Source organism: Chionomys nivalis, chromosome 7, assembly GCF_950005125.1.
Source record: "Chionomys nivalis chromosome 7, mChiNiv1.1, whole genome shotgun sequence".
Lineage (NCBI taxonomy): Eukaryota > Metazoa > Chordata > Mammalia > Rodentia > Cricetidae > Chionomys > Chionomys nivalis.
The window spans coordinates 79,343,244-79,413,958 of NC_080092.1; the positions used below are offsets into that span (position 1 = coordinate 79,343,244).

Below are 70,715 nucleotides of genomic sequence, written 5' to 3' on the forward strand. Positions count from 1 at the left end.
ATTCGGTGTGAGAGGGACCTTTGCAGCGCACCATAGCAAGTCGGACCAAAGCGCAGAGAGCTTGAGTATGAAGTTTTATTAAAAGGGAGAGACTGACAGAGAGACAGAGAGAGGGAGGGGTGAGAGAGAGAGAGAAAAGGAGAAGAGAGGGGAGAGGAGAGGTCTGAGAGGGCTTGCTAAGGTGGGAGAGAGATCAGGAGTGGGCGGGGCTTGTCTCTTAAAGGGACCTTTGCACTGCATACAGTGGAACTGCTTGCCTTAAGCCAAGGGGTGAATGTGCCCAAGGAGCAGGGCCTGGATAAAAACATTCCTCACTTTTTTTTTTAAATGGTGAGGAGTTTGGCAAGGCAAGTTAAGGGGATGAGGGCATCAAGTTTTCAAGACTGCTTCCTACTGATTTGGGACGGGGAGAGGGGAGGCTGAGACAGCTGGGGTGCTGCCTCATCCTGGGGTAGCCGGTTGCTTCACTGCTACCCAGGCTCTGTGGAACTGTCTGGTATCTCTTGGACCTGGTAAGGTGCTGGCAGAGCAGAGGACAAGGTTAAGTTTTGGATTTTTTTTTTTTTTTTGGCGCTGGCTATTGAAGGGGAGGGTGTCAGGACCAGGGAAAGGGGGGAGACTTGGCCTGCTTAGGGTCCGGTAATTGAGGGAGGAGTGCACCTGACTTGTTCAAGGTGAACCCTCCAAGTTGGCTCCCTGTATTTCACAAGAATAAAACTACATGCACAAGCTCTTTCTCTCTACACGGTGTACTTTGCTGCCCACTGCGGTTTGGACCCGACTGGGATGCCTCAAAGGTCCCTCTTGCACCGAATCTTACAGTTGGTATCTTAGGGTTACTATTGCTATGATGAAACACCATGACCAAAAGCAACTTGAGAAGAAGGTTTATTTGGCTTAGGCTTCCTCTGTTCATCATTGGAGGAAATCAAAGTAGGAACCAGGAGGCAGGAGCTGATGCAGAGGCCATGGGGGAGTGCTGCTTACTGACTTGCTCCTCATGTTTTGCTCAACTTGTTTTCTTATGGAACCCAGGGCCACTAGCCCAGGGTGGTTCCACCAACATTGGGCTGGGCCATTCTCCATCAGTCATTAATTTAAAAAATGTGCACAGGTCTGCCTATAATCTAAACCTTAGGGTGGCATTTTCTCAGTTGAGATTTCCCTTCTCTCAGATGACTCTAGCTTGTGTCAAGTTGACACAAAACTAGCCATCACGGTTGTGGTCTAACTAGTTGAGAGATACAATTCAGTGTGCACTGCTAGGCCAAGGTCTTTTGTATCGTTTACAAAAGAACTGGGGAGAGCAGGAGACTTAGAGATGTCTGTTTGGACACACTGGCATCACCTGGCACACAAAATAACTTCATTGGCTGTATAACAATTCTGATTGTGTACCTTTAGAAGGTGTACCTTTGGGGGAAAGATGAACTTTTTCACCCACATTACTCATATTTGTCTGAGCACACCCACACAGTTAAATAAAAATTCTGACAGATTTAGATCAATTGCATCAGTAAGAAAGTTTATTGAAATTCATTAGTAAATGAGAAATTCATTAGTAAATGAGAAAGTTGTCTTCTTTTTTTTCTCCATAAAAGGACACTTTCTGATAAATGAAAAGAAGAAACACAGAAACCACAAAACACCTTTTAAACCCTTTCAAGGAGCAAACCTATTTCCATAGACCATTAAGACAGAAGTGTTTTCTTGGACATTTTCCCACACATCTGTGCAGTGGCCTGTGAGAAGAGACTCTTCTTTATGCAGCTTAATAGAAGTGTTTCTTGGTTTCTGATTCAATCATAGACGAAAGGACTCTACCATCAGGTGTCACCTCCTCAATAATCGTCTTGATCACTCTGGTTTTGTTAGTATCTGTGAATAGAAAAAAAAATTAGAATTTAGGGGAAACGATTGGTAGAGATCCTAACAAGCTAACGAGCCTAGTTTACAAAAGATAATGCACATCTTTCCCGAGTTGTTCTAAAAAAAAAATTCCACGCTGTAGAAAGCATTTTTTCCAAAATTGACGTCGTCTATTAAAACACAAATGAAAATCTAAATGGAGATTTTCATTGTTTTAAAATCAGCTCTTGAGTTGAAAGAGCAACAAAACCATTGGAGAAAGTTAGAACTAATTCAGATTACCCCAGCTAATTTCTGCTGACCTTGGTCCTTTAGACGATTGGTCGCCACCGGACCCGGAAGAAGAAGACTTGAATCCTCCGCTTCCGCTCTGGCCGCCGCTGGAACTTCCGCCGCCGTAGCCACCGCCGGAACTGCCGCCGTGACCACCGCCGCTGGAACTTCCGCCGCCGTAGCCGCCACCGGAACTGCCTCCGTGGCTGCCGCCGCCGCTGGAACTTCCGCCGCCGTAACTTCCGCCGTGGCTGCCGCCGCCACCGGAGCTGCCGCCGCCGTAACTTCCGCCGTGGCTGCCGCCGCCGCGCCCGCCGCCGTAGGATCCGCCTCCGGAACTAAAGGGAGGGTGAGGGTCAGATGCTGTCGCTTCTAACATGGAAGCGTCAGGTTGCGCTCGACGCTCATGCTTTGAGAAAATACCATCCAGTCAAGCTTGTCTACTAATACTCAAACACTTGTCCATCCATAGATGTTCATACACAGCCCTGATTCCCGAAGACATCCCTGCCCCCTTCCCGCCTCCTTTGCCCCGCCCGCTGGCGTTTCCTTGGGTTTGGGCAGGCTTGGCTATGGGGAATTGTTAACGAGAGCAATCGGGGGACTTCGCAGGTTTCCGTTATACCTTCCCTCTCCTTCGAGCAGGCTGCGGTAGGTTTGGATCTCGTTCTCCAGTCTGGTCTTAATGTCCAGGAGTTGTTGGTACTCGGAGTTCTGGCACTCGGTCTCAGCCCGAATCTGCTGCAGCTGTTCCTCCAGGGCGGAGATCTGGCCTTGGATCTGGGAGAGCTGCACGCAGTAGCGACCTTCTGTTTCTGCCAGGGAGGCTTCCAGCGATTGTTTCTGAGAAGAAGGTTTTAGTAAGTGCAGTGAAACATGGAAATTCTTCAGCAAGACGTCGCCACAGAAGGGAAGTGGCTAGGACTCGTGCTTAAAGGCAGCTCTGCAGTTTGAGCACGATGCTAACAGTTCTCCCCGACCCTGCAAAGCTGTGATTTCCGTTCCACTTTCTTGTCCCCCCCTCATTTTTAGCATGAAACAGTGCAGGATAAAATAAAAGCCATTTTACAAGATTTAACATACCAGGGCCAGTTGGGACTGCAGCTCGATCTCGAGACCCTGCACAGTGCGCCTCAATTCAGTAATTTCACTCTTATGGCTGGACATTTGTTCAATGTTGCTGTCAATTTCTGTGGTGAGTTCCTTGCTCTAAAAGATTAAAAACGGGAAAAGATGAGAACATCCGGGCATGATCACAAGATCTCCAGGAGCTTTGCTGAGAAGGGCAGTTACTTACCTTCTCATTGAACCAGGCTTCTACATCCTTGCGATTCTTTTCTGCAAGCTGTTCGTATTGGCTTCTCATGTTGTCCAGCATTTGAGTCAGGTCAACTCCTGGAGCCGCATTCATTTCCACGTTCACGTCACCAGTGGTCACGTTTTGAAGGTCTCTCATTTCCTATTTGAGGAATAGTTAGATTTAATGAATGCGCCATGACCAAGATGAACACTCCCCCCCTTTTAAGGGGGGAAATGTAATTTTGTGTCACCTCTTCATGGTTCTTCTTCAGGTAGGCCAGCTCTTCAGTCACACTCTCAATCTGCATTTCCAGGTCGGCCTTGCTAAGGGTCAGCTCATCCAGGACCCTGCGCAGGCCATTGATGTCGGCTTCCACGCTCTGGCGCAGGGCAACTTCATTCTCATATCTGAAACAAGCAGGATACAAACCCTGGATACACAGACCAATGGAGGAATACCTGGACGAAGACTGACTATAAATGCAGATTTGATTTCATATCCTGGCACCATTTGTAATACACTAATTCATGTAGGAATAGCAATAGTTTGATACAAAGAGTTAACTGTTACTTTAAGACACATCTTCCTTTAAAGGTTACCCCAAAGATATTACAGTCAAAACTTCAACAGCTCAGAACTATTTTGCTCTGGATGAGCTCAGGAAAATATAAATGCTGTCGTGGGCCTCCAAAGTCATTGTTGGAAACACCTGCTTTCTTTGTACCCCATCTACTCAACTTACTTCAGCCTGAAGTCGTCAGCTGCCAGCCTGGCATTGTCGATCTGCAGCAGGACGTTGGCATTTTCAGTAGTCAGGGTGAGGATCTGGAGGGAGAGACAAGAGATGGGTTGATGACTTTTAGGTTAGCATAGGCGTTTTGCATTTTTATATAGTTCTCTTCCAGAATTTTGAAGGGAGGTTAAGCTAAGCATAGTACAAACTTGCCCATATAATAATTTTTTTTTCTCCTGCAATTTCAGTACTTTTATAGCCATGATTCCTTTCTGAACACCGGTTGGGACTATATGGGTATATTCCCGCAATGAGGACTCTTTCTTGTACAGTTTGTGATTTTCTTGTGTTGCCACCAACTTCTGAGCGACTCACATCTGTATTTGTTTAATTTGTTGTAAATACTTCTAAGTGCATCTACTCTGAATTTACAGATGTAGTTAACAGACTCCCTAGAGACAAGGAGTATTATCATTTCTCTATTGGAAAGTTGGGTCTCCTGCAAATGTTGGTGCTGGGTATGGCTTACTTGTTATCAGTCTTAATGATTGAGATCTATCTATCTATCCCCATTTAAAATTCTTTTAGTTCCTACACTTGTACATGATCTAGCATATTTTTACTGTGAACTCATTATGTTTGTTAAAACCTAAAAGGTTCTCAGTCATCTGTCCTCCTGGAAGACAGGCAACACACATGCTCGATGAAATAGACATGCCCTGGCTTCATAAATATCTTTGATGAGACTTGGTTCCACTAGACACGGAAAAACAAACAAGTAGGCACAGTGATCAGCCGTGCTATGCTTAACTTAGTTTCACCTGTCCATATTTCATGGGTAGACATGATTTGAAGCTGGGATTTAAAATGCCCCTTACCTGGTTCTTAAGGTCTTCAATGGTTTGGTAGTATTTGCTGTAGTCCCGGGGCTCGCGCTGGCTTGAATTGCCGTGCTTTTCATACCATTCTTTGATTTTACCTTCCAGCTCGTAGTTTGACTCTTCCAGAGCCCGGACCTTGTCCATGTAGGAAGCCAGACGGTCGTTCAGGTTCTGCATGGTCACTTTTTCATTTCCGGAGAGAAGGCCGCCACCATCTCCTCCATATCCACCACCGAAGCCTCCTCCGTAGCCACCTCCGCCGAAGCTGCCCCCACCGTAGCTGCCTCCACCGTAGCTGCCTCCACCAAAGCTGCCACCCCCGAAGCTGCCTCCTCCATAGCCCCCACCGAAGCTGCCTCCTCCATAGCCCCCACCAAAGCTGCCTCCTCCCAGACCTCCATAGCCACCTGATGAGCCCCCAAAGCAACCTCCCCCAGAGCTCCCACGGCTAAAGGAGCCACCGCTGAACCCCCCTGAGCTAAACCCTCCACCATGGGAGCTTTTGCTGCTGGAAATTCTGAGGGATGATCCTCCACCACCTCCTCCTCCTCCACTGCGGGAGGAAGAGTACTGCTTGCTGGAGCTGTAACGAACAGACATGGTGATGTAGAGCAGCCCAGGGAGTGCCTGCTACCAAGGACAGGGACAGGCCTTTATATACTGAGAGGGCGTGGCTCACAGGTCCTCGGGTTTGCTTGCTTGGACAGTTTTCTTTTTGTCGGCTTAGCATCTTTGGCTGATGACTGCATAAATTAATATGCAGTAATAACCAATACCTTTTCAATGTGTTTGTATCTGCCCTGGGTACGACAGGAGACTTGCTGTGTTGAAACTGAAAAATGGGTGGAGTTCAGATGAGTCCATTTTACCTTTGAGGACCATTGAGTCACAATTTTTCTAGTGCTAACTTAGGCTGTATTCAGTATTTGCTAACGATAAAAATAAAAGAAATCTGGTTACAAAGTACAGTTGAAATATGAATTTTCAGATTGACGTTTTAAACAGCTTTAAGAATTGCAGTAAATAGTGAGTGTGCTGGAATCAGTGCTGTAATAAGGATCAGGAAACTAAACAGCAAAAGTAGAATATGTTCAACTATTAGTGTTCAAAGTTGTGACATTTAAGAAGCACAATGTAGGAAATATATATATATAATTATTATATATGCACATTTATATACATAATATGTATTATACACACACAGCACACATATATAATCTCTTACGTAGATGATTTTTTATTTGGTGAATGAGAGTATATTCATATTTTTGCCTAAACTGTACACAAGGAGCGACTAAGGAATCTTCAAATGTAATGATGCTACTATTTTAAATATGAAATTGTGAAGCTATTCTGGGTTATTTGGTACGTCTAAACTCATGGTTAAGGTCGTGTGAAGACCACCATGCAGAAACCCTAAGCCCCAGAAGTGAGGACCTCGCCTGCAGTGTGTTAGCTCTGACCGGTTCCAGAGGGAGAATTTGGGTCTGTCTGAGTGCACGTACAAGGGTTTTGTGACAGTGTGAACGCAGGCTATAGAATAGCACTGCTTTGAGACTTGTAATCCAGATTCGCACCTCTACTCCCAAACTAGATTTTCCTTCTTAATAAACAGGCAAAACACAGTTCCTTGGATACCCCACACACAGATTTCAGCGGGACGGCACCAGTGAAGTATTTAATTGGCTCTTTACAAGACTAAAATTGCTTCGTATCTACCCATAGGCTATGATATTGCTCTTGTTAAAATATATTACACATGCGTTTATATGTGTAGATTCACACGGGTTTTAGAATTATGTGATGCTTTTTGAGATAGGACGATTTATAAATCTCTAGAGTCACCCACTGGCGCAGGGTCAGCAGCTACTGTTGATTTTGTGTTAGGAGGGCAAAGCCGAGGAAGGTGGCGGTTTTCCTGATGATGGCTGCTGACTTGTGGCCGTCTTGGCTTTGCCATCTACTATCCCACCTTATGTATCCTTTCTCTGCTGTGGCGAATTTGGTGTTAGGTTCCAGTTCTCACCCCATGCTTCTAACCCCACGGGGAAAAAGCAAAACCAAAAGGAGATGGAAGCAGGAAAATACCGAAAGCACAGGGACTTGGCACGATTCCATCAGTAATTGCTGCTTCCAATGAAGTTTGTAGCTGCACATCCCACGGAGCGAGAGCTACAGAAATAGTTTCTGCAGGGAAAGGGGACGAGGCCGAGGGCATTCACCAAGAGTAGCTTGTTAGGCTGCAGGTTACTACCAACAGATTGCAGCTCCCCTGGCTTGTCAGTACTTGCAAGTAGGGCAGCAACCAAATGAAACAGAAAGCCCTAAGCATGGGAATTGATTCATGCGAAGATAATGTACGATAAATGGAGGCCGTGACAATCGGGGAAAAGAGGACTCTGACAGATTCAGGGAGGGGAAGCCTGGCTGATGAAACTTATGGAAAAAGCAAAGAGCTTTTATTCTACTGATAACCACCACAGATTTGGGGTTTTGATTTTCCTAGGTTTGCTTTAGTGTTAGCTTTTGATTTTCTGTGCCAGTGGCAAGCATCAAGCCCCCAACCTAACCTAAGGCTGATTGATTGGCATGGAGAGAGCCACGCTTCTGCGGGGCAAACCTTTGTCTTTGATTGCACTTACTGGTCGAGTCTTAGGCACAAGCGAGATCACAGAGGCGCCGTGTGATAATTCCACAGCAAAGCTACATGAAGATGCGCGATTCTAGCCCTGCCGCCACTCGCATGTGATTGCTGCATCCCACCTCACAAGCACTTTGTTCTCAATGTTGGCTACGTTTCTGTGTAAGGCCTGTGGAGAGGTTCCAAAGGATGCGGAGGAGATACAGTTCCTGTCCCCAAAGATCTCTCTAGTGGTTGAAGTCTGATTGAAGGGAGATGCTAAATGCTACCACTTAAGTGCTACCTGATCGGTAAAGGAGTGGGTGCGGGGAGGAGCCCTCATTTCCCTAGCATGCCAGGTGTTCAGATGGTTTTCTTTCACTCCCCCCTTCTCTCAGAAGGATATTATTTGCCTATGTTTATAGCTGGAGACCACTAAACTTTAGAAATTTATGGAGTTATCCTAGAGGAGCGCAGCTCGTTTTGCTAGGGTCTGGTTTTGAATTGAAGACAGCGTCAGGGACGCTAGTCCCCATGCCATTGAACTGACGCTGGATTGTTGAGGCCACTGGGCTAATTTCATGGTACAGGAGGAGTTGAGCTGAGTCCTGTGAAGGATGGGTTAGAGTGTGCAGAGAGAGGACCGTTCTGGAAAGTGAAGACTGATAAACCAAGCAGGTGGAGACTCGAAGTGGACCAGTTTGGCTGGAACATATCGTCCGTATTCATATTCATTCATTTATTCATGTCTTCAACAGGTTTAGTGGGGCACCTGCAATATGACCTGGTTTAAATAAGTGACCAAGATCTAATTCCTGCTCCTCAAGGGGTCTAGAGTGCCCCTGGAGAGGCAAACATACCCACAGATCAAGGAGAGTGATAGAGCAACCTAGGCTACATTTGAGGATCAGGACAGAACGCTAAGGCAGTGTTGGGTAGGATTCCAAGAGTCGTGTGACAGAGTCAGAGCTGAGTAATTATGACAAGCTATTGATAAGGTCCATGCCTGTTCACTGGGAAACTTGTAAAATTCAATAATCTTCAATCTGCAGATCATCTTCCATCACCACCGCCCCAATGTCTTTGCAGTGCAATGGAAACTGCCTGGTGGCAGTTTGGAGGGTAGTGTAGATTCAGTGGGTAAGCTCTAGAGTCAGACTGCATGGATTAGAAGCCAGGTTCACTGTTAACTGTGTAGCCTGTTTCCTCGCTCTAAAGTAGGAATAACAATTTTGCTTACTCTCTGGAGTTACCTTGGGAGCCTAATGAACGAATAAGTATCAAGCATTAGGACAGCAGGTGGCAGGCATGGAAAAAGAGCTTGACAGATATTTTTTTGTTTTATCACTGATTTCTGTTTTTTACAACCTAACCCTCTTAGGGCTGCAAAGTCAGAAAGAATGGAGCATGGGAAACAGCTTGGTTGCAAACATGCTCATATTTGCTGAGTCAGTGTCTCAGAATCTGTGTGAAGAAGCCTAGCATGAGGATCCCACCAGGGCTAGGAGACAGACGAGAGGATCCCTGAGGCTGGCTGGCCAGTCAGTCGAGTTTATTGGTAAACTCCAGGTTCAGTGAGAAGCCCTATCACAACGAAAAGTTGGACAGTGAGATGCCTGATTTTCCTTTGATCTTCACAGGCTTGACCATACACATACATGTACACATGAACATGAACACACACACACCGAAAGAATGAAAGGAAAGGGTTAAAGGGTGAAAATGGCCAGAGGGGAAAGAGTTTCGATCCTGCTTACTTTATGACGAACTTGCCATCCGTTTTTCTGTGACTGATGCTTGCTTCCATTTGTTTTTTTTTTTAAACCCATTTTATCCATTTTTCTCCCACCCAACAGTGACGAATTTTATTGTGTCTTGCTGCCAATGCTCTAAACTTGGCTTTCAAATATTTTCCCCAGGATGATTTCACCAACATCTGTGGCCCTTCTTTTCCTTGGCTCCTCACTGTGTCAATTGAGATCTAGTCTGTCCACTGCGGCATGACTGATGCTCTGGGAGCAGGGTTGTCATCGCTTCGGCAGCATGCTCAAGCTTCTGTGATGGATTAAGTCTTTCCTATAGCCCGCTCTCCCCTGTCCAGCCAGCCCTGTTCCCCCTGCGGTGAGGGTGGCAAGGTTGCAGGAGAGCCACGTTCTCATAAAGTAATTACGTGGCCTTGGGCAAGACACTCAGCTTTTCTGTGTTTCAAGTTACTATTCCATAAAATATGGAGCCTAATGATACTTAATATTAAAATACGAGCAATATATAAGTCAACGGGAACACTTAGCAGCTCCTAAAATATTACTTAATCACAAGCAGGCCTTCTCTTCACTTTCAGCTGAAACGCTGTGTGTGGTTCCATCTCGAGGCCCTTGCTTGTTGCTCTCGGCTTGGAGCAGAATTCATTCTTCCCTGTGGATGGCTTACACCATTCAAATGTCGCGCCTCAGCTGCAAACTGTGGCTGAGATGCCATTTCATTCATGAGAGTTTTTTCGCTATTCGGCCAGCTCGTGGCTGTCTCTCTCAGTTCTTATGTTACACTGGGTTTCGTGATATTGCGTGCAGGCCTCCTCATTATTTTCCTAGAGAAGATTGGCCAGTTGGCTTTAGATTCTTGGCCCACCTCATAGAGACTCACTGTTCTCTGAGGGATTTTCAGTGCCTCCCCCCACTTTCTTTGCTTTTGTTCTCCAAGCATTCGTCCTGGACATGTTGACACTCTTGCAGGTTGGAAACGGAAAGGCTAGTCAAAAATTGATTTTTCTTGGTATAAAGTTCTGACGCTCGTAGGTGCGAAAATGTTTTTATAAGAATAAGAACTCCAAGATTCTACATGACATTCCCAGGGTGCCTTTGGGTGATGTGTATCTGAGAAGAGTAGGCCTTGAACCTGCGTCTTCCGTCTTCAGTCAAGTCATTTGTTTGATCTGCTGAGACTGTCTTGATACCAGTAAACCACTGAGATTAAGTAGTTGTGTTATGAAATCTGGATTTAGGGCACTCCCTGGCTGGCCTTCTCTTACCCCAGTGAGGATGTAGTAAAGGGGGATTAAATGTAATTAAATAAATTAAATTTAGCCTTTACAGTTCCCTTGTGCGTTACAGGATTTTTCTTTGGGTCAAGCTGTCACGATTCTGTGACAGACAGCTGCTGGCTATGGATAAGCTGCCTTTGGAGGGGGAAACAGCAACACAGAGCAGAAAGCAGAAATGTAGTGTCCCCTTTGGTTTTCATAAGAAAATAGAAAATTTGAAGAATGAAATAAACCAACCCACACAAACTCCAATCGTAAAAGACTGCAGATGAACGTATCAAAATTTAGCGGCTATTTTTCACTCTGATAAATCTACAGAATTCTTTTAGGAATGTTTTTTGTTGTTCATCCATGTAGGTAATTTAAGGAATGGCTGGGTGTAAGCTATAATATTACCGAGCATAACCTCCCTCTCCCTTACTTATGAAGTTTATGCAAATCTAGAGAGAATAGTGAAGATTTCGTCTTAGAGATGTGATGTAGAGATTAAACTACACAGTCATAATTCACTTCTCTAGCTATTTTAATTAAGTACAGAAAGTATAAGTTGAAGGGAAATCATATGGAGTAAAATTAATCTCTTAATGTTATTATTTAGAAAATTCTTAGATGACTGACTTAAAAAACAGATGACTAATTTCATAACAAATGTAGTTCTTTCTCTGAGTCACGTATTTTCCCAAGCAGGCAAGAATGCAGGGGACTAGACTTAAATAATTATTTAAATCTAACGCAGTCATATGAAGGAAATTGACCATGACTGTTCTGGCTCTACAGGCTTGGAGACTGATCACATCCCAAGATTATTAATTCTTGGACTAAGCCCACTTAAGAAGTATGCAGATCCTATTTGGAAAACAGCCTGAATTTCTGAGTCCCGGGTCCTGTGCTAAGCACCTTATCTGCACTTTTGTTTCATTAAATCCTAATGGCAACTCTAGGAAGTTTGCGGCAAGTCCTCCGTAAAGGGCTTTGCTGCTGGAATTCCAGCACATTTATTTTCTGAGCAAGTCTTCAACCCCCCTTGCGATGATTTAAAACTGTGTTTTCCAGCATTGTGGCTTAGAAAATTAATGAGTCCATAGGGATTTTATCTTAGTTTTCAGAGGAGACATGTTTCCTTTACTATCCCTACTAGAAAAAGTGGCGCCGTGGTGGAAAAAAAAACAGTGATTTGGAGAGAAAAGGAAGGAATGGGTGAGTGATGCTATCCGGAGGTCAGATTTCTGGGTGCCTAGGCTCTGCCCGCACTTCCTGAGGGCCTCTTCTGTTTGGGTTTCTGGAGGTTCTCAAGTCTTTGTCAGGATTGTGCTCAGCCCCAGTGCAGTCATTAGATCGATGCAATTAGCCACCGTGCATAATGGCAGTGTTAATCCTTTCATACCGCTGGTTTTTCCAGAAGCTGCTAGCTCCCATTATGGAGCTTAACCCTTTTCTTCCGGTTTTAACTCCTAAGTCTTGGGGAATACAGTGCAATACTGGCGCAAACCCGACTTAACCTGCTAGCAAACCAGACGGCGGAGTGCGCCTGATGCCTTGGAATTCCTCAGCTTGTATAAATTTATTTTGGCTAAAAGGTGGGGCTAAGTAGAATTTTTTAGTTTTTTTTATTTCTTTTAAAAAGTTTTTCCTTTGACAAATTCATACATGTATATAGTACCTTCCAATTACTCTTATCCCCAGCCCTCTGTTATCTCCCCATCCCTTTCCCATATCCACGTCCTTTTGTCCTTTTGCTTTGTCTTGTGACTCGCTGAGTTTAATTAGGGCTGTCCCTGTACCATTGGTTTAGAACTATTCCTAGAAGCCTGGTGAGCTCAAGGGGACTCCTGCTCTTCCAGATTCTGTTGGCAGCCCAGTAGGTCCAGGGTAAGGGGCTGAGCCCCTCAGGCTCCTCCCCTCCCCACGACTGGCTGTTGATATAGCTGGTTTTGGGCAGTTGCTCTGTGTTCCTGTTTGTGAAGACTGTCGTGCCCAGAGGATGCCTCTTCACAGCGATTCTTCCAGATGTTTGGCTTTCAACCCCCGCCACACACACACCCTTCTTCCATGGTGTCCCCTGAGCCTCGGGGGTTCGTGGTGGTATACATACATTGTCTTATTTAGGACTAAGCATTCAGCCTCCGCTTATTCTCCAAACTTTGAACAGCTGGGAGTCTTGGCATTCACTACAGTTCACTGGAAATAGAGGTGTTTTCTGGATTAGATAAATAAGTAGATATTTACAGAGTCATATAAGATGTTGGATTTTGTTTATCACAAATGAAGACCCTACAGCCTGTAATGTGGGCTGCTGTCGCAGTCTGTCACACGGAGACCGACAAGCGTAAGAACAGTTCTGCTCTAGGCCCCGGGCTGGATCCCCAGCGCCCGTGGCGGGGCTGGGTTTCAGACAAGCAATAGCTTTCGTTGTGGAAAGCCTACTCTGCTGGACAGCGTCGGGTCTTTATGTACCACTTTCTCCTGCAACCCACTTAACCCGGAAGTCAGAAACCGTTAGTCTCTGCTCACAGGGGAGGAGACGGGAGCTCGTGAGAATGGCACAAGTGATGAATTAGTGGCCTGGCTGGAATGGACGCCAAGCCCGTGGCTAGATCCCATCGTTCTAAACCCGACCTTTCATTGCCAGACCCTGCGTTAAAAAGTCTCTTCTGGAAATGCAAATTGCTGTGGCGAAGATAGAACCTTTTTTTATCGTCACAGGCTGTTTTAGGAGAGGATGACATTTGCCACCTATAACTGAACTGAGTGGAGTTTTTAAGGCAAGCAGGTTTGAAGACTATGCCTTTGGCCGAGCTGGTATTTGAAGGGCAGTTTATGGGGCTCTTCTGGGTCCTGGTCATGTGCGCTTGTCATGCGTGCTTCTTCATCACTGTGCCCACATCTTCCTGGCCCACATCTGGGCACACAGTGGTTCTAGGTATCCAGGCATACTGCAAACTAGCATCTAAGCATACTTCAAACTGGACCAAATTGCCTTTGGACAAACAATGAAGTTATGCTTGGTCTTTGGCATCTTCACCCTGGTCTTCCTTCTTCCTCTTCCTTGTGAACCTCTCTGTACCTCATCGGGCACTTGGGCTTTCTGGTGCTTTAGCTTCTCCTTTGTCTAAAGGGACGTGGAACTGCTCACTGGCACTAATTAAACATGGCCTACTCACCGTATGCAGTTCAGAACGCCAGCCTCTGCCTCACAAGCTCGTCTCATTTAATTATGAAACAAAGACTGTTCCTTGAGACAGGAATTCCAGATCTTGCTGAGAAGCAGCGGGGAGATGTTGGGCAGAAGTTTGCTGAAATCACACTCTGCCTACTTAAAAGGCCAGCCTGGAGCAAAAGTGTGAGTCTATTCTTCAAGAACGCATATGGGTGGACTGGGGAGATGCCTCGGTCTGAACAGTGCTTGCCATGCAAGGATGAAGATCCAAGTTTGGGACCCCGGCGTGGTATAAAAAGAAGGGTCTGGTGGCACATGACTGTGTTGCAGACTGTGAGAGGGTGGCGGCCAGAGAAACCCTTGGGCTGGCGACCTCCAGGTTCAGTGTAACCTTCTCAAAAAGAAAAAAAAAGATGATTGAGAAAGATACCCTCACATACACGTGTGTATTCATACACACATGAGCACATACACCACACATACACACAATGCACACAGAATGTAAATGGTGGAGTAGCTAGAGGGTGAGGCGTACATTTCATGCGTTTGCTCCTCCCACTCAACACAGACCCCTTCAGGCTTCACGGACCAGTCCTCGGAGTCAGTACCCAGGCGCTCTCCTGGAGTTCAGGAATCTGTCTCCTCTTCAGATTTCTTTGCCTCTTTTCCCTTTCCTGCCTCCCACTGAATCCAAAATGCCTGCATCTGGAGGTTCACTCCACCTTAGTCCGAGGCAGTCTGTTCCTGCTGCTGGGGAATTGCTCTGCCATTTCTTTCTCAGTCTGCTGTGGTCCTAAGAACCCATGACTTTGCCACAGGAGTCAACAAGACACAGAGCAGCAGCTAATCCCTCCAAGGATGAGGGAAGAAAGGCAGGGAAAGACAGCTAAGGCGCAGCTTACATCGGGTCTTTCAGAGAGATGCTGAGCATTGGAAGGTATAGTCAGGGGACATTTGTCTTTTCAGCGCTGGTGCATGTATTTCTGCAGAAGAGAAACATGCATGCACTGGAAAAGTCTGTCAACAAAGCCGCTAATATTGTTCCTTGAGAACTATACAAATGGGAGGAGAGAAACCAGCAGCCAGCATGTAGGCATAGTAGCATAACGTAAGAGGTAGTGAGCACCCACTCCCCAAGACAGCTGACCTTTCACCTTTCTCCGTCTCACTTCCTGCTCCAGGAAGACCACTGCACTCTCTTGCCTTATGCATGGTGTTTAGCTCAGTTTGGATCCCGCTGGGGAACTGGAGAGGGAAGAGCGAAGGTTATAAGTACACATTCTCCTGGCCTCCTCGAGCCTTGGCTATATCCTGTTACTGAAAGCTGCATCCTGGGGGTGTCAGAGCCAGCTCTCCATAAGTGCTTGTCACACAAGCGTGAGGACCTGAGTTGGATCCCCAGAACCATGAAAAAAAAACCCCAAATCTAAGTAGGTGGCACGCCTTTGTAAGTCCAGTGCAGAGGAGGTACAGGTAGATCCTTGGGACCCCAGGCCAGCTAGCCTAACCTGATTTGCTAGCTCTATGCCAATGAGAGACACAGTCTCACAAAGAAAAACCCCCCTGGGAAAAAAAGGCCAAAGGGTGGATGGCTTCTGAGGACCAGCAATCACAACACCCAAGGTTGTCTTGTGGCCTGTGCCCATGGCGCGCGCGCACACACACACACACACACACACACACACACACACACTTATGCACCCCCCCCCCCCCTTCTCAAGAAGGCCATCTCTATGGGATGTTCTCTCTACTGGAGATCGTAATGCCCATGGCAGCTCCACTATACCATACCTACACTTTGTAAATAGCTCTTTAATTTTTAACCCTTTCTTGGACACCTCCATGTCTGTATTTCTAGTTGGTTTGAAAAGGACTCGAACCAGTACTGAAGTGTAGCCACACCACTACGTCCACAGGTGTGTGTGTGTGTGTGTGTGTGTGTGTGTGGAGGGGCAAGAGTGTGCAAAGTTCCTCCATCTTGTCTTCTTGCTGAGTCCATTTCATTGTTAAGTAGAAGTTGCTCTCCTTGATAGAGAGTCCCATGGAAAACTACCCAACTCTACTCTAGGAACCAAAGATCAGGATGGCCTAGCTAACTCAGCATTTGTTAATTGCCTGTCTGTGCAGAACCCCCTCCAGTGGGATAACGGGTCATCTTAGCTTCTATTAAAACTGTTTCAACTGCTTACTCCTAGAAATCCCCCTGCAGCTGCCGTGAGAGATGCCTCAATGAGGTCTCTACACTTGAACAACCCCCTCCGTTGTTCAAGACATTCAATTGGCTGTACACAGTGTTTGAGTGGTCATCTCTGGCAAGCTCCCTGTAACATAGGAAAAGAAAATCTGAAAGGTCTGGGGGCTTCAGGGGAACACTGGGATGTGTTCTGGATAAGAGGTTTATTAGAAGGGCTCTCAACACTCCATGAGGACAGACACCATAAATAGTCGAATGGCACAGCAAGGGCTCCAGGTGGAGGTACGGGGTTCTAGGTGGAGGGGGAGTCTCTTCTTGGAGGTCTTGGAGGAAGCAGGAGGTTGCATTCTGCGTGGTTGATGGGTAGTCCACAGTATTGCTTATGCCAGACTGTCTCTGCTTCCCTTCGGCAGGGCATGGGGAGGGGGAGGGGAGCATTTCCAGGAAAGAAGGAAGGAAGAAATCATATTAAAGTGTGACTTAGAGGATATGGGGGAAGTGAGTAGGAGGGATACATTTAGCCCCTAGCTCCAGTACACATACACAGCGCATCAACAAAAACAACGAGTTTCCTGTTGCCATGGGACTGGAGCTGACAGGACCAAGACCATGCAGTCTCTCTGCAGCCTAGCAAAGTCTGGAATGGCTGTGGTGAGATATGCTGGCTTCCGTTCTTGGTGTTGGTGGTAGCACATCTTCACAGCTTGGCTTGAGTTTCTCGAAGGTGTGCTTGCACGGCAGAAACAGCCCTGGGTGCATGGCGTGTTTGTTCTTTGGAAGCCGGGCCTCTTTCCTTCCCTTGGAAAGCCAGTTCTCGGGTGCAGTTGAGGTGGGAGGTAAGAACGTCTCAGGTGGGAAAGAAAGGGTTGAGATGGCATCGCCTCTGTGACTGACATCTTGGAACTGTGGAAACCAGCTCACCCTCCTTTCTGCACCTCCTTACCAGATGAAAGGAGAGATAATGGGGGCAGGGGGTGGAAACCACCGTGAGGTTCCAAGAGTTAAGTAATAGAGGACAATGAGCTCTTCCCCTGCAGAGCCCAGCCCCAGTGTAGAGGCGAGGCTGCACCGAGTGTGAGAGAGGGTGTTCCCTGCTCCGCGAAGGGAAGGAGCCAGCAGCAACCTGTTTCCCTCCATGATTTTAGATATTTGCTTTGCTGACTCCTTCTTTCTACGGAGCTCCCCCGTCCCCTCCGTCAGCAGTTAATCCTGTGTTCTGAGGTCGACACCCCAGGGCCACATCCCAGTTTAGTTTGTCCTCGCTGGTCAGCTTCCATGTCCCTGTAGAGGATGCCGTGAGAACAGGTATTAGGTGGATTATCATCTGGCTGGTCTCATTTAGGCTAAGGCGTGATTTAGGATGGGAGAGGGGTAGGAACACAGAGGTAGTCACCCAAGCTGTGACTAGATGATCTCACTGAAGCTGTTTAGATTATCACTGAAGCTGTTTAGATGAAAAAAAATCTACCTTTGATCTGAGTGGAATTTGGGGCACTGTGGGGGCGAAAACTTTAGAGAAGAGATTTTTTTTCTGTATTGTTTTGATTATTAATACAACTTGGCCATAAGGTTTGCTGTAACAAGAAAGGTAAGGAAAACCCTTCGTCGTCTCCAGCCCCTTGTCCTGCATGTCAAGAACAGGAGTCGGTTCTGATGTCCTTAGTTTTGAATAGTAGTTATTCCCTATTCTCTACCCGTGCCATGTTAGACACGTTACTTGGCTCCATAGATACAAAGGTGAGAGAGACACGGGCATAGTCTTGACCCTTAAGGAAGCTAGCTCTTCCGGGGCTGGGGGAATTTGGGTAACGAGACCCAGAAAGATGCCAGCTGGACAAGAATTTTCTAACACAGATTTGTATAGACTATGTGAATTGTAGGCAAATGGAAACTAGTTTCTGTAGGACTTGAGGAGAAGCCACAGAGCTGCACCTTCAGTATGAGTGGGAGGCCAATGCCTAAAACAATACCCTAGACAAAGAGGCCTCCGTGTGGAGAGGCGTTGGAAACACACAGGACGAAAACCTGAAAACTTAGGCTTGGCATTAAGATAACGTGCCCAAGCGCCAAGAGATAAGCCTGAAAATTGCTTGGGGCCACGTTGGGAAGTTCCTTTCATGCCATTTTAAGGAATTTGGACTTGATTCCAGAGTCATGGAGTGGACTACTGAGAGAGCCGTCAAACAGGAAATCATAGGAAAAAAATGGCCATCAAATGAGCACAGCCTTAACATTTAGAGCCACGTTTGGGTAGAAGGATTTTAGGGGAACTGAAGTAGGAAGACAAAGTAGGACTTTCAAGGTTCTGAGGTGGGAAAAAGACAACGAGACACCGAGAAGGTAGCAGTGGTGTGGGAAGGAAGGAAAGATAAGGACTAAATGGTGGCATTTGATTGTGGCTGGGTACAAGTGGATGGTTGGGGAGTCTAAGATATCCAGAAGTTTCTAGGTTTGGGCTCAAGAAATATCATTAATTGACATGAGTAGCAAGGGATGGGCAGGTCTTGTAGGAAAGACAATGAACTTGGGATGGGAAGATTGGCGATGGGGCACCCAGTGAACACCCAAGTCGAGCTATCCCATGGCAGTGTGTGTCTTGGGATTCAGGAAAGTGTGTGTAACTGTGCTTGGAAGTCACTGGCAAAGGGACAGCATGGATTGTGCAAGATAAGAGAAAAAAGACCAAGGATATACAGCATATAATATGTAAATGAGGCTGATGGAGATAGAGAGAGAGAAGGAGAGAGGGAGAGAGGGAGAGAGATGGAGAAAACGAACCAGGAGACAGAACTTAGAAGAAAGCAAGAGAGAAAGAGAAAGAGAGAATTCCAGGAGATGGGCTGACCTGAATATGAAAGAGGCTGTTTTGGAAGGATCCTTTAAGTTACCATTGTCTTTGTGACTAGGGAGTGAATCACTCCTAAGGTATTAACTAAAGCTACACTCACGACCTCAGTCCTCATAATTTATAAATCATTTAATCTGACCGTTTATGCAAACTAAAAGGAACCCTGAGACCGATGGGCGTTTAGGAGACAGCTGAGGGATAAGTGGACCCTCACTGAGGCAGTGGCGAAGCCCTTGGAACTCTCAAACTGAAGTTGTAGACCGAGTGGGGAGGAGACACTCAAAGTTAGGCTTGGCTCAGAGGATGAACACCCAGTAAAAGAAATGAATAGGAAGTTGTTTGGAAGCCTGAGAAGGCTCAGGAAGTCAGTGTGGAGGGAAGTATGGTAATTCACCTGGCAGTATCCGGAGGTTATCTGAGGTTGTGAGTTTCACAGTCTGCAGAGAGAGACCACTGAGAAGGAGGACTAGGAGGGAAAAGTCTATGTTGTTGCCACAAGATCCTTGGAGATTCCAGAACAATAAATTTCCAAATAATTTAGGGCATAGAAGTCAGATCATTTATCACTAGGGAAGCAGAGGGTGGAGAGAGAATGAAGTCACTTACACCTTGTGTTGCTAGAACATTCCAAGTACACGACAAAGGAATGTCAAGGAGGAAAACAGGTGTCATCAGGACAAGAATGTGTGGGACACACTGACAGACAAAAGTGGGCTGGGTGTTGGAGTCTTCAGAGGTCTTTAGGAAATGTTTCCTTCCAGGAGGAAAGGAAGGCAGACTCGAGGATCCCGGAAGCAAAATAGCACAGGCAGGAGCCTGGAAAGCGAAGAACATTAGAAATAATACGGATAAGGAACCCCCAGTGAAGGCTTGAAGGTTTAAGTCTGTATTTACCCATCCCGTGTAATGATGATGTGTTTCTTGTTCTCTAGCTTCCAAACTCACAGAGGCATGGCTTCCTGTAAGGACAGGATAGCATTTTACTTCTCTCTGTATCCTTGGGACCACAATAAAACAAAAATTTTGGGGGAATAATTTAAAATCTATAATAGGGAATTAAAAAAAAAGACATGTGTCATTTAAAAAAATCCCTACAGTTTAGAAAAACCAATTGTGGAGGAGAATGAGGCAAGGGTGGGGAGGGGGAGAGCAGTGGGGAAGGAACTGGGAAGAGGGGAGGGAGGGGAAACGTTGATTGGGATGTAAAAGCAAAACCAAATCAACAACCACCATAAAAAATTAAAAAAGAAAAGAAAACAGCTGTGGTGAGTGTTGGAGACCGAGCTCTCAGGGAAGTGTTCTTGGATGACTGGGAAAATACAGCCCCCTTCGTTCAACTGGAATGGCCGCCATCAGTACCATGTGAATGCAGTTGCCATAGCCTGGCATCAAATGGTCAGGTGACCTCTATGTATGACGACATTCAGTTTATGAACCCGAAAAGCTGAGGAACAGATTATGGGCCATGACAAATTTTCTAAGCGATTCTCATTTGCGTCTTAAGAAAACTGTCTTGATCTAGGCTGTGGACAGCCCTTTGCTTTGCTTTGTCTTGTGTTCCCCACACTTCCATTAGTGGGGTTAGGATTATTATCAGTAAGCATTAGTTTGACTAGTTAGTTGGCAAAGCAATTTATTTCCTGCATGCATTCAAGAACTGATGATAATGAAAAATAGAAACAGTTTTAGGGACTTTATAGATGAGAGCTAACAAATGCCAAAGCTTCTCAAATGTCCCCCCCCCCCCTTCTTTCCTTGCCTCCCTTTCTCCATTTCTTCTGAGACAGTCTCCCTGTATGCTCAGGCTGGCCTCAAACTCTCCATCCTCCTCCTCCTCCTCAGCCTCCTGAGTGCTGGGGTTATACACACGGGCCACGGCACCCTCACGAAGCCTCCTCGATGCCACGCTTCTGTACTCAGAGCAGACATTACTAATTGATAACGACACAGCTTCCTGACAAACTGAGGTCTGCCTCTGTTCTTAATAAAGTTAATCAAGGAAATCACAACTAGTTTTCTAGATTTGATCTGTGTGAGTGAAAACCATCTCCTCTTTTTAGCTTCGATTATTTGCCAGCGACCATGTGTTCATGAAAAATACAGGTGTTCTCAAATGTTACTCATTTCTTCTTCCCCACCCCCATTTTCTGGTCTTGTTAAGTACTCAACACTAAGAAGAACCCCTTATCAAATATTTCCAGTGATAGGAAACCTCACTGACTTGCATGGGTTCTTTAGATGCTGCAAATGATTTCTTAAAATCTTTTTTTATCTTGGCTTGGAATCTTCTAGATAGAAAGGCCATCCAGCTGGAGAGTCCCTTGTCTCCAAAGTCTTTTCTTCCAGTTCCTTCATCTGATCCTCAGATGACATGGCTTCCCCCTACAGCATCATGGGAGCTTATTTTTACCTGGATCCTTTATAAATCTGTAGTTTTAATGTGTTCCCCCCCTTTTCTGTTTGTGGTATTATCTCAAGGAATGCTGTTTGGAGAAGTGTGTGCTGTGTTTAATCCCATTGTGCCCATCTCCAGAGCAACACTGCAGCCCTCTGAAATACAATTCAAAATAGTGTCTCTCATTTTCTTATCTAAACCTGTGGAAATTATTTAAATGTAATAATCATTAGGAACATACATGCATCCCCCTATTTCGGGGAGTGGCTCTAGGGTGGCTCACGTGTCTTGATCGCATTTGTAATAGGAATTTGCTTTACTTGCTTGCTGGGTTCACCCTCTTTTCTTGGGTGTGGGGCCCAAGTTTGTCACTCAGCCTTCTCTGATTGGGGTGCTGATTAAGTAGCTGGCTCTTAAGCTGCAATTATCTTCCTCTTCAATTAAAATCACATTTCTTTATTGCAACACAGCCGTTGCAAAATCTAGTAACATATATTGGGTTTTTGTTTCACTCCAAACAAACTTTCCCTGAGTTTTCATATTTTGGCCTTTTGAGTTGCTCAGCTGTTAGACATTGCTGTTCCACTTACAGAACACTCTTCCCAACATGCTTGATCGGTTGGTACTTTATAACACGATTAATTTAGCTAGCCCTTGCTGTAGAGTGCTATACAGTCATCTGCTATAGAGTAGTGATTAAAACATTATGATTGTTCCCAGATTTTATAATTTTGGGTGACTCATACACTAGAGCCGTACATATATGACAGTCTAATTGGTACTAAGATGAAAAATTCAATCAGCATAAGCTTTTATTGGAAAATATGCCAAATGACAGACTAAATAGTTTTCACTGGACTTTAGCCAATATTGTTCTCTGACCAAAAAAAAAAAAAAAAAAGAAAGAAAGAAAAACTGTTTTTGATTGATGGATTGATTCGGGGAATTGTACATCCTACGTAGGGGGGCTCTCAGGGAACTGAGCCTCAAATTCACTTTCCTGTGAGTTTTTAATGACATGGAAACGATGGATCAAGCTCATGTGATATTTCTAAATATCATTCCATCTCACATGTGTGTGGTTTACCCACTTTCTCCCGGATGCTGGGGATTTGTTTCTAGATGGCCAGCGTTGCATGACGTTACCTTTGGATTGGTCTTCAAGGACAGAATTATGCCGTTTGTAGGAAGATGGGTGGTACGGGAGGCCGGCATGCCAAGCGAAATAAGTCAGACTAGGAAGATGGATATTGCATGTTTCTGTCATATGCCAAATCTATACTAAAAAAAAAAAAAATACAAGGATTGCTTGGGAAGAGGAAGAGGATCCAGAGGAGTGGAAGGGACATAAGAGAACATGAACAGATACGTGGGTATGAACAAAAGCAGTTTATGTAGGTATGAAAATTTCATAATGAAGTCCATTACATACACTTGATGCATGCTAATAAAAGCCTTATAGAATTGGCGGCAGCTTCACGGATTGAGCCTGGAATGCTATTCTGAGCCGTCTGTCTGTGTTGTGTTTCTGTGCTGTGACATGTTGTTTGTCACTGTGGCTTTGGCGGTGCAGTGCTTCAGTTTTATGCTTTCTGTTGAATATAGCTCTAGACATTTGAGTCTGTTATGTGTCTGGATGAATTTAGAGACTGCTTTCTCTAGTTCCCTGGAAGACTTCATTGGAATGTTGTTGGGAATGGCATGGCATATCTAATCATCTGACTCCCTGAAATAAGAAACTATTCAAGTAAATGCTGGCATATTTAAAAAAAATTATTTTTTTGGTCTGGAGGGATGACTCAGCAGTAAAGATCCCTGGCTATTCTTCCAGAGGACCTGGGTTCAGTTCCTGGCACCCACATGGTGGCCCATGACTATTTATAACTCCAGTCCCAGGGGATCCGATGCTGTCTACTGGCCTCCATGTGCACCAGGCACACATGTGACATAAATCATTTTATTAAGAGTTTATCTTCTACGACTGAAGTCTGGATTGCAATGGCCAAAGAACTTGGGGTTCTTATGGGTCAGATGCTTTGGGTTCATTTTGCCCATTGCCTTGCACTCCACACCATGCAGGGAAATGTTACACAGTGTTTTATGGCCCTCTGCTTGCATGCATAGATAGGCTCTGCTCAGATCTGCTCCACTGTAGAGGGTGGTTGTCTTACCCAGCCCTATGCATTTCCCTCCATCTCGCAAAGGTCAGCAGCATCCTGTCTACATCTTTTCTCCTAGGCAGGTTACATTATGTCTCAAGGTAAGATGACTGGCAGTCATGTCTGTGGCTGCTCACAGTTGCCTCCGTAAAGCCAGGTCGATATTAGTTTGAGAGAAAAGTAAATTTTAGAAGACCCCTGATGATAAGGGCTGAGAGACACACGTTCTGTTTAGATCTAGAATATAGGACTATTCTAATATTAAAATCATGTTTTTTTCCTCCTTTCCTATAAACCTAGTCTTCCGCCAGTTGCTTTAGGAGAATTCTTTTATACCCATAGTTAGCTGATTTTATTCTCTGTGGATGAGTTAGGAAATGCCAATGTTGCTTCTATAAGTGGATGTCTATGGACATATTGTTACCTGAGAAACACTGAGTAAAAAACAAATTATTTTGTCAAAACAACTTTTGATATTCTTAATATGCATAGGAATAAAATCTTCAGGTTGATTTCCTTAGAAAACAGCATGAGCTAAAACCTACCTGTTGAAACTGAAGAGCACCTTTTGCTGAACCGCCAGGCGCTGAGCCATGTGATTTCTATCTGTAAGCTTGTGAAATGACCAAGCTCAGGTTTCTGTGCTGTAGGTAAGTTTTTGGTGAAAATATTCACCGAATCCAACAACTACCCCGGTAAAATGAAACACTTGTTTCAGTGCATTTCCTCTGCAACAGTCAATCAAACCATTTTACTAAGAATTAAGAGCAAGGGCCGGGTGGTGGTCATGGTGCACGCCTTTAGTCCCAGCACTCGGGAGGCAGAGGCAGGAGATCTCTGTGAATTTGAGGCCAGCCTGGTCTACAAAATGAGTTCTAGGACAGCCAGAGCTGCTACACAGAGATACCCTGTCTTGAATCCTCCCCATCCCCCCCAAAAGAATTAAGAGCAAAATAAGAGTAATTCATTTCCGGGGGGGGGGGCTGAGTATATTTAAACAGAGTGATAACAGATAATAGATCCAGGTGGAATATTTTCAGGGCATCCTCTTGATGCCTCCTCTGTGTTGGAAACTATTTAGCTGTTGTGTCTCGATAAGCGTGGGTTGGCCTGTTTAGTACCGTCATAGAGGAGTGGCGGAAAACTGCGAAGTAAACACAGCGGCTGTGAGTTCACGATCCCCTTAGCTCTGTTCGGCAGACCGCACATTGCCGCATCCTCCAGCTCTTACGTTCCCTGTGCCGCTTCTTCTGTAAAGGCCCCCGAGCCTTGGTGGTGGGGTTCATATGTCCCATCCAGAGCACTTGGTCTCTTGATGTCAGCACATTGACCAGACGGGCATCTGCGCCGACTGCTGTCTGTTGTAAAAAGACACCTCTCTGACCAAGGTTGAGAGCCGCCCAGGTCTCAGGCCAGCCGATGATCTGACGGATATTTCCGGAAAACAGCACCTGGGTTTATATAACAGATGTTTACTGAGCACTTTTTAACCTGGTAACCGCATGCTAAGTACTTGAACTGCCTAGAGAGCAACATGGGTGTTACAGCTTTCATTCAGTATTTGGACACTTGTACACGCACCTCTATCCAACAAGTATGGTCACCTCCTGCAGCAGGCTAAATGTGATGTTATATTTACTGTTCTGGATGCCTGGTATTGTGTGCATATTTGTACATGCGTGTATATTCTTGTTCATGTGAGTGTGTGTGTGTGTGCACACATGGACATCTTGTTTTTGAGACTCCGTTTCTTACTGGAAATGAAGTATCTTGTATGATAGAGCTGTGCTTTTTTCTCTTAAAGATTTATTTTTATTTGTGTGTATGGTTGTATGAGTGTATATGCACAATGAGTGCAGGTGTCCTTGGAGGCCAGAAGAGGGCAGCATATCCCCTGGATTGAAAACTGACATCCCCCCTCCACTCCCTTCTTAAAGAACTTGCTTATATTATTTCAAATGTCACACAAATAAATACAGAACTGTGAACTTAGCTAGGAGGTAAAGGGGGAAAATGCGATATATTATGTGTATATACTTTTAACAAGAGAGGCAAATTTGGTTAATGGTGGTTGGGGGCAGTATTTCCAGGAGAGGTGACCTTTGAGCAGACCTCACTGATGAGTAGGGGTTAGTTTGACCATGGCCAGGCAGGAAATACCCTCTCGGGAAAGGGAATATCTGAAAGGAAGCAGAGTGGGAAGAAGTGGGTTAAATTTTACCGGACTGGCGTAATCACTGTCTGTATATGTATGTGTATGTATATCATCATATCATGTGCGCAGCTTGAATACACACGTGTGTGCATTGTAAAGTCACACTACACAAGGCTAGCGGAACTGGTGAAGATGGATGTGGGAATGATTTCTTTCTAATCTGTTGCTTTCATTGGTTAATTAATAAAGAAACTGCCTAGGCCCATTTGATAGGCCAACCCTTAGGTGGGTGGAGTAAACAGAACAGAATGCTGGGAGAAAGAAGCTGAGTCAGGCAGTCGCCATGATTCTCCCACCAGACACAGAGGCAGGTTAAGATCTTTCCTGGTAAACACGCCTCGTGTTGCTACACAGATTATTAGAAATGGGCTAAATTAATATGTGAGAGCTAGTCAATAAGAGGCTAAAACTAATGGGCCAGGCAGTGTTTAAAAGAATACAGTTTCTGTGTAATTATTTCGGGTAAAGCCATGCGGGTGGCCGGGTGCCAGGGACGCAGCCCCGCCGCTCTTAATACAACGAAGTCAGACTTGGCTGCGTTTTTGGTATTTATTCCAAACTTCTGAAGAGCTTTGAGCAATGTGGTGATGAGATCAGCTCTGGAGGGGAGAACAGAAAGGGGTGGGTACAAGTGGAAGCTGTGGGGCTGTGATGGTCCAGGCAGTGGAGGAAAAGAGCCAGACCAAGGCATTTAGGAGACACGGAGGCAAATATGCCCACAATGAGCTTAGTGTACCGTCGAATAGAGGAATCCAGAAATCTTTAGTTTCAGAGGGTGTGGAGCTTGATCTAGGTAAGAAGCCTCAACAGAAGGATTTTTAGAGCAACATCGATGGAACAATACTTTTTCCTAGATTGCTTATCTCAAGCTCAATTTCACTGAAATATAAGAATTTGTTAAAATCACGTTTTCTTGTTTGATGTTTTGTCTGAGTCAATCAAGCACAAGTTTAATAACCATTAAAGACTCTTACATACTTGTGATTCAGAGCTAAACTGTCATGATAACATAAAAGGTTTGTCTATGTGTATATGCCACAACATATAATATATAGCACATATATGTTTTATGATACACAGCATATATTTTTTGGAGTGCAATTTTGCAGGATTAAGTTTTCAGGGTACCAATACTTTGGAAAATGCAGCTTCAATGTGCCCAATGAAAACGCATACAGATCTTTGAATAAAGGCCCTTTTTATATAACAGCATGACAATAAAATATCTCTTGTCTAAACTTTAGAGACAAATAAGTGTGTAACTTGCTATTTTAGTGGCTGTTGGGAAATACAACCTGACATATTGTCCTTTCACTCCTCAGAAGCCTTCCCTTGTCATGCAACTGCTCTCTGTGTACCCTCAAGGTGACAGGGAGTCATGACAGTCATGACTAATGCACACATGGGCTCTCCTCCCTGTTGAGCCGTTCCTTCCCCTTGAGCGACTCTCAGGCTGCTGCTGGCGAGCCTTCAACTTTCCAGCTCCCTCACTCTGCAAGCTGTGCAAACACCGTCCAAGGGCACACCGGGGAGAGAGCTGCCACTGGGGATGCCAGCGGGGAGCCCAGTCATGTTTTCCTACTGTCCTGGACCCTCAGCCTCGGAACAGCCAGAACAGGGAGGCTAGACGCCATTGCTGTGTCTTTAATGTATGACCCGGCTGGCAAATTCTGATCAGTGTGGGTGGGATTCTGCAGATTGTGTTCAGGGTTGTCTCTTGATTGGATGTTGACTGCCTATGTTTATTTCTAAACTGATAAAAATTTATCTGCTAGCTTTCTCAGCTGTTATTTGATAAGATAGGACATTTTAACATCAGGGTTACTCTGTCATCCAGAATCAGCCCATAAGACAGCTTAGAATAGATGTCCCCAAAACAAAGTGTGCTGGAAGTACTTACATAGAATGTAAAATGTCATAAAATATTTAAGAGTCTTGCAGCATTAAAAAACATGCCCCAGGAGTATCTGGTTAATAGTTGCTCCTTTTAAAGCCAATAAAAAAGGCGTGAGGACCGTCATATCTTCCATACAAGTGCCTCCTCCTCACGCCTTTGTTAAACAATCGTGTATCTTATCTGGGGAACTGTGATAACAATGAAGTCATACTCCAGCTGCACCAATCTGATAAAGAAAGCAATGTATGGTCTGCATAAATCATGTAGCTGCATTTAGGTCATACAATACTAATAGATTGACACTATTATACTTACAGATATGTGAAGGTGAATAAATCTTTTGGATCAATATGCAAATAAAGAAAGACATAATACTATATAAAACAATACCAATGGGATATTTCTTAAAAATAAAAGTTACACTCGAACTGCTTTAAACATTATATTTGTAGCCTGTTCACTTGAAAAGCGAAATTGCACCTTTAAGTGATTCCTTAAAATCCCTCAGTAGTTCCCAGTAAATGAAATATTTCAAAACACATACACTTTCCTTGGTAGAAACTTCATGCTTATGTAACTGTAGGTGGTGGGTCCCAATGAACATGCTGACCAGCCTCCGTCATAGTGTCCTGTGTGTGTGGCGTTTTCCACCATTCCGAATGCTGAACTCCTATGACTATCACGATATCATGGTCATCTTTTTGTAATAGGTGAGCCAGCTCAAGCGGAGTAACTTTTTCAAGAGGACAGTCACCCCCTGAACAGAGTCTGGAGTCCCACCTGCTCTCAGTGATAGAGCCCGCCACCCTTTGTGAATGGTTTCATTTAAACAGAGGTCTGTTTCGACATCATGCGTTTGTTTCCATGATTTTGAGAAAGGAAACAGCATCCCGGGAGTTAAGAATGTGTGTATAGGGGCCGTGGAGCCAGCTTAGCGGGCAAGGACTTGCTGCAGAAGCCTGAGGACACGAGCGTGGATCCCCAGCACCTATGGTAGAAACAAACATACAAAGCTGCATGTGGCTTCCTGCACATGTAAGCCCCAATGCCTAGCTCCAGTTTCAGCGTAGAGACCTTGTCTCAAAAATAGTAATAATAAACATAAAAAAAATAAGGTGGACAGAGACTGGTAAAGGAACCTCTGGCGCCAACCTCTGACCTCTGCACAACGCGTAACGGCATGTGCACCTGCCACTCGTGTACACACACACACATCATACACACACACACACACACACACGGATGCACGCACGCACAGAACATATGTGCAACACAACATCAACAATGATATCTTTTTGCAACTAAAATTCACAGCTGAATTTTAGGGAAGACCCGAGTACAGAAATTATTTCTGAGATTCTCTATGTCCATATTTTTGCTTTCTGTGCAGCTTGCATATCTACCCCGAGTTTTGCAAACACACCATTGCATGCCTGCAAAGCTGTGGGTTTATTCATGACTTTATTGTAAGTTGTACTGCGAACCCCGATGTCACAAAAGTGAAGCCTTGGGCATGCTAAGGTTCCCTTGGTCTGTTTTATAGGTGGCAGGGGGTTTCTAGGTAGAGCTCTCTCCTTTAGCTTGAGCAGCTGTGGAGAGCTGCCATCTTACAGTGCTGAAGGGCTTTGCCACTCACGAAACTCTTGCATGGGAATTGGCTTCTCTGACGCTGAAGGTCACCTGCCATCCAGGGAGGAGGGTAGGGTTGATCCCCTGCCTGTGTATTAGGTGAGAACTATTTCAGATGAACGCATGCGCATTTCTTTACCATCTTTCAAATCATCTAGCAGTGCCTATGAAGGGCTGGAAAAGAATAGGGGTCAAGGGGACCATATGCAAATTAGTCGATGTTTTGAGTCGCAGAGTGACTTTGTGTTTAATTTTATAACTGATGATGACTGACGTTGAGTTAGTGCCGTGAGTGAGTTAACTCTTTCAATTCTTATAATTGTGTGAGGTAGGTGCTTCATTTTTTTCCTGGGAGTGGGGATTGAACCCAGGGCCTAAGAAGCCTATGCAAGAATTCTCCCACCGTGTGACACTCCCAGCTTGGTAGGCACTGATTTACCATGAGTTTACAGATGAGAGTGGTAAATGAAACTACTAGCAAACAAGAGAGCTGGAGCCCGTCTTGGACCACCAGCCTTGACTCTGCCCTGACCCACCGTGCACAGTGGGGAGCAGGTGCCTGAGAGCCCTCTGAGGATGTGCATGAGGAAGCCTGGGCTTGTGCTGTAATGTTCCACATCCCTGGCAATTTAACAGTCAGTGCTCAGAGCAGGCACTGACTCATTCAGACATCCCCCTGCTGATCCACATGGCCCCATGATTCCACTGCAGCATCATCATCATCGTAGAGGCAAAGCAACCCCTGTTCTGATACTATCATTTAAGATTGTCTTTGCGGAGGTCTACATACAAAGCAATGGACCTACTCAAAGCTCACAGCTTGAAGAGGCCATGGGGATTAGCTACACACGTGTCACCATCCCCACAGTCAGCAGGTCCTTCAATTCCAAAGGCTGTCTTGGGACCCTCCCCAGAAGGCCAGTTCATTTATTCTCCCTCACCTTCTATGCCAGGGGGCCACTGACCAGCTGTCATTGAAGAGGAGGCTTATTTGCCCTAAAGTTTCACATAAATGGGATCACAGAGATGTATTCTCTTGTGCCTGGCTTCTTTAGCTTAGCCACTAGACTGACCTCAAACTCCTGGACCCTCCTGTCTCAGCTTCCTGCGTAGCTGGGACTCTGGTTACATGTCCCATGTCCCCGCTTCCCACAGGGTTTCTGTATCGGCATTTCTGTGCTTTATAAATTGACGGGCTGCATTCTAGTGTGTGGACTTTATCAGGTGATTAGGGATAGGACCATGAATCCTGATCTTAACAACCTTTTCTTGATATGTTGCTAAATGGTGCAGCTACAGCTTTTGGAACCAGCTGCAGTGATGAAAAGATACAAACAGCTGGCTTTTTAGTTTGATTTTGAGTTCACGATACCAATCTCTCTCTCTCTCTCTCTCTCTCTCTCTCTCTCTCTCTCTCTCTCTCTCTCTCTCTCTCTCCTCTCTCTCTCTCTCTCTCTCGTGTGTGCACACTTACTTATGTTGTACAGATGCATGAGCTTGTAGAGGTCAAGGGTCAGCATTAGATGCAGTTCCTCAGGCTCTATCCCCCTTGCTTCTTGAGACAGGGTCTCTCTTTCGGCTGAGGCTCACCATTAATTTAGGGCTGACTGACCAGTGAGCCCCAACGATCCACATGTATCAGCCTCTGAGATTCTGGGAGTCAGACTCAGGCCCTCATGCTTATGTGGCAAGTGCTTTATTGATTGAGCCATCTCTCCAGCCCATGATATTAATCTTAATAACATTTAAACGTATATTTATGTCTAACATTTAAGAAACATTTACCCTACAGAAGATCATTTACTCAGCTGTATGAATAAATTTTCATTTTATTCGATATTTGAGTACATTTTGAAGAGCTCAAGATGATCAGATTGCTTGCCTGGTATTCTAAACATTAATTACTAACATCGTTTTCCCTAAGTGGTCTAGTAGACCTGCGGGGCAGTAATTACTAGTTAAATAATACAGTCTTATCTTACTAAGTTGGTGAAAAGAAATATTATCTTCTTCCTCCTCCACCTCTTGTTCCTCTTCTTGCCTTCCTTCTTCTTTTCTAATAAATCTGATATTCTAATCTCAAATGATTTGAACAAAGGAGGTAGTTTTTAAAGGTCCTTTTCTCACGGTCCAGCAGGTGGCGCTCTACACACGCTGAAAGGAGTCTTGCCTTGCATTCTAAGGGTTTGTGTTGGGATTAAAGAGTCCTGGCCTTCAGCTGCTCTTCCCTCCTAGAACCTTCTAGTTAAAGTTTCTAGAAGCTGTGCCTAGCTTAGAGGATCAGAGGATAGAATTTTCACCTGTTGGCCCTTGACTGCAGTGTATTTAAGCCTACATGGTGCTATTAAAGAGGGGCTTTGGTATCAGTGTTAAAAGGTCTGCGTGTCGGTCTGTCTCTGGGTCTGTGTTCTCAACCTCCAGCCCCTTGCCCGAAGCTCGCGAACTGGGGTCTAGCGCATAGAGCGCAGACCGGGCCGCGATGTGCGGCAGTTTCTGGGTGGTTTCCCTTTTGTTAACCTTTCCTCAACCACATTTGTTTGGATGACTAAAATCTATTTTGTCCTTGATTATTAGAGCAATACACTTGCTTGCTAAGCTTTTAAGGCATACACACAAGGAATAATAGAGCATACTTGTGAAGGCCCTTGCTAGTCCTGAGAGATTGCTGTAATAATTCAGTATACACTGCATCGTCCAGGCCCTTCCTTAGCTTAGACAAAACAATAATCACATATATAAACAAGTACTTAAATTTGCAAAATTTTAGAGCTTAATGTAATTTTAAAGAAGATGCTTAGCTTTTGCTGTTTGATCTCTTAGCCCCCCCCCCCCCGCCCCCCTGTCCCAGAGACTTATTTCCCCTAAGGACATTTTTCACAACGGTGTCTTGCAGAGTCCAGGCCTTTCACAGCTGCGCTGAACCAGGGTCCGTGGTTTGGTGATAGAAGCTGGACTCTCGTGAGGCCATTGTTGTGGCCCAAAAGTTTGTATTCTCCCCAAATATGTGTATTAAAATCTAGTCACTAGTGTGGTGGCATCACAAAGTGGGACACTCGGGAGGTTCTAATGGCAGTTGGGACCAGTGGCTTATGGAACAGAGGTCTCAGGGAGTGGCTTCCATCCTCTACCGTGTGCCCAGGCCATGGGCCCTGAGCAGACGCCCAGTCAGCCTGCTGAACCGAGAGAAAGCAACTTCTGTTATTTATGTTCCCTTTCCGTGGTCTGTAAAGCATGTCGTCACAGCCGTTCAAGGGGGCTAGGTTGGGTGCTGTGCTAGCTGCCTCTCTTGCCACTGAGGATTCGAATTTCAGACTTCCTACGCCAGGTTGAGACTGGAGAATATCCCACAGAGATAGCGTGATAAAAAGACTGGGATTTGGAACCTGCTGCCCTTCCATGAAATCCCAGCCATGGGAGCCTCAGTGGGAGAATGTGTGAAATGGCCATTTTTAGACAACTGCCCTCCCTTGTAGTATAACCTTGTAGGCGTCTGACATTCCCTGAGACCAAAGCACAGCAAACAGCATTCTGATCCCTATATATTATATACATTGACCACATTCACTTCCATGGCTGCCGCTTATCGCCACCTCCCTCTTTCTGCTTTGTACTATTTAGGTTAGGGTTAGAGTTAAGTTCAATGTTGGGAGGAGTTAGGATTCTGTTGAGTAATATCAGGGGCTGGGGTTGTCCTTGGAGGTCCTGTTCTGTCACTTTCTTCCATATACCTGTCAGGAGGTGAGGCTACCTGAGGTCATTATGGAGGCCACCCCAAGAAGTAACGGAGGTATAGACAACAGATGAAAACACAGGGCTAGATGAGATTAACCAGGGAGTGGGTGTAGAGGGAAGATGGGAGGATGGAGCCCAAGGTTCATCGGGAAAAGCCCTATGAGGAAGCTTCCAGAGGGACTGGTGTCTCTGACTCACATTGCAGGGCTCGCGGGGGGGGGGGGGGGGGCATTTCCAAAGGGAGGGAAGGCTGGGAAACCAAGCTATCTCAGGAATGACCATTAGGTTTACATTGATCATACCCCTTTGAGATCCTTCAAGTCTATTATCGCTGGGCTAGTCAGATTGGGGGTGAGGATCTTGCTCAGGAGCAGACCTAGGACCTCTCTTTGGATCTGAAAGGTCAGGTTCATCTCTGACAGGTGCTGGAAGAGAATACCAAACACAGAGAGATGAGTGCACGCTGGAGGAGGATGAACAGGGGATCCGAAGCCGCTTAAACATTAAGAGGAAGACGACTTCAGGAAACTGAACACTGAAGCCAACCAGCCAAAAAATGGGGTAACCCGCTGAGGTTTTCCTCAGCTGTAGAAGTCTTCCAGGCTTCCTCTCTCCTCTGCCCACTTCGTTATTCCTTACTCATCTTCCCCCGGGTTTCTCTATCCCGTTTTGCTTCTAGAGTGGACAATAAAGGGACACACACACTGAGCACTTTGAGGCTGGGCGCATGACTCAGTGGTAGATCCATCCTGAGATGCTGAGCATAGCAACAAAGAAAACATGCTATCCCCTCCTCTGCCTCAAGTGGGTGCTGTCTAGCGCCAACACTTTCTAGGTTCCTGTTTTATGTAGACTGACCTGGGGAGATGGTACAAGGGGTAAAAAGAGCCTTCGCTCTGCAAGTATGAGGAGTTGAGTTAGAATCCCCAGCACACACATGAGAAGCAGGCCAGACAATATATAATCCCAGCGCTGTGAGCCAGAGAACTCCCTGGCCAGCCCACCTAGCTCCGTGAGAGGGCCTGTCTCCAGAGGAAGAGCAACAGAGGAAGGAGCCCAATGTTCTGCTCTGGCCTGCACATCCATGGCCGAGGATGCGTGCACCTGCAAGGCCATGTGCACATGTGGAGACAGATGCACGCAGAGAGGAGCTGCTCAAGATTATGTAACAGAACTAGGATTCGAACCCAGTCTGACTTTGGAGTCCTGGGTCTTCCTCACTGAAACCCACCCTCGTTTTCATTCAGGACTTTTGGATTTGACAACCTAGATCAAACCACCATCTACTTGGTTTAGACTTTGGTTACCTTCTATCTCAACCCAGAACCTGACTTCTGTCATTGGCTTTGGCTCTGATTCTGTCTCATAAAAAGCCCCACCCTAGGCCTTGCCACTCCCAGACAGGAGAAAGGAGAACCAAGCAAGGGAGGTCTCCACCCTTGGATCTTGTTACAGGTATACACTCTGTTCTTTTCTCTATCCAACACCTGGTTGGCTTCTGAATAAAACATTTAGCTGCCCCGAAATAACTTGAACTTCTCCCATGCATCCTTGGGACTTCTGTGAGCCCTTTGTCAAGGTGTCACCAAGCCTGGTAGATGTCTACCTTTGCCCTCAGACAAGGACCAAGTTTACCATTGACTCTCCTATCTTCCATTCTACAGGGACTCATTAAGGGTGGAATTAAGTGTATAGGGACTCATTGCCTGTATGAATTAAGACCCTAGAAAACGAATCAATCAACTGTCCTCTCCTACAGTGGAAATTATAAAATTCCAGCATCCTCAGTGGGCTGGCACAGAGGACATCCTCTTACAATAATCTCCAACCTTATTATTTTTTGGGCTGAGTGCTTATGTACTTTATTATTAATATCATTGAAGCTTGTGCCTATGCCCTTGGCACTTCTGTTGCAATCAAGGAGGCACACACTTCATTTTATTGCCATTAATCTTTAATCAAAGTTAGCTCTGTTAAAACACTGCTATTCCATCAAAGCTCTTGGATGAAACAAATGGTCCAGGTGACCAGAAAACAGAACCCACTGGAAAGACTCCTGAAGGAGCCCAGGAAGGTGTAAAGGTGTAAGGTGAATGAACAATGGAGATCAACACAGCCACGGGGACTTGGTTATTGCATCTTGTTTCAGACATGCTAATAAGACCCAACCTGAACAGAGAATCCAAAGAAGGGGAAATCGGCCAAAACAGATGCAGCATTAACGTAGCATATAGAAGCCAGAACTTCTAGCTGTAAACTCTGCATTCCTAAGGAGCTGGGGTGAGGTCTTACATTGCTTCTTCAAGTTCCTGAACTTGGGATGAGACCACTTCGCCATTCACTATCTCCTGCACAACTGTCTTGATTTTCCGAGTTTTATTTGGGTCTAAAGGTGAAACACAGAAAAAGGGGGTAATGATTATTACGAACCAATTATCAACCCAAAGTTTACTCTCGTTCAGTCTAAGCTTTTCTTCAAACTTAGACTTTCGGAGCCGGGCGGTGGTGGCGCACACCTTTAATCCCAGCACTTGGGAGGCAGAGGCAGGCAGATCTCTGTGAGTTCGAGGCCAGCTTGGTCTACAAAGGGAGTTCCAGGACAGGCTCCAAAGCTACAGAGAAACCCTGTCTCGAAAAACCAAAAAAAAAAAAAAAAAAAAAAAAAACAAAAAAAAACAAACTTAGACTTTCGGGAGTGACTTCCATTCCAAACCCAATGAGTTTTATTCAGTGGAAATTCATTCATTTAGTACTGTCTTGTGCACAAATCAAGATACCCAGTCTCTCCCTCCATCTCTCTGTTTCTCTCTCTCTTTTTCTTTCAGCTCAGGGTCTTGCTAAGTAGCTCGAGCTGGCCTCACTGCCCTCTTTCTTTCAGTCTTCTAAGAGCTGGAATGGCAGGCAAGCACCACCAGGCCTGGAACATTTCAAAGCATTTCCGAAGTGTGTGTGGTGCTCACTGCACCTCCCTGGAGTGAATTCCCCTGACTTAGCCTGCTGAGAGGTTTAATAAGTTACCCACTGCTCACTTCGCTTCAGGAAAGACACTGATGTGTTCCCTGCTCAGAACGCAACTACATCAGAAGTTAATTCTGCTCAACCCTTAGTGAGATCTCACAGTTCAGTCATAAATGAGTGGGATTCTGACTTGTTTTGAATGATTCTTGTCTCTGTACCTTTTGAGGATTCGACTGATGGTGCCTGACTCTGAGGTTTGGAGACAGCGAGGGATGAACTCTCCTCAAAACCGTCGCTGTAAAGAAAACAAAGGCGGGGCTCATGTGATTGCTGGGTAAGGAGAATCTGCTGTTGGAGTTTAAACATTAAGGATGTCTATGCCACTATGCAGAAAATAGAGATGCTATTACAAGTTTCTTGTCTGAATGATGCACCATGAAGGTAACCAATTGGACCAACACACATTTGTTTCTAACCCCCTACAGTGGGCTGTGAAGGGAGGCAGCTTGGTCTCAGAAATCAGCTTTCTTGAGTTACAATTTGGAGTAGTATTTCCCCTCCACATTAAGCTGCTATTGCTTCTGACAGGCTTGCTACCGTGGGACGGAGGTGGTCCAGATGGATACTAGCATCAGGCCATCAGATGGATCTTTTAGGACATGTAAGTGATTGTTTACAATAGTCTGTCCACTGCAGCATTTTATTAATTAGTTTTGAGTAATAGAATGACTAGATAATTTTGTGTAGTATTTAATAAACTCTAGGTATGTGTTTTCTAGATTTGTTGTTTTATCCTGTCTTCTTCCTCTTTAAAAATAATCTTTATGTGTGTGTATGATGTGTGTGTGTGTGTTATGTGTATGTATGTGCATGCATGTTCATGTGTGTAGGTGTAAGGGTGTGTTTGCCACTTCATACATAGATGTCAGATACACCCCAGGTTGGTCCCGGATTACACCTTGTTTGAGACACACTGGGCCATAAACTTCTGGGGATATTCCTGTCTCCACCTTCCGTCTTCAGTAGGAGGGATGAAATTAGTAGGAGAGATGAAATTTGAGACATACGTGGGTTTGGGGGTTCTGGCCTCAGTTCTTCACATTTGCAAACTCTTTACCCTCTGAGCTACTCACTAGACCACCTCTGCTTCCTGGAGACGGTCTTACTAGATAGATGTAGTCCAGGCTTTTGCTGCCTCAGCCTTCCATGGCTTACTGGCAAGAACTGTTCCTTGTTTAATCTACTACAGACCTCTTCTCCCATTGCAGAAAAAGAAAAAGCAATCTGCAGCAGGAGTCTACTGCCTATCAGTCCCTGTGATATTTCCAACCTCACTATCTGTCTGCTCACCCAAGCGCCTCCCCATCCAGGAGCTGGCGGTAAGTCTCAATCTCCATCTCCAGGCGGGCCTTGACGCCCAGCAGCCGCTGGTGGTCGGCGTTCTGGCGCTCTGCATCCGCCCGCAACTGTTGGAGTTGCTCCTCCAGGTTGCCTATCAGCTGCTGCACCTGAGACAGCTGGCAGCAGTAACCGCCCTCGGTTTCAGCCAGTGAGTTTTCCAGGGACTTCTTCTGCAAGTGGGAGAGAGACAGAGCAGTGTGAGGGTCTGAAGACAAGAGGACAGCCCACGGTCCCGCGTATGGTGGACGTAACATTTTCGTTGGAAGTTAAAGATTGTGGCATCTCGCCCCCGCGTGTTGTCCTACCATGGCGAGCTGGGATTGAAGTTCAATCTCCAGGTTCTGCACCATGCGCCTCAGGTCGGTGATCTCGCTCTTGCTGGACTGAAGCTGCTCCGTGTTGCTGCTGATCTCTTTCCTGAGCTCTCCGCTCTGCAACAGCCAAGCGGGTGGATGGATGAGCTCTGCGCTGGCTTAAAGGGCTTTCTGGGAACGGACCAAATCTCTGTCTTGGTGTTACCTTTTCAAGGAACCAGGCCTCTGCGTCTTTCCGATTTTGGTCGGCCATGGTTTCATACTGGGTCCTCATTTCATTGAGGACTTTGGTGAGGTCTATCCCAGGTGCAGCATCCATTTCTACATTGACCTCACCTGGACCACCTGCCTGGAAACTCTGGAGTTCCTAGGGACAGCAAGGGAGAGAGAAGGATGTGGAAGTTCACGTGACTGGTGGGGTCCCCAGGTACTTTTGCTTTATGGGGTCTCTTCTTCCATGATAATAAAACTTCATTTTTGACCGAGTTGGTATAAAAGCAAAATATTAATGCAAGACACTAATACCTTTTTAACTTGAAAACCCATTTTTCATCTGGGTGGTGGTGGCACACGCCTTTAATCCTAGCACTTGGGAGGCAGAGGCAGGCGGATCTCTGTGAGTTCGAGGCCAGCGTGGTCTGCAAGAGCTAGTTCCAGGACAGGCTCCAAAGCTACAGAAAAACCTTGTCTCAACCCCACCAACCCATTTTTCTTCTGATTAAGAGGAACGAACAGAAACCAAGATATTTTCACAGGTTTTTTAAAACAGGGCTCCATGTTCTGTGCCCATGGTTGTTGGCTCTGCTTCTTGAACACCCACTTCCTATATTTAAGGAAAAGAAAGGAACCTGGTGTGCAGGTTCCTCCAGCAACTGCTGCAAAGCTAGGGCTGCAAGTGGTACCCAGGCTCATACACCGTTTCACAGTCATGGAGAACCCAGCAGGAACTTCCTTAGAAGCCCACTGCCAGCAACCCTTCCTCCTTTCCATGCCCAGCCTCGGATGTGCATATCAGAGTTCCATATGATGTCATTCTGGTTACATTTCTCCAGCATATGCGGCATATATATTATCTGCAGACTTTTGTTTTAGTTTTGAAAATACTCCGTTTAAAATTCCTGCCATCCGGGGAGGAGGCGGAAATTTTAATTAAAAAAAGAATAAAATAAAGAAAAAAAAATTCCTGCCATTACTTAATGCAAGCAATAGAATCAGAATACTCTTTGCCATCCTGAGTCTAATACTTTAACCTAGTAAACCTTAACAAACAATACTGTAACACACACACACACACACACACACACACACACACACACACATGAGAAAGAGAGAGGGAGGGAGGAAGAGAGAGAGAGAGAGAGTGAGAGTGGGGTGGGGGGAAGCTAGGGGGTGCATATACAAGAACATCAAAATTAATAGTCATTTTAACACAGAGGTAATGTATTCTCTAGCTTTGTTAATTCAGAATTGTAATGTTTGGGTCTGGGAGGGGAAAAAAAGGCTATTTCTGACCTCCTCATGGTTCTTCTTCATGTAGTCCAGCTCCTCAGTCAGGTTCTCTGTCTGTGCCTCCAGGTCAGCTCTGGCCAGGGTTAACTCGTCCAGCACCCTGCGCAGCCCATTGATGTCGGCCTCCACGGTCTGGCGCAGTGCCAGCTCATTCTCATACCTGAAAACCAAGTGCCAACAGTTTAGGTAGTCAGCATGAACACACAGCATTGTCACGGGGCCTGGACATCTTCAGGGCTATTGATGTATCTGTGTACGGAGAGCCAGACACAGGGGCACATATCTGGAGTCCCAGGACTTGGGAAGTGGAGGCAGAAGGGGCATGAGTTCAAAATCATTTCCAGCTACATTGTGAATTCTAGACCAGCCTGAGATGCATGAGACCCTAAAAAAGGGGGGGGGGGAATAGTGCACTAAGAGTGTATGATGCAATTTTTGATTTTGCGACCTTTCTTCTTGATGTGTGTATGATTGCTTACTGCTCATCTGGAGAAGAGAAGAAAAGCGAACACTAACGAGGCACTATCGCTCCCCAACAGTGACTCTTGCACCCCAGGGAGAAGTCTCCTCGGGGTTTGACTTTCTAACAATATCCCAAAACTAGCTGGTGATAAACTAATAGTTACTCTTTTCTTCTTCTTTGTGAGTGGCTTTAAACCTTGATGCTTTGTTAGTAGCTTTTGTTGGGCTTCCACAAGTTCAAGACTATGGTCATTACAACTTCCTGTGGGGGACATTTTGTAATACAGAAAGGAAATTAGTTTGTTTTCCCTCTGTGTAGGAGGGTGAGGCATGGGAAAGGAGTTGGGACATAAAAATAAATGCACGGTTAAAGCTTTCCGTTGTATGTGTCATCAGGGAAACAATCGCTCCGTTTAACCCCTTGGCAAAAAATATTATTAATTCATTTTGATACATTGAAAATTCAGGCTTAAACATAGGTACAATTATTGTGCTAAACTATGAGTCATTACAAAGAGATGGTACGTAGCTCCAGGCGGGAACTACTTACACTTTAAAGCTGTATAAGGTGAACTGTTGGACTTTCGGTGCTTCTTAAAAGGGTCACGTGGATTTGAGAGAGCCCTGGAGGTGAGGAGCTAACTCCTCTGCCGCCACTGGAGGCAGGAAGTGGGGAGTGGGAGGAAGGATGAGTTGCCTAGCATGGGTGTAACAGACTCACTTCATCCTGAAGTCCTCGGCAGCCAGCCTTGCATTGTCAATCTGCAAGAGGACCTGGGCATTCCCAACGCTGGCAGAAATGATCTGGAAGAGTAACGGGGGACGCATGAAAACGGAGCCCTAAAGTACTGGTAGTTTCCAAATGTCGTTTTGGACGTAAGAGTAAATGGCGATGCTAAAGACTTTTCTCCCTCCGTTCAAACCTTTCTTTTGAAATCACTGTCCTCTCAGCTTTTCAAGTAGTAACCCTCTAGATGGCTTTTCATTCATTTTTAGTTTTGATTGCTCTTCCCTCCCTACCCCTGCCTTTCCCTCCATCTCCACCTCATCCTTGTTTAAAGTTTTTCAGGCCACTATCCCCTTCTACTTTCTTATCATATATGTTTTATTACACCCCCCTTAAGCACCTCCTCCCTACCATGGCTCCTCTCTTGCTTTCTACCTCTGCAGGCATTCCCTGCAACTCAATCATAGAAATCTAAACATCCCAAACTAGAATCCACATCTAAAAGAGAACAGATAGCATTTGGCTTTCTTGGCTTCAGTTGCCGCTCTCAGTATAAAGTCCCCAGTTCCGATTTCCTAAGGCAAAGGCTGTGGGTATAACTCAATGAGAGAAAACTTGGTCACATGCCCGAAGCCCCCGTGTTTGCTCCTCAGCACCACAATAAACAAACAAACAAGTAACAAAATTCCTGAAAGAGTTCAATACAGCTTCACTTTAAAAGCAAATGTCTTGATAAAATAATGCCTAAATGTTAAAAAATGTACATTTCTTTTAGGAAAACTGAGGAAGTACAGCCATTTTATGATGAACAGAGCTGCACTTCCTGAGAGGAGAAACTTCTCCAAGTACAATCTAGTTAAAAGAAATCTAAGTTAACCAGGACTTGGGAGGCAGAGGCAGGCGGATCTCTGTGAGTTCGAGACCAGCCTGGTCTATAAGAGCTAGTTCCAGGACAGGCTCCAAAACCACAGAGAAACCCTGTCTCAAAAAACCAAAAAAAAAAAAAAAAAAAAAAAAAAGAAATCTAAGTTAAGATAATTTATTATTATAAAATATTGTAATCATTTTTTGAAAAGGTTTCTAAAGCCCTTCCCCTTACCTTGTTCTTTAAGTCTTCAATCAGTGGGTAATATTTGCTGTAATCACCCTGGGGCCCAGAGCCTCCAGTCCTTCGTGTTTCATACCACTCTCGAATTTTGCTTTCCAGTTCCGCATTGGCCTCCTCTAGAGCGCGAACCTTGCCCAGGTAGGAAGCTAGTCTATCGTTCAGATTTTGCATTGTTTCTTTTTCAGAACCGGAAAGAAGTCCCCCCTCATTGTCAGAGAGGGTACACAGAGACCCACCACCAGAGCTTCTCCCTATTCCCATGCCCAGCCCTCCCAGGCCACCTCCCAGAGGTCCACCATAGGCAGTGGCAAGCCCTGGTAAGGGGCCTGCAGAGCCACCGCTAAAGCCAGAACTGGAGCCAAACATGGATGCAGCAGGAATGAGCCCCCCACAGCCGACTCCAAAGCCAGAGGCCATTCCCGCATAGCCACAGGCAATACTAGAAGCAGATGCACCCCAAGGTCTGCCTGCCGCCCCATTCTGTGAGGACGACCTCCTGGACAGTCCAGAGGTGCAGACTGAAAGCGACATGGCGTGGCTGGAGAGGGAGTTTGGCAAGGTGGTGACCCCAGAGAGGCGTAATGCTGGTATACCAGAAAGGTCATGCCTTTATAGGCTGGGAAGTGGGTGTTGCGGTTGAAGGGTTCAATCGCTGCATTCCAGCTAGGATGCCCACCCCCACCCTAGCTGGCCAGCTCAGTGGGTATGTGATTTTATGCATCATGAAAATTCACTGATATAGCTATAATTGAATGATCGTTTCCAGTAGATATCTGTCACACACACAAGGAGGTTGGGTGGAGCAGCTAGACTGTCGTAAAGGATCTGTCATCTTCCATTGTTCCTTTGCCTGTGTTCTCAGCACTGCTAGCGTCTCCCATACCCCAGGACGATGGCAGATGGAGTTCTAAGGGACCCTTCTGAAACCTCATGCTTCCTGAAGGACTTCCCTCCTCTTCCCTCTCTATCTCCTTTGGAAATACAATTTAACCCAGCCAATCAAGCTTGCGATTCTTTCGGTAGAAACAGTTTCAGGGGCAGACGAGGAAGGCGGGAAGCAAATATCTTTTCTGGACAGATACTAGAATTTTAGTTTTCAAGATTATATAAACAGTTGCTGTTAGGATGCTTCACCGTCCTTTTTTTCTGACCGTGGGAAGCAGAGCAGTTGATCATGGCAAAGTGCTGTTCGGAAGTTGAATGCTACAGTTACATCAGAATTGTCCTTAGTCAACCACGGGACTTTAGGCTGGATGTTCACTGCTGTTCCTTCAATGGCACCACCTTTGGGAATTTTGTAATAAGTGTGTTGACTGGATGGATTGTGTGTCACCCAGCTCTTTTCACCTCACCAATACGCACAAAGAAAGAACACTGTCCAAAATAAGAAATGGTTAAGATTCTGTGCTTAAGAAGCCAGTGAGCCATTGCAGTTCAGTGCTCCGAGGAGGAGGGGTGCATTTTTGCTGCATAGAACAACCCATGGGAGACTGGCTTGTTAAAGCTTTGGGAAGCATGATCCTAAGATCGCATCCAGGGGTTGGAGAGAGTAACACTTGCTATTCTTCCAGAGGACCTGGGTTCAGTTCCCTGTACTCATATGGCAGCTCACAACTGTGTAATTCCAGGGGATCTAATACTTCCAGTTTCAGTGGGCACCAGCAATCATCTCCACATACCCACCCGCAGACACGCACAACCATGCATTATTAAAGCTTATAAAAATAATTTTTAAATCTGGTGTCGTCATTTTTAAAAACTAACATTCCTGTTACACTTTTTTCTTTGATAGTATTTTCTTGCCTTTGAAAGAGATACGGCTCATACATGGGTCCTGAAAACAATATTCCGATGGGAAGTGTGTTACCCTGAAAGGTGATCCTGGAGAGAAAATGTCAATGCCTGCAGGAAACCTATTAGTAAAATTCCAGGTCATGGAGAGCGCTTCAGGAATTTAGGTTATGGGCATTTCCAATTGGTGAGAAAGGGAAGGGGTTCCCTGTTACATGCTTCTTTGAGATGATGTCCCAAGTATCTATGTTCCTCATTGTAAAATGATTCTATTCTTGAACTTCAAAAATAACTATCTGCCCCTCTCTATATAGAGAGAATATAATATAATTACATATTATATTATATTTTATGTTCTAACATAAAGAAGATACAGATGTAGATGACTGCAATTTACATATTTTCAAACATAATTGGTATTATTATTTAATTAAGATTACATATCTAGCAACTATCTGGATATCACCCATGCCTGACCCATTTTCTCAAAGTCTTACAAAATCAGTATTCAAGATATATTGGATTGATTTTTCTCTTGATAAGTCAAACTGCTGAGTCATGTTGTGTAAGACAGAATTAGGAAAGTATCGATACAGAGACAAGCAACAGAATTCACGAGTGTTAATGGACTCTGGCACGGTAGATGGGGGTGGAGGTCTCACTGTCTGCATCCTAGTGAGAACATTTGCATGTTCCCAGAAGGCTCTGATGCATGGCTGCCCTGACCTTGCTGTCAACAGAGTTGGCCTCGAGATTGGTACTTGCTTTACAGTGGTGGAGTGCGGATCTGGGGCCTATGGCCCCCTAAGATCCGGAGAGTATTTGCCCTTATCCAGGCTTCTCGGAGGGGAAATCTTGAATCTGGAGTCATACCAGGCCACAATTGGAGCTGCCCTTTGGGGGCTGAGGGTCACAGGCGAGCGTCATGGCAGTCCTCCATAAGGAACACCCAGGATCAAATAGACCGACACTCACCTTTTCAAATCCTTTTCCTGGGGTCAGGAATACTGAGCCCATAGTGACATACAATTACAACTCTCCTTCACCTTGTTAAATAAGGAACACAGGCGAGGCATACATTCTGACCTATGCACAGTCACGAAGAACAAGCAGGGCTTCCAAGCACAAGATTTGCAGAAGTTATCCATTTACTGTGAACGTGGGAAGGACCAGCAACCTCAGGCAGACAAGGTTTGATGAGAGAATCTGCAACTCACTAGCTTCATTTGTTGGGAGAATGCGAAAGTGTTGATTGGGAATGCCGAGACCTGTAGCCCCAGATGGATGCCTTTCACCCAGGCTTCCTTCACGCATGGCCCAGGCTTGTGGACTGAGCTCGTCCTTGTCTGAACTGTTATCAGTGCTCACGTTCTTGCTGTCGTGCAGACACTGAACTAAGCAAGCGGTTCACAGACATTGTGTTTCCGAGAGCTCCCATGGTGGTACTCTCATCCCGTTTTACAATGGAACCATCTCAAGGTCGGGACGGTGACTTAAGGCAGAGGTAGCATTTGCATCTGCAGTGTATCCTACACACAGGGCAACCCTGTTGCTGCTCTCTGTGAAATTGGAAGGGACACAAGGTGACTCTGGTCTCCCTAATTGTGGATTGGAGTTCTCTCCTACATACCAACCAGGAACCCTGGCTCTGTCCTTCCTGGAAATTCTTAAGACCCACAAAATGACTTCCCATGACTTATGCAAAATGACAGCATGTGAAATTCTACCAGTGTTTAGGCAAATGTGTCTTTAGTTTGGGTTTTGTCTTCTGGCCTCATGTCCCGACTTATTATAAAGCATAAGTGATTGGCATTGTGGTTGACTATTACTCACAAGCAACACACTCTCAAGGCTGAGGAGCTCCATTTTACCACTAGAGAAATAAGACAAAGGCTGTTATCTGCTTACAGAGTCAAAATGGATGCATCCAAACCAAAATCACCGCTTAGTTAAGAGCACGTAAGAGTGGGATTGACTAGCATGTATTCTTGAACTTGGAGCCCATTTTGTGCTGAAATGTGTGCTTCCCATCCTTAATGCTCACACGTGTGTTTTAAATAGTTTTGCTCCATATCCATATTCAGCTTCCATAAAACACGTTGATGTTCTACACGTGTGTTCTGAACCCATTGGCTTCTTAAGTAGAGATCAGGTATCCAGCTGATGTTTTATCCCGAGTCCCAGCCTATTGTTTGGTTAAAAAGCTTCCTGTTGTACCCGGAGTTGTTCTGCTTGAAAGAACTTCTTTGTAATTTGTTTAAATGTGTCCATGAAAAGGTACTGCCTTGCTTTCTGGAAGGCTTGAGTAAAACTTATTCTGAACTTAAGCAGAAGGGGGGGTCACTTCGGCAGTTGGAAAGAACCGTATTTCTTCTTCAATGGCTGTCCTTGAAGGCAGGATGCTGCGTTCATCAGCCCCCCTCCCCATGGCGTGCCTGTTAGCTTAGTTGGTTGGAGGTTGGTACTAGTCATAAGCTTCTACCATGGAGGTTTTAGAGGTGACCGTAATTGTGCCTGACAGCCATGTAGATGGATAAAAAGGTGGAGATGCTTCAAGCAAGAACAATTCTGGGCTTGTTGGCAAGGTGATTGCATAAGCTGAGGTGCAGAGAGAAACTACCAGGGTTACTGTGAGTTTCTAACAGGAGTTAAAGTTCCCCACTGGGTGTAGTGGTCAATGTTTCTATTAGCAGAATAATATTAGAATATTATTATGAGAGACTGAGGTGGGAGGATCATAGATTGGAGGTCAGCCTGGGATGCACAGAAAACTAGAGAGAGACATAAAGAATGAGAGGGAGGGAGGAAGGGAAGAAAGGGGAGAGAGAGAGGGGAGGGGGAGAGGGGAGAGGGAGAGGGAGAAGAAGAAGAAGAAGAAGAAGAAGAAGAAGAAGAAGAAGAGAGAGAGAGAGAGAGAGAGAGAGAGAACAGCCTAAACAGCCTATCTTCTTGAATTGGTACACAGCACCCGTCTAGCAAGCATAAGACCATGGAGTTGATCCCCAGCACTGCAATAATAACGTGTGTACACATACACACACACACACACACACACATTTGTGTCTTATATACCTTCCATTTTTGCATAACTTAGGGAATATTTGACATGGAGAAAATTATGCACTGTTCTATAAATCTTTAGATTTTTGGTAAGCACCCACTCACAATCTTCGCAGTGACTTGGCCATCTAGTTCCCGGCTGGTGGCTTCCTTATTTTCTGCTTTCATATATATGTACATATTTGTATTAGTGTGGGCACTGGTGTGGGTGCATGTGCATGTATATACGTGTGGGTGTGTGTGCACATGTGTGTGCATACATCTGGGGACCAAGGTCGGGGTCAGGAATCATCGTCGACTGGGAATGATTGTCAATGGGGGTGATGGGCATGTTCTAGGATTAATGGTAATTATTGTACAACCTCGGGCACACAGGAGGCCACTAAGCTGCACCTGCTACAAAGGTGGATGTCTCAGTGTGTCATTGTGTCTCATGAAAGCGGGTCCCAAAAAAGCATGAGAGACATTGCATACTCCAGATTCACCAAATGAAGTGACGATCAATGAATTCAGCAATTTATTACGAAAAGAAGACACATTCTACCTTTGGTCTAGTTTTGCCCTTAACTGAGTCCCATGTCAATCATCGTGTGCCTTGCTCTAATTCTGTTCAGCATTTGTGACTGGAAATTCTTTTAAATCATTCAAAGAATTAAGGTGAACCAGGAGAGGTAGCAGAGCCAATGGGGAAAAGCCAAGACCTGCTTGAAGGAAATAAATCCAATGAGATTATGTAGGAAGTTGCCTCCATGGAGAACTCACAGACTTCCTACTGCTGGTTTTAGCAATTCAGAAACAAGAAAAACGAAACTCAAACAGAGAGAGGTTTATTTGCAATTTGCTAGAACTCCTCCAACTGAGAGCTTCAGTATAAACGAAGGGGCCTGTGATGAAGATGAAGATGAAGATGGCAGTGTTGACGGCTTAAATAGTCTGGTTCTCCCTGGTTCAATCTTGCAAACACTTTTCAGCACAGAGCGAGAACATTTATATTTAATTACAGAGACTGATACGTAGACTCCCCATCCCACCGTAATCACTGCACAGTGCTCATGGTGTTTTCTGACGGCCACTTTCTCTCGTTTTCAGCTGGAGCAGCCTCCCCTCAGCAGCGGGCTATACCCTTTCTTCCACCTCCTTGATTTCAGAGGACACGACTTTGCCATCCACCACTTCCTCTACCACGGTCTTAATCTTCCTGGTTTTCTTGATATCTGTGTGTGCGTATGAAACATCAGAGGTTGGAACAGGCCCGTGGCTACCCTGTTATACCTTTCCACTTCCAGCTATTGCTGCTTTCATTTATTTCCTCTTCTTAGGGAAAAATAAAAGCCCTGAACCTGTTCTTTTTCTTGTGTAATCTTAAGTTGACTTTATAAGAAAGCACAGACTCTCCCCAAATTTATATATTCCCCTCCTTCCCCCCTCAGACGGACACAGACACTCTCTAATGAAATCCACATTTGAGTTGTATATTTCCTTTTCAGGGTCACTGTCTGAGCAATGGCACAGGCTAAGAAATTGCCTTGTCATAGCAACTGTGCCAAGATCCCCGCTTGGACGGGGACCTTGACATGACGTGCAAGATTTTTAGAATCCTGATGTCTTGGGACTGGTGAGAACTCAGCTGATAAAGTGCTTGCTAAAAAAGTGTGAGTGCTGGAACCCAGGGTTTTCTCCTTTCTTTCTTTCTTTCTTTCTTTCTTTCTTTCTTTCTTTCTTTCTTTCTTTCTTTCTTTCCTTCTTTCTTTCTTTCCAAGCTGGAGGTGGTGGTATGCATGTCCTCTGACTTTCATGTGGGTATACACACACACACACAGAGGCACACACACATACACACACACACACAGGCACACACACATGAGCACACACATGCAAGCATCCGCTAAGTAAATAAATAGAAACCTGGTTCTTAATTGTGCTTTTGAGTACCCTCTGTCTTTGACCTTTCCTCAGGGACAGACAGTTGCCAGAGGCCTGCTGAGGTTTCAGCATCATAGAATCCGTGCACAGGGCAGAACACTTACCCTTACTTTCCAAAGTGGTCAGCTGGTACTCTGTAGTTCTGTGGTTGTCATTTTTTTTTTAAAGCAAAGAAACAGAAAGAAAGCATTATTTCCTCATCAAAGCAGGGGAACTTCCCTCCATGTCCTTTTGTTGATCAAAGTCTGGGTTGATGGGAGGTTAAATATTATTTTCCTACTTCTGTCCCTTGGACTATTCTTATTCGACACTAGAGTGTTCTACTTTTTAGCTTGGAAAACACACAGTGTCAAAACGGACCTTCTTGTCATCTACTGGAACTGTCTATAGTGAAGAAAAACCAATTAGGATGGAAGTTCAAATCTATGTTCTCCTGATGTCCTTGGATATATGTTTGCAAGCAGCCAATTCAGTTCTGCGTGTTTACAAACAGGGTCCCAGGGGCCTCTGTGGCCTGTGGTTTAATTCATGAGTAGTGCACGGAGTTACTGTGCTTCCAGTTCCACATTCAATAAGAATTAATACACGTGCCATCGGTATCATTAAGAGAACCATCTTCTGACTCAGGGCTGCCCGAAGGCCTCCTTCAAAGGCTATTGATGGTTGGGGTGTTTTATACTATTTGCTATATTTTCATATTTTCATCTCCTCGTTGTGTGTGTGTAAAATTGCCTTTGTGTGTGGAATTGCCTTGACAAGGACCGTGAAAGAGAATTGCAGACAGACAGGGACACACACCCGAAGGTACTTACCTTATGTCTTCTCCTTCCAGAAGGCGGCGGTAGGTAGCGATCTCCTGCTCAAGCCGGGTCTTTATGTCCAGAAGGGCATTGTGCTCTTGGTTCTGGCGTTCTGTGTCACTCCGGATCTGCATCAGTTGGGCCTCCAGGGAGCTCAGCATTCCCTGGAGGGCTGCCAACTGGCTGGCATAACGAGCCTTGGTTTCCTCCAGGGTGCGCTCCAGAGACTCTTTCTGAGAATGGCAGACAAGGAGAGTGTTTCTTATTTGCTGCCTTGAAGTAAGCCACACAATTGTTTTGTCTTTTGGGAAGAATTTTTTGCGGCCTTTGATCACTACCCATTTTCTAGCTTGCAGGTTCTTCCCATCTAGACAGACCCAGCAGCCAGCTACACCTGCCGTCTCTTGGACTTGTTTTGTTTGAGCTTTGTGTCTTCTGTCCCTTCAGTGTGCTGCACTGTGCCACAAGATGAAGATTTACTTCCTTGACCTGGGAGGATGTCATGCCTGCCTCGATGAAGTGCAAGCAAAACTGATAAGGTATTTTGCCTTTCTTTCTTCCTTCCTTCCTTCCTTCCTTCCTTCCTTCCTTCCTTCCTTCCTTTCTTTCTTTCTTTCTTTCTTTCATTCTTTCTTTTTTTCTTAAGAATCAACTCCAAGAGTTGCCCCACAGCTCAGTTATATCTCTCTGCTTTCCACCACACGGACATGAGCCTGACAACTATGCCCCTTTAGCCCTGACTCCGGAAGCAGAAAGCCATAGAGTCATCTTGGTAGTGTTGTTGGCATAACTTGCGGTGGCGGATGCTTGCTTAGCCTGAGATGACTCTACTCTTTTCCTAACTTAAAGCTCATCTTTGGTTTAAGTTCTCAGATAAATGCATTTTCCCCCGTGGAATCTTCAAGATCTACTCTTTCCCCTGCATTTGTACAGGTCATTACCCTTCCTCTGCTTCTTTCTGCGGTGTGGCTATTATTAGCTGTTGGACCGGTTTCCTTTTTGGCTCTGCAAGGGGAGAGGTTGCTTCTTACAGGAGTCTGTGCTTCTATACTTCTGAACACAGGCCTTGGTCAGCACGGACTAGACCGAGCAGGGGAGGCCAGAGGGGCTCACCATGCTGAGAAGAGACTGCAGCTCGATCTCCAGGCCCTGGTAGGTGCGTCTCAGCTCCGTGACTTGCAGCTCGGTCCCTTTCAGCTCCTCGGTGTTCACGGTGACTTCTTGCTGTAGGGCTGCGCTCTAAAGTTCCAAGAATTAAGAAAATGAGCAAAGAGAGACATAAAAGAGAGGAGGGCAGACCAGAAAAGGAGAGGGAAGAAGAAGAGAAAGAAAACAGAAGGGGGAAAAAGAGAAAGAAAACAATAGGCTCTGTCCTGGAGATCAGTGCTCACAGCTGCTCACACTTGGAATTACCTGTTTCTCAAACTGTTCTTTGGCCTCTTGGAGGTTCTTCTGGGCCAAGACTTCGTATTTCTGCCTCATCTCATTCATGATCTCTCCCAGGTTCAGGCCTGGAGCAGCGTCCACCTCCACATTGACATTGGTGCCCAGCTGCCTGCGAAGGGCATCGACTTCCTGTGGGAGTAAGATTCCGACTGTGTTTAGTCTGAAGCATACCCTCAGATCAGACTGGGAGGAAAAAATATAATAAATCTTGTGACTTCCTTCCCTGGGCATGAATAAAGATGAGAGGAAACAGAAAGAAGGCTTCCTGGGGTCTGGCTCACTCCTTTGAGGTTTTTAAGGGAGAGCAACCTCATGCAAAAGGGTGGCTGGCACGATTGACATTCTCTCTGTTACCATCAGCACCGCCACCATCACCTCTTTTTCCTGTTTCTTCTCCTCTCATTTTTATTATCTTGCTATTGGAGCTGCCTCGGCATTCCCTAAACATCCCTGCGACTCTCTCACCTCCTGATGCTCCTTCTGGAGGAGGGCCAGGTCCTTGTTCAGTTCTTCAATCTGAATTTCCAAGTCCGTCTTTTGAAGGGTCAGGTCATCAAAAACCTTGTTCAAGCCTTGGAGATCAGCTTCCACAGTGACGAGCATCCCCCTCTCAGCCTCAAACCTGGGAATGAATTAAGATGCAGGCGTAAGAGTCCTTCAACAGCTGTGTTGGAGGAGATGATGTAACACGAGATAGATAAGCTCCTGCCCTTTATCACAACCCCTTTCCATGTTTGTGAAAAGTGAATGAGAACCTGGGAACCAGATCATTAGCTCTGTAACAGAGTCTGTCACTGGGGCTGGAGAGATGGCTCAGTGGTCAAGAGCACTGGCTGCTCTTGTAGAGAACCTGGTTAAATTCCTAGCACCCACATGGTGGCTTATAACCACCTGTAACTCCAGTTCCAGGGATTATGATGCCCTCTTCTGATCTTTGTGGGCACCAGGCACACACATGGTGCAAGAAACACATGCAGGCAAATGTTTATTCACATAAGAATCTGTATCTATATCTAATTTCTGTTCATCTATACTTTTGAAAAGTGTCTGAATTTAGGGACTGGGTGGTAGAGTGTTTGCATATAAGGACCTGGACTTTATCCCAAGAACTGTGAAGACAACAGGAAACAACAAAAAGCCCGAATCAAGCCAACAAAAAACAAATAACAATATCCCAAGTTAAACAAACAACCACCCCACCAAATACTTCAGAAACCATTAACCCAAACAGAAATTTAACAGGGTGAGCTTATTTTCATCATTTTGTTAAACAGATATGTCCAATGTGAGTCATTTTCATCATTTCTTTTCCTCTGCAACCATCTGGCAAAGACACAAGTTAATACACCAAAGCAAGCCTAAGCCATAACAGAAGAACAGCCCCTCGCCAAGCAGGACCAGGTTCACAAATCTAATGGCGTCACCTTCGGATCTACTTTTTAATTTCCTTCTTTTTCATCTCCGTTAGCATCAAAACCCTGTCCTTCTCCAGTACAGTACCGTTAGTGTTGAAACACCCTGCAGACTGAGCCAGGAAGCCCTATTGCTCAGCCATTTGGAGGGAGCATAGTCATGTGAGTGTGTATAAGAAGGTGAACAGTATTTAAAGTGGACTAATCATAGATTGGTTCGAGTTCTTCGGCTAACTGGATGAGATGGTAAAAACACCAGCATCTGGAAGGTATATAGGAGTCACCCATGGAATCTGGCTGCAATGTGGGAGCCAAATGTCTGTGTGGGAGGGTCACCCCGTGGAGACCTGTGGCTCTCACATCACAGAAGGGCATGTGTGCAGAAATGGAGTTCTGGGTTTCTTTGTTCTTGCTCTGAGTGATAGAATTAGGTTTAGTGGGTGAAAAGGCAACAGAAACCGGGTTACTAAAAAAAACACTGTTTTAGCAACCAGAGCTGACCAACCAGAACAATAGCAATTGCTGGGAGGTGTTCAGAAACAATGATGGGTAAACAAATTTTAGCATCCTGGGGGGGGGGGGCGATGTCTGTCCCTAAGAGTGCTGGGCAGGATCACATAGCTTTTAGTACCCTTAAGTTCCACAGTTCTGATATAATGTAATAGAAGTTTCTTAGCTCATCTCAGTGTGATGAAAGGCTTCTGAACGGAGTTCTTTCTCAGGACCAGTGAGTTGGCTCATCAGGCAAAGGCACTTGATGACCACCTGACATCTGGAGTTTTATCCCTGGAACCCAGGTGTTGGAAGGGGAGAAGTGCAAAATGTCCCCTGACCCCCACACATGTGCTGTGGCTTCCCCATCTCTTCCTCTTCCTTCTCTATTCCTTTCCCTCTCTCTCCCTTTTCCCCTCCCCCTCTCACATACACATATACATTCTAAATAAATGAGAAAAAACTACTGAAAGAATTTCTTTTTCAGAAAAATTTACCATGGTGCTGGGTGTGATGGTAGATTTCTGTAGTAAAGAGGATGCCAACTTTGGGGGACAGTGTGAACCATATAGCAAGGTCCTATCTCAAAAGCAAAAGCAAGACAACCAATCAACCCACCAACCCACCCCAATACATCCTACATTTGCTGTGATTTAGAGCACCTACTTCAATCTGAAGTCGTCTGCAGCCAGTTTAGCATTGTCAATTTGCAGGACGCATCGGGCGTTTTGCATTTGAGCGTCCTTAATCTGAAAAACATAAGAGAGGGGAAGAACGACATTTCCACCAGGGCAGGAGTTTGCAATGATCTTATTTACCCTCAGAGACAACTGTAATTACATCAACAGTGATGTCCATTTCAAGAATGTCAACGTGAGAATAAAGAAGAGGAATGATGACACAGGCATTCATGTCACAGCGTTAGAACAGGACTCTTCATTTGGTCCATTTTCTTGTGATCGTACAAAATGAAAGTTGAACTCATTCACATCATGGAACCTTATTAAGGGCCTTGTCTGTGGGGCTGTTCATACCTGGAACTTTGCTGTAAGCCATTCTCACCTGGTGAGCTCCCACTCCTTCACCTCTCAGCTCTGCCACCATGGCTTTGAGGGGGCGGGGCCTTCACTGATAGCCAGGTCTAGCAGTGGATGTGCCCTTGCTTCTGTGGCTCTGCACAGCCTTCCTCCTATACCCCTCTGAGTGATAGTTGCTTTGGTCCACGCCTGATTTCACCTAAAACACTTTATTTACTGACACCTTCCTCTCTGTGTGATACGCAGTACTCAGCTAGTGTCTACGAAATAGTGGGTGAATGAGAAGTTGCCACCTGGTCGGAATCAGGTACTAGGACAGCAGGATGGATACATCCTGGATCTCTCTCTGCCCCTCCCCCAGTCTCTCTCTCTCTCTGTGTGTGTGTGTGTGTGTGTATGCATGTTCACATGTACAGGTGATTGCATGTGAAGGTCAGAGGACACACAATTTTGCATGCCATTCCTTGGGTATTATCCACATTTTTGGGGAAGGGCAGGATCCCTCACTGTCCTGGAAATCATCAAGTAGGTCAGGCTGGCTGTTCAGCAAGCCCCAGGGCTCTGCTTGTCTCGGCTTTTCCAACACTGGAATTACACGTGCACACCATCATTCTCCAATTTTTTTTTTCCTTTTTTAACCTGGGTTCTGGGAATCAAGCTCAGGTTCTCGGGCTTGCAAGGCAAGCACTGCGTTCTTTAAGATGCATGCAGACTGGAAGTCCATTCCTAGAAAGCATTAGAATGATCCATCTCTTTCAGTAGCTATTCCTGGAGAGAGGTCCCCTGAGAGGCTTCCAGCTAGTAGGTACTAGTGGCTGCTCCTAGGTATTGTGGATAATCCCCAAGTCAATTCAGAAGCATCAGCCTTGAGAGAAGTGCTGGAGAACAATCGGTTTGTATGGAATGTGCTTCAGGGAAAGCCTGAAGAAACTCCCTGATGAAGGTGATGTAATCACCTTAGCTTCCTGAGCTGATCCTTTCCGTGAAGTCTGAATCAAGCTGCAGTGATGTCAGTAATACAGCTCGAGAAAAGAGGTCCACAGGGACTCAATGGCCTTTGCCCTAAAGGGGCAATGATTTTAAATATAAGCATAAGAGAAAGGAACGCTTTCCTTGATTAGATAAGAATGATGCGTGCTGTGCTTGACATCTTCAGTCAGGAGCAAAGTCTCCCACTTCTGCTCCACTGGGTTTATAAAAAAGAGAAAGAGGGAACCCCACCTATCTCAGATGACACAGGGACAGACTGTGATAGGATTGCAATAAATTTGAATTGGGGGCAATAGAACATTTCATTATTGCCTAAGTGCTTTATAAAATGCTTGGTGATGGTTAGCAGATATTTAAATAGGGCATTAAAAAAGTCCAGTTATCAGAACTGTGCATAGTGGCTAATTCCAGTGTTGAGGAGATAGAGTCAGGAGAGTGATGAGGTTCAGACTAGTCTGGGATACACACTGAGGGCTTGGACTAGCCTGGGATACACACTGAGGGCTTGGACTAGCCTGGGATACACAGTGGGGGCTTGGACTAGTCTGGGATACACAGTGGGAGCTTGTATAAAAAAACCATTAATATCTGCATTTTGTCTCCACTCTGAACTCTTTTATTATTTATACCCATAGTAGGATGATATTTGAAATATAAGGTTATATAAATGAAAAAAGAAATCTCTTTTTAATTCATTTGAGTCTTCCAAGTCAATGAAGACTAGGGGGAAACTCACACAGAAACCCTTGAAGTTCTTCCAAAAATGAGATTATTCTCCATGAGAACCTGGCATTGTAAACCATGGCAAAGACACAGAATGTAATTTTGGGCGGTAAAAGTATCATATTTTATATGCAATTAGGTTGAAATTTTAGAAAAAAAGAGTGGGTTAAACTCATCCTATTAACTCTGATACCACTTGATAAAATACATTTTTCTTTTAGTTATAAATTTCAACTTAATTTGCTTTGTATGTTAGGGTTCACCTAGCATATACACCCATCCCCCTTGATCTACTATGCGACTAAAATAAAAATGTAGATACACAGGCCTCATGACTTACCTGGTTTTGCAGGTCTTTGATTTGTGCGTAGTAGGGACTGTAGTCCCGGACGGTGCTAGGCGCATTGGTCTCATACCACTGCTTGATCTGGGCTTCAAGTCTGGAGTTGGATTGCTCCAGGGACCGCACTTTTTCGAGGTAGCTGGCCAACCGGTCATTGAGGTTCTGCATTGCTAGTTTCCCGTTGCCCCCAAACATGTCCCCTCCGCTGTAGCTCACTACGGTTTTGGAGACGGAGATGCGAGTGCCGTGGCCTCCAGCTCCACCATAGACACTGGGTGCAGCCCCCAGACGCTGCACGCCCCCCTTCCTATATAGGGAGCCACTCATGCTAAGTGCTGGGCCTTGTGAGGAGGAACTCAGACTTCTGTGAACACTTCGGCGACTGAAATCCATCTGAGATTCTGGGAAGCAACACCTGCAGCCTGGAGTTGGAGCACAGCCTGTCTGTCTTACGGCGCTGTAGAGCTGACCTTTTATAGAGTTCAGGCAGACACTCCTCCGCTGCTGCCATGTCACCTCAGGAGTGACACAGTCCACTCTTCTACTCCCCCTCCCTTCTGTACAGCAATATGTTTCATCTCATTCTAGAAATGACCACTAGAGGCGCTTCTTAAAGGCTTTTCTTGGGGTGGGGTGTGTATTCCTTTTTAGTAAACACGGGGAACAAAAAGAATGAGGAAGGGGTGTTCTTTCAGCTATTGCACCTGCCCTGGCAGGTTTTTTTTTTTTAATCATCCTCGTATACAAATAAAGAATATTTACAAACCATATGAATAATTTAGACCTTGAACGAGACATCTGTGGGGTCATGATGGTAAGTCACACTGGTGAGAACAAAGGCTTGTTCGAATGATGAATTGCTTTTCAGAGCCTCTATTTTATGCTCTATGTATTTTTTGCTTTTAAGTTTATCCTTGATTAGAACTTATATCCTAGTCTATTGAAATATCTTGGATGAGGCTGGGTGTTCTGGTGCACTCCTGCAATTCCAGCACTTGGGAAGCAGAGACAGGAGGATCACTGGGAGTTTGGTGCCAGCCTGGTTTAAGTGAGGAGTGCCAGGTTAGCCCAGTGTGTGTAATAAGACCCTGTCTCAAAGCATGTAAGCGTGTGAGTCCACACACCACAGACACACAGAGTGTGAGAATTGAATATGGTGAATGTGTGAGCTTGTAAAAGAGTACAGGTTGCGGCATGGCGTTGATTGTGGAGTTAAAAAGTACTTTATATAGTAGTTTTAGAAAATGTCATATATGTATGCAATGTATCTTGATAATATCTACCCAACATTCCCAGAAGGCCCCCAACACATTTTCTATCCAACGTCAATACCCCCCTTTTAAAAATAACTTATGAATCTAATTAGTGCTGCCTGTGTGCTTATGACTGTATAGGGGTGTGGACAACCTGTCAGTGGCCATACCTCCAAAGAAAATTCAATCCTCTTCTTGGCTCCAAGCAGCCCTCAGCTGCCAGGAACTCCTAAGCTGGGGCAGGAGTCTTGAAAACCCCTCCTGGGTATTTTCTTTTTCCTTTCTTAAAAAGAAAACTCTATCATAAAAACCATGCAAATATCATCTAATGGTTGAAAATGCTTTTAAAATTTTTAAGGAGTGAGAAACCAGTTTTTATACCTGGTATGTTGCATGCAGGAGCCTGCCTACCCTGTTGGAAGCCAGCTAGCTACCACCAGGAGATGCTTTCTGTTTTTACCATCCTGAGACCATTGGAGCTGCCTCCCAGGATCCCTGATGGATTCCAGCTGCAGAAGCTTGCTCCTCCTTGCAGATTCCCACACTCAGAGCCAAGGGATTCCTCGAGAAGAAAGGTTTCAGGTTACCACAGGGACTCACACACCTAACTTCCTAGAGGCCGCTGATAAAGGAGGGCAATAATTATGAACTTTGGCCACTCAATCTATTGATTTGTTTGAATAGAAACGTTCCTTCCAGAGCCTGGATCTGTTTCTCTTCAGGAGGATTTGCTGATTCTTCCGTGCATACATGTGGGCACTGGCTCTGCAGTGGGGACCTGATGGTGGGCACCCACTGAGTGTTGAGGAATGAGTGTGTTTCCTCCTAAAGTCCTTTCCACTCAGACTCCCGACTGAAAATATCTCCTTATTCTTTGAAGCATTCATGTAATTTCTTTAAGTCAAATTAATTCGAAGGGCTTGGGAAAGTCACAGAAACCACAGCAGATTCCCATCTTAATGCTAACTTGATTGGAGATCTGAGTATGATTGAAGCAAGCAGGCACAATGTACACACACACAAGGAAGTACATCTGGAATCTGTTTATGTTGCTTTCCCTAATAATGGTCTCCTAAGATAGAATAAGATTGAATTGTTTCTGTCTTTTAGATACCTTGCCTTCAAGTTACAAATCAGTTACGGCTTATCTCAGTTATAAGTTTTATAAAGTAAGAGCTATGCAAAATTAAAAACTGACCAAGTGACCCTGCTTTAGGAACTCTATGATATATATAGTATGTGGTAGCTTGTCCGTCAGCTAATCTTCACCAAGTGTTTGCCATTAATGGCTGTGCATACAGCAAGCAGCTCTTGGTGTTTGTTAGGATGATAAATCAATTTATTAGTAGATATCACAGCTGAGATTTGCAATTAGTAATCTTTCGGAGACAGATGTGTGTGTGTGTGTGTGTAAATGGATGTAGTTTTTGATACTTATTAATGGGGTAAGAGAGAAACTTGTTTGATTAAAATGGAAAATTGCATCATTAAAATTGTACACAATTTGAGGTGAGTCCCATTGAGTTTCATGTACTGGAACATATGCCGAAGATGTTTAAAACATCTCTTATTCACAGTTAGTGCCAAGTGTGGGTCTGAAGTGTCCTCCAAGGGCCCCTGTGATGAAGACTTGGTCCCTGGTCTGAGGTCCCACTGGGAGGTGGTGGAACCTTTAGAAGGTGGGATGCAGTGGAAGGCATGTCACCAGGGGTATGCTTTTGCAGGGATGCCTGGATCCTTCTCTTTCTGTCTCTCTTTGCTGCCTGGCTGCCCTGCTGAGAATGATGCCTCTGTCAGGTACCTGCCGTGATGCACCCTGGTGGCAGCTGACTTTGGACCAAAACCTCTGAAATCATGAACTAAGGTAAGTGTTTTCTCTGTCATTTACCTCGGGTGTTTGTCACAGCTGCGGAATGCAGATCGGCACAGCTCTGAGGTAGGAAGGAGTATACACGCAGTGTCACACACTACAAATGTGTCCTCTTCTTTAGCTCAATGCTCACTTGTGGCTGGACTCAGTTACATTTAACTCAGCGTTAAACATCCCATTTTTAGTTGTCTGAAGAAATAACTTCATGCATTATCCTACCCGTTATTGTATAATGTTTATAGATTGCTGATGCTTTAGATTTGAACTAAAATCTGATAGTGGAAGACTACGAGGTTGAGCTTCCACCATCCGAGTCACTGGTCTGTTTGAGTGGCAGCATCCCGACTGGAGTTTCTGTTTCCACATGAGAACGCCGCGTGTAGAACATTGGGTCTTCGATGTATCATTGAGATTTAGCCTTTGGCAGGTTATTCTAGCTTATAAAGTGACTACAGGAAATCAAGCTACCGTTTCACGGGAATTCATTTTTTTTTTTAGCCATATCAGAGACGAAATAAAGACCTCATTGCCCCTTATTCATACACATAAACACACATTTAGAGTCCTTGCTATTCCAGGCTGTTTGCTGACTGTATCTGCACATAGATACTGGATTACAACTTCCTGCATGTAACTGAGGTGTATTTTGACCTCTGAGACAATCAACTGAGTGTTAATGATTAATGTTAAATTGGAGGAGCTCTATTGTAGCAGAGAACTTTCTACTTTCGTTTTTCCACAGCACGGGCAAGCTATCTCAGCTCAGATAGACACAGATAGTGCAGACAGGCTCTTAGAGAGGTTGCCTCCTGGAGACCAGGACATGGGGGAGGGAGAGGAGATGAAGAAACTTTGACTGCCTTGAAGCTTGCTGATGAGTGGGAGGTGTTCAACAGAGCAGGCATAAACTCCTAGTATTGTCTTTCACAGAATTGAGGAACCACCTCCAGCTTATGGCTTACCCGTATTTGGTGCTTCTGCTCAGCTATGGCTTGAGGATTTGGTGAATCTGTTATCTCTGTGGCTATGGGATTATCAGCCTGTATAGTATGCAATTTGCTGTCATGAGTCACCTAATGACATGGTTATGAGAAATATGTCGTTAGATGATTTCCTTGTTGTTTGAATATTGGGGAGTATCATTACATAAACCTGGATGGTATGATACACTCCAAGGCTTTATGACACATAGTATAAACGGATAAATGGTAGACACACACACACAGTTTATGCTATTTGTCTGAGTTTACTTTCTGTTGCTGTGATAAATATCATGACTATAAGCAACTTGGAGGAGGTTGTTCCCCGACACGTCTGTCCTGAGCACAGCTGGTGAGGGAAGTCAGGGTAGAGACTCAAGCAGGAGTAGAGGTAGGACCCATGAAGGAATGGTCCTTACTGACTTGGTCTTTACAGTCTGTACTTCTACCTATCTAGGGTTAGCATCCTCTCTGGTGAGCTGGGCCCTCCTACAGCAATCATTATTCAAGAAAATGCTCCATAGGCTTCCCTACAGGAAATCAGAAGGAGGCATTTTCTCAGTTGAGGGTCTTTCTTCTCAGATGACTCTAGTCAATTGTTCTTAGAGCCAGGATAAACAAAACAGGACAAGATCAAACAAACATAAGAAAAAAATGCAGTACAGAGATACAGTAGGGGTTAGGAAGATGTCTTAATCTGGTAAAGTGCCTCCCTGGCAAAGATGAGGGCCTTAGTTTAGATTTCTAGCCCTCATGCTCAAAAGCTGGCATTGTATCTATAACCCCAAAATGGTGGGTAGTGGATCTTTTGTATCTATTGGCCAGCCAGCCTAGCCAAATTGATGAGATCCATGTCCAATGAGAGACCCTGTTTCAAAATATAAGGTGGAGACTGATTGAGGAAGACCCTTGACATCACCCTCTGGCCTCCAAATACACATGCACACATGAGCACGCATGTTGCTAAAATTCCTTCCCAGGGTACACATAAGCAATGTCCATCCATTCACCTAAGGCACCAGAAACAAATCCAAGCAATAACTTCACCAAAGTTAACTTAGAGGGAACCAATGCATTTATAAGACTTCCCTACAGAGCATAGGGGAGGGATTATTTACAAGGGTGTGGGTGCTTCTCCTCCTAACAGGCCATACTTGAAAAGTTTTCACCCAGCAGGGATAATGACTTCCCCATCACTTCATAGGTAGAATCCCACCCCCTTCTCCAGTTTTTTTTCCAGCTTAAAAATTCTAACTCCTCCTGGAGGCCATGAGCAATTCTAAGGCAGAGCGGTAGGAAGATGCGATGGGCCTTGTGTCCCCCTCCACTCATACAAGAGGGGATATAAATAGTCCAGAAACCCAGCTGGGATGATGCTTCTGCAAGATGGAATTGCTGAACCCCCCAGGATGGCATTTATTTGACGGGGCTGACAGCCTTCACAACAATGCATGCATGCTCCTTTGTTTAGGGAAATGTGTGGAAGATGGCTATACTCATATTAAAGCATTTTACTTATTTGTTACTGTGCTTTCTTTTTGAGACAAGGTCTTTCTATGTTAGTCCTAACTGGCCTGGAATTTACTACGTACACCACATTATCTTTGATGACCCTCATGCCTTTGTATCCTGAGGGCTGACATTATAGTAATAAGTACCACACCTGAGTAATTTTGAAATTAAAGTATATACTTGAAAGTTGGAGTAAGTACTAAGAGATTACAAGATCTACCAGCATATTTGAAAGGTAAAGGAGAAGAAATAAATAATGTAATTAAAAGTTCAATGATGGGGGTGGTCTCAGGACTATCTAGCTCAGTAATTCTATTTAGCCTATTAAGCAAGGTGAAATAGAATTTTTTAAAACTAGATAGTCCTGACAAAAGACTCAGAGTGCAACTGAATGACAAAGATGAGTCAAGAGGTGTAAATGTGAAGAGGTGTCAAGTCAAGTAGCATGAGAAGGTCTAAATGTGTTAGGAGAAAGTTTCAGAAAAATGTAAGAGAGTATAGGAAAACACTTGACAAAAATGAGAGCTTTCTAGAATTGTTTAAAGCAACAAATTCCTAGATTAAGGAGCTCTCATGAATCTCAAACATAATGGATACAAATAAATCACAGCCATACCATCAGAACAAAAGCCAGATTATAAAGAAAGCTTGGAAGCAGGTAGAAAGAAAAGAAAGACCACCAACAAAGGCACAGCGTTTAGCATGACCGCTGACATCTCAAAGACAACTTGAACATGGGGAATGAATAATGTCTTTGAAATGCTTGGTGAAAATTACCATCCTTCTTGGAATATTCTTGTTCAGTGATTCTAAGTTTGAAGGAAGGCAATATGGAGGTGTTTTCAGGATGAAAAAAAGTTGTCATCAGCTTCTCCATTGTCACTGAAAGTAACCTGAAAGCATATACTACCTGCAGAAGGGAGGGCCAGATGGAAGGTCTGTGTTGCAGAAATGGAGGATGGACAATAAAGAGCTATACCACTGTGATTGTTTGGATGAGAATGACCCTCAGAGATAACATGTGTTTGAATACTTGGTCCCAGTTGGTGGAACTGATTGGGAAGGACTAGGAGGTGTGGCCTTGTTAGAGGAGGTGTATCACTGGGGGCAGGGTTTGAGGCTTCAAAAGGTGGGAGCCATTCCCAGTACCTCCTGGTTGTGTCTCAAGATGTGAGCTCTCTGTTACTGCTCTGGTGCCGTGCCTGCCTGTGTGCTGTCATGTTCCCTGCTATGAAGGTCATGGGTACTGACCCTCTGAGACTGTAAGCCCCAGAGAAAAGCTTTTTTAAAATCATAAGTTGCCTTGGTAACAAGGTTTTATCACAGTAATAGAAAAATGACCAACACAGACCAAATCTAAATGAATATTGGTTAAAAATAATATCAAGCAAAAAAAAAATGTGTGCCATAGCAGGCATACACTTATACTCACAAAAATAACAAATAAAATACAAACAACTAAAAAATAAATTTCCCTTTTTTCATAGACTCATAGTCAGAAAACATTAAGTGGAGAATTTCCAGAAATAAGCAGTTTAAAGTTTTAATGTGGGCCACGTTCAAAATGATGAAACTTCACACTGTTCCCTTCCCACATATTCCTCCTGGGAATCAGTTTTGTCCAGAGTGTCCATGATGTGTGCTACTCCTCCTAAACTACTCAGAAACTGGACAGCTCTGCAGTATCTGTGTTCAAACAATTTTAGGTTTACAGAATTGGACCCCAAAATACAGAGGTAATGATATAAGTAATGACCAAACATTGAAGGACAGTCAGACCCTGCTGCTGTGTGGCTTTTCTCTCAACTGTAGGAAACAGTACAAGTTCAGTATTTACAGTGTAGATACTATCGTGTTTGTATTTCCTGGCATCTTTTGGAGACTATGGACAAAGGGGACTACTGTACATATAATAATAAAAACCCCAAGGCTGTATTAAAGCAGATGAGAACTAAGTAAAAGGAAGTTAATTTTGTTCAAAGTCTTTTGAATGTTCAGGAAAAGAATAAATAGAATCTCTTTAGACAAGACAAAAATGAATGCATGATAACCAGGTAGTGGTGGCACATGCCTTTAATCCCAGCACTCAGGAGGCAGAGGCAGGTGGATCTCTGTGAGTGTGAGGCCAGGGTGGTCTACAGTGCTAGTTCCAGAGCAGGCTCCAAAACTACAGAGAAACCCTGTCTCAAAAAAACCAAAAAAAGAAAAAAGAAAGAAATTGTAGATTCAGTGAGTTATTTAAAAAAAAAAAAAAAAGAAAAAGAAAAAAAAAGGAAAAGAAGAAAAAATTGCATGGCTCCTACCAGATGTGGCAGTAATGGTACATTCACCATTTTGAAAGTGGAGAGAGGTGGAGCCAGAATCCAGAGCAGCTGCAACCAAGCTGCTTACCATTTTAAAAGCTCTTCAAGACAGTAAAGAATTACAGGTATGCAATAAAGACAAATCCAGATTAGTCATACTGTTGAATAGAGTATAGAGAGTAAAAAAGGTAACATCTTTAAAGAGACAGAGTACAGATAGTCATAGATTAAAAGGAGTAAAGAAAAATAAGCCATGTAAAAATGAAAAATTCACAGAGAGTCTGGATTATGTATAATATTGTATTATCTTTGAATTTTTGACTGTGAATGAGCTACAGAGAGATATTTCATTGTATGGGCTGCTAAGCTAAACCAGCATGTAAAATATAAAAGTATCATGACTTCCAAATTTGGGTCTAAGGATATGTTATTTTGGAAAAGAGGTTCTTCTTTTGTTTCCACAGAGGATGAGAACCTGTGGATTGCTTTCAGACTGGTGTGGTTTGATGGAACAAGAGCCCCCGAAAGGTCACCATGAACACTCTCAAAAAATTACTTCGCCCAACTGCTGACTGAAATGAACCTAGCACATAGGATACACCATGAAAGACCTGATTAACAGTGCCTCAAACAGTGGGAAGCAGTATGGACAGAACTACGTCCATATTCCCAAATATTGTCTATAAATGTTTGTTTACATTTAAAGGAGGATATGCTATAGAGATTTGCATTGGTATGGATCTTGGTTTATTGATACAAATTTAAGTTCAATTTTGTTATATGTATCTTCTGATCTTGACTAAGGTATTATGTTTGTGTAGCTCACTTAAAAATGTAATGTATAAATAAGAAATATAAGTTAATAGATACCAATTTTTAATAGTTAAGCTCATAGTCATGTTAATTAAATTTTCTAGGTGTACAGAGATATATTTCAGTTAGATTGGTATTCTTCAAATCTTTCAGAGACCTTCAGAATATGGCATTTAAATGTTTTAATAACTTAGGACTTTTCATAACTATGAGACACATCTGCTCCTGGCAGCACAATCTACTTCAAGAGGAAGATGGGCATTGAAAAGGCTTCTTCTGGAGCTGGTTAGCCATTTGGGCAAGAAACTTCTTTTTCCTGGACTGCTTGACTGGACATGCAGAACCCTCAGAGAAATGACTGCTGAACTTGCCTAAAGGTAAGATGATCCTTCTGGGTTCCTGCTTCATAAAAGAGTCTGCTAGCTATTCTGCAGGACACAGAAGAAAGTGACTGACAAAGTACCAATATAGGTGGAACTGTCTTTGAAATTTCCTGCTTTGTGAAAAAGTCTGCTGGATACTATGGGCCTGTTGGCTGAAGACGGATGCTCCAATGGTACAGAAGAACTTTGGGTGACTGACTATCCAGGCAGTGACATGTCTTTGTCAATTCTAGAGTTTTAGAAGTTGCTTACAATGTACTTCCTGTTTATTTAGGTAATGTTATATTCTTCTGGAGTCTTTGATGGAGTTGAAGAATTGATAATGTTTTCCTTAGTTATGATAAAAAATAAAGTAGATAAATATCATAACTGTAATTCTTGCTTAATAACTGATTTGTTATATATAAAATATTGCTATGTTAAAGTTAAAGCCTTCCTTTTTTTTAAACAGAAAAGGGGAAATAGTGTGGGAGTCCTTCTGTCTATGTGTTGCTTTTATTGGTTAATGAATAAAGAACTTCTTTGAGTCTATGGCAAGGGCAGAACAGAACTAGGTGGGAAAAGCTAGGCTGTATGCTGGGAGAAAGAGGGCAGAGTCAGAGAGACGCCATGGAGCTGCCAACAAAGATAGACGTGTTGCAACTTTGCTGGTAGGCCACTACCTTGTGCTGATATACAGATTAATAGAGATGGGTTAGTTTAGGATATGCCTTTAGCCAGACATACGCTTAAGCTATTTGCCAAGCAATATTGCAAATAATTTGGTTTTCTGGAAGGTTATTTTGTGGCTGGGTGGCTGGGATGAACAAGTGACCCTTTCTCCAACACACAATCTGGAAACAACTGAAATGGTCATGGGCTGCGTATGCCACTGTTTGAGCTACTTTTGCTGTGGCCGTTATGTCAGGCAGGAACCACTTTAGGGAAGGAGGATTGTTTTGGGATTTTGGTTTCAGAGGGTCCTAGTGAACAATACTCTCAAAGGCATGGAGGAACACCTCAGTCCTTGGCACATTTACTATTTTTTCTTTAAAACAAGCTGTCGAGTGGCAGCTATTCATTACATCTTTTTGTCTTCCTGATATTTTTTTCTCCAATACAGTGAACTATCCTAGCTCTCGCATCTGGAAGTGGTCAGTCTCACAGCACATCCTCCTCATTTTGCAAATGAGGAGGCAGAGGCATCTATGGGTTATTGACGTTCCCATAACAACGAGGCAAACATGGGGAGTGGAGATTAAGTAACACAATATTTGCTCTCTAAATTGATTTTTGTTCTTTATGTGACTTAGGGAAACTCTTTGTAAACACCACCCCGCTGAGAAAGAACATTCTCAATTAAATCATCGGTAACTAGGCCATTATAAAAGTTCAATATAAGCTCAGTGTCTTCTATTTTCCATTCTGATGCTGGAGAACCACTCTTTTCGTGTGTATAGTATCACAAATTTATTCAGATTCTCCATCATTGGCCTCAGAACAATCCCAAGGCAAAGCGTAATATGTGCGAAAACATTGCATGAGATGAATGCATGTATTATTTATTAGCTTTTCAGAACACAGTGGCAGATGGGTTCACATCACAGTGTAGGGAGTATCCAGTTGTTACTTTTCATCCTATTGACTAAGAGAGCTCCTTTTACTTTGCATGAAGTTGAAAGTGAGGTAGGAGATGTATTGGGAAGGGGCTGGGGGAACATGAGGGAGGGAGCGGAGAATATATATGACCAAGATACATTATGTGCATGAATGGAATTTTCAAAAGAAGAGATCTGCTACTGTTGTCAATAGGAACAATGGTTTCATTCATGTTTCAAGTACAAGGAGAATCTGGGAGAGCAAGAACTGCAGCTGAGTTGTTAGTGTTCTGAGATGTTTAATGTGTCCCCTGCTATTCTAGCCCCTGTAGAAACTGCTTTATTACAGTAAAGCTACTGGTTTTGAAAAAGATGATCTTGTGTTAACTACACAAATCCTGCATCATATTTTGTATATTCTGTTTAATAAAAAAGGCATAAACTGCATTTTACAAGATCTTTAATAGCATGAAGAAAAGTCAAAAGAAGCGATGGGGAAATGTGGTAATATTAGTTACCATTATTGCTTGATATGAGGAGGTAAGCATGAAATCACTTTGTACTCTAAAAATACTTAACATGGTGAATGTATGTATACTCAGAAAGGTGAGCAGGAAAACGATAGACATCAGAACACCTTATTTTCTGAGAAACAGAGTAAGTTGAAAGGGCTTCATGGGTGGTCCACCTTTGCAGGAGATTTTGCTCAGTGGAGGAAATACTGCCATAGGCATGCATCACGGGGAGAGCAAAGGTCTGAAGGGAGAGCTATGGAAACTCAGAGAGGTGGCAAAGCCTTTAGGCTGGAGAAGTAGCATGGCGCGAGACATGGATATGTGTAAGATTCGGAATCCGAGACAGAGTGAGGAAGAATAGGGTCCTTGTTCACCCAGACCCTCAGTGACCTGTGCCTTGTGCCTGGCAGGGAAGGACCAGCAGACACTCAAGGGCAGTGGGAAAGTGAGCAGAGGTGGGCTGGAGAGGGAACAGCCTAGGGAAGGCATGGAACACGGCTAAAATGTCACATTTATTAGGTCTCTTAACACTGGGAGAGACAGAGTGTTCCAAATGTAGATCTTTTTAATGTGACCAGGAAGTGTGGGGTGTAAGAACAGAACAGATGTCTTGATAAAGAACCGGGTGAGGCAGGTGGAGCTACAAGCCCTGGAGTCCAGGTAATAAGCTAATTTCACACTCTGCACTCTAATAAAGTGAGCAGTCCTTGGGTGGTCCAGTTCAGGCATCAGAGGACTGGAAGAGAAGTCCACTTGGAGGGACCTCATTTGGTCCGATTTAGAAGAGAGAAGGTTAGGGCTCTATGGGAAGTGAAATTCAGTGACCTTTCTGTGGTTTGTCTCTTCCTGTGTCGTGTTTCCTAGCCTTGAAACCAGGGGCTTTATACTTCCCTGGGGACTCACTGGATGCCAAAGGAGACTTGTTTTATTAAGATCTTCTCAGCAATGAGTTGCTTCTATTCAGCTCTCACAATGTAGCTAATATTTCTGATGCCTTGGACTCCACAAAGATTGCTTGTTGTTTTCTATAATTTAGCAATGAAAAGGCAGGGAAAGCCAGAACAATTTCTTTTGTGTTTGACACATATGTTGAGGGATATCAAATAATTACTGCCTGGGGAGAAATATGAGAGGATTTTATGGCTGAGTCTTAGGTTGATGGAGTCACAGGCTGCTGGCTGGGTATACTTTCTCAAAGTAAATACATCTCTGTGAAATGAACTGTCTGGAAAACTCCAGGCTTGAGAAGGCTGCAGTACTTTAAGCGTGATATTGGTTCCGAGGTGTTGACATTAATTGTGTTGACACACAATGTTTCTGGGCAATTTGATCCAAACCTGACACTTGTTTTGTTTCTTGCTGCGGAGTTCGTTTTGTTCCTAGATCATTTGAGGTTTTATTAAAGATTGACCTGAATCTTCCAAGTGCAGCGTTACTACAATGTGTGTTTATTTATGTTTTTGTAACACAGTAAATATGACATCCTACAGGAATTCAGGTTTTAGATCTCTAATTCCAATCCTTTTTCTCCACTAATGATGCTGATACAGAGTTTAAAAAAATGCCAGGATTAGCTCTGGCTCTGTGGCTTAGCTGGCTAAAGTGCCTGCCTAGTAAAAAAAATACCTGGATTAAAAACTATACAGCAAAACCCAAGAAACAATGCTCAGTTAATTGAAAAGTAACTCTGGAAAGCGATTGTTCTGGCCCGCTACATCCTTATGTTAAAAGATAGTCCTTTGTCTGCTGTCCACTTTCAGGCTGGCTCTTCTCCCATCAGTGAAGACAGCCTTGACATGCTTACAGGTCAATCGATCCAGGCAGTTCCTCAGTGAGACTGGTACCAAATGATTCTAGGTTGTAACAGTTGACAGTTAAAATGGACATCAAACTTCCCAGCATCACCTCTGTCTGCTTACTGACAGATGATTCTGAGTACTCTGCGGGATGCCAAGGACCAGGCACAGAGGCAGAGATTGGTGTTGGAGACCGCCCATACCCTTGTTTGCCATGTGAACTTGGGTGAGGTGCTTTCCTCAGTCATGTACTGGAGGATGGTGTTAATGCCCACTATGGTGCTGGTGTGGGGATCAAACCATCTTTGAGTTGTGTTGCATGGTACCCGGTACTAGGAAGTGCCCAGTGAACTGTAGCTCCTCCTATCAGATGTGAGGATAGCAGAAGGATAGGAATTATAAACTTGATGGTGGCTATAATCTGGTGAGGACCGATAAGAATCATCATTAAATGTGCACTGGGTTAAATGGATAAAGACAACGTGGGGCTTACAATTCGAAGAGTTTTACATAGCTGTAAAGAAAAGTGAAACCGTGGCATTTGCTGGAAAGTAGATGGAGCTGGAAATCACTATGTTAACTGAAATAAGCAGATTTAGAAAGACAAATACTATGTGCTATATATTTATGTATATAAAATGTATATAATCATCTATGTGTGTATATCATGAAACTAGAAAGAAGGTAGGAAGAACTATTAGGGGAGGGAAAAGAGGGACACAGAAGGAGAGAGAGAAAGCTGTCTGAGGTTGAGAGGAGGAGGGTGGAGATGGGACATGGAGGCAGTGGGGGAAGGGGACAAATGAAACAAAAGCATAAAGACACATATGAGTGATAATGTCATAACAAAACCCATTGCTTTTTACACTAACCTAAAATGGGCAGAAAATATTGTTAAATAAATATTACCAGGACATAGTAGTACATGCTTTCATTCTCAGCATTTGGGAGACAGAGGCAGTCAGATCTCTGTGAGTTTAAGGTCAGCCTGCTGTACATGGTGAGTTACAGGACAGCCAGACATACCCAGTGAGACCCTGTCTCAGAAAAAATTGTATTGTCACTGATGTTGGCTGAACTCATATAGGTAATAAGGTAAGTTGGATTCAGACTTCTGAAGAAGAATGTGACTGAGAACACATATGATCACTTTGAAATTTATATACATAGTGACCAGGAAGTATTACAAGTGGGAGGGTCAAGGAATCATTTGCATACAGCATCAACTTCTCAGATATTCATGGATTACTTAGATGATGTGACATTCTGTGCTTTGAAGATAGAGTTGCCCATGACAACTATATCATAGTTGTTTAGTTATCCTAACGTCTGTTCACTTCAGAGAGCTGGGAGGAGGGAGGGAGGGATGGACAGACAGACATTGACTGAGAGAGAGAGAGAGTTGGCGCAGTATGACCTTGTGAAATGAACTCAGTCATCACTGCGTCTTTCCCTGGACTGGTCCCATGCTCCTGCCCCAAAGAGGGTAGAATCCAATGGAGAGGATGAATACATGGAACATGAACATACATGGAGCACGAACACACATGGAGTATGAACACACATGGAGCATGAACACATGGAGCACGAACACACATGGAGCACGAACACACATGGAACACGAACACACATGGAGCATGAACACACATGGAGCACGAACACACATGGAGCATGAACACACATGGAGCATGAACACACATGGAGCATGAACACACATGGAGCATGAACACACATGGAGCACGAACACACATGGAGCACGAACACACATGGAACACGAACACACATCGAGCATGAACACACATGGAGCACGAACACACATGGAGCACGAACACACATGGAACACGAACACACATGGAACATGAATATACCAGGCAAAACTGATGAAATTTTTTTTTACTTTTTATTTTATTTTTTAAATTTTACATATCAGTTCTTTCCTCTGCTCATCCGGCTCCCCACCACCTTCCCCTTACCCCACCACCCATCTGCTCCTCAGAGAGGGTACTGGTTTTCATGGAGAGTGGACAAAGTCTGTCCCATCACCACATTGAAGCAGGACCAAGGCCCTCCCCTCTGTGTCTAGGCTGAGTACAGTATTTCTCCATAGGAAATGGGCTCCAAAAATCCAGTTCATGTGTTAGGGATAGATGCTGGACTCACTGCCAGTGGCTTCATAAACTGCCCAATCTATCCACTGTCCTGCATTCAGGGGGTCTAGTTCAGTCCCATGCAGGTTCAGCACTGTTCTTTCAAAGTCTGTGAAGAATTTTGCTAG

General features: G+C 44.5%; 3 protein-coding genes and 1 long non-coding RNA gene across 4 annotated transcripts; 1 reads left to right on the plus strand and 3 right to left on the minus strand.

Moving 5' to 3' along the window:
- Positions 1-1,515: 1,515 nt before the first annotated feature.
- Positions 1,516-5,696, minus strand: Krt10 (keratin 10). Its single transcript, XM_057774251.1, has 8 exons — positions 5,054-5,696; positions 4,185-4,267; positions 3,693-3,849; positions 3,440-3,601; positions 3,226-3,351; positions 2,768-2,985; positions 2,152-2,480; positions 1,516-1,878 (listed from the first exon to the last, which is right to left on the minus strand). Exons 1-8 carry the CDS (start codon positions 5,654-5,656, stop codon positions 1,772-1,774), a joined length of 1,785 nt encoding a protein of 594 aa, XP_057630234.1. The 5' UTR covers positions 5,657-5,696; the 3' UTR covers positions 1,516-1,771.
- LOC130877202 (uncharacterized) lies at positions 2,899-6,037 on the plus strand. Its single transcript, XR_009057389.1, has 3 exons — positions 2,899-4,259; positions 4,832-4,953; positions 5,162-6,037. It is a non-coding gene; the product is annotated as an uncharacterized LOC130877202 (long non-coding RNA).
- A 29,193-nt stretch (positions 6,038-35,230) lies between these two features.
- On the minus strand, positions 35,231-41,961 carry Krt12 (keratin 12). Its single transcript, XM_057774775.1, has 8 exons — positions 41,413-41,961; positions 40,308-40,390; positions 39,128-39,284; positions 37,821-37,982; positions 37,607-37,732; positions 37,251-37,471; positions 36,119-36,195; positions 35,231-35,328 (listed from the first exon to the last, which is right to left on the minus strand). Exons 1-8 carry the CDS (start codon positions 41,950-41,952, stop codon positions 35,231-35,233), a joined length of 1,464 nt encoding a protein of 487 aa, XP_057630758.1. The 5' UTR covers positions 41,953-41,961.
- Positions 41,962-47,356: 5,395 nt separating this feature from the next.
- On the minus strand, positions 47,357-55,831 carry Krt20 (keratin 20). Its single transcript, XM_057776319.1, has 8 exons — positions 55,436-55,831; positions 53,012-53,094; positions 50,907-51,063; positions 50,409-50,570; positions 50,109-50,234; positions 49,008-49,228; positions 48,300-48,337; positions 47,357-47,486 (listed from the first exon to the last, which is right to left on the minus strand). The coding sequence occupies exons 1-8, from the start codon at positions 55,829-55,831 to the stop codon at positions 47,389-47,391; spliced, it is 1,281 nt and encodes a 426-aa protein (XP_057632302.1). The 3' UTR covers positions 47,357-47,388.
- Between the last annotated feature and the right edge of the window lie 14,884 nt (positions 55,832-70,715).

Excerpts from the sequence above, each read along its gene's own strand:
- Krt10 (XM_057774251.1), bottom strand. The coding sequence starts at position 5,656 with ATGTCTGTTCGTTACAGCTCCAGCAAGCAGTACTCTTCCTCCCGCAGT. Across the intron at positions 3,850-4,184 it reads GCTGACGACTTCAGGCTGAA|ATATGAGAATGAAGTTGCCC; the intron begins GTAAGTTGAGTA and ends TGCTTGTTTCAG. Across the intron at positions 2,481-2,767 it reads CTGCTCGAAGGAGAGGGAAG|TTCCGGAGGCGGATCCTACG; the intron begins GTATAACGGAAA and ends CCCTCCCTTTAG.
- Krt12 (XM_057774775.1), bottom strand. The coding sequence starts at position 41,952 with ATGTCGCTTTCAGTCTGCACCTCTGGACTGTCCAGGAGGTCGTCCTCA. Across the intron at positions 39,285-40,307 it reads GCCGAGGACTTCAGGATGAA|GTATGAGAATGAGCTGGCAC; the intron begins GTGAGTCTGTTA and ends CTTGGTTTTCAG. Across the intron at positions 35,329-36,118 it reads ATCAGTCGAATCCTCAAAAG|ACCCAAATAAAACTCGGAAA; the intron begins GTACAGAGACAA and ends TTTCACCTTTAG.
- Krt20 (XM_057776319.1), bottom strand. The coding sequence starts at position 55,831 with ATGGATTTCAGTCGCCGAAGTGTTCACAGAAGTCTGAGTTCCTCCTCA. Across the intron at positions 51,064-53,011 it reads GCAGACGACTTCAGATTGAA|GTTTGAGGCTGAGAGGGGGA; the intron begins GTAGGTGCTCTA and ends ATTCATTCCCAG. Across the intron at positions 48,338-49,007 it reads CTGGAAGGAGAAGACATAAG|AACTACAGAGTACCAGCTGA; the intron begins GTAAGTACCTTC and ends TGACAACCACAG.